The sequence below is a fragment of the Sceloporus occidentalis genome, unplaced genomic scaffold (assembly GCF_023333645.1).
Source record: "Sceloporus occidentalis isolate IW3139 unplaced genomic scaffold, rSceOcc1.0.p SCAF_88, whole genome shotgun sequence".
In the NCBI taxonomy this organism is placed as follows: Eukaryota; Metazoa; Chordata; class Lepidosauria; order Squamata; family Phrynosomatidae; genus Sceloporus; species Sceloporus occidentalis.
In genome coordinates this window covers 3,904,212-3,976,300 of record NW_028317068.1, presented here as the reverse complement: position 1 = coordinate 3,976,300, position 72,089 = coordinate 3,904,212, and the positions used below count along the sequence as shown (strand labels likewise).

The 72,089-nt window shown below is 39.8% G+C and overlaps 1 protein-coding gene across 1 annotated transcript; it reads right to left on the bottom strand.

Annotated features, from left to right (window-relative positions):
- Window positions 1-15,880: 15,880 nt before the first annotated feature.
- LOC149284809 (venom phosphodiesterase 1-like) lies at window positions 15,881-54,980 on the bottom strand. Its single transcript, XM_089496249.1, has 24 exons — window positions 54,875-54,980; window positions 53,451-53,573; window positions 52,574-52,699; window positions 51,901-51,961; window positions 49,779-49,876; window positions 48,236-48,315; window positions 45,648-45,767; window positions 44,676-44,785; window positions 40,314-40,379; window positions 40,160-40,232; window positions 39,566-39,674; window positions 38,249-38,377; window positions 37,884-37,915; window positions 35,825-35,952; window positions 33,609-33,675; window positions 30,770-30,857; window positions 29,486-29,652; window positions 29,342-29,390; window positions 29,113-29,267; window positions 24,768-24,903; window positions 24,061-24,138; window positions 23,218-23,350; window positions 17,584-17,740; window positions 15,881-16,054 (listed from the first exon to the last, which is right to left on the bottom strand). Exons 1-24 carry the CDS (start codon window positions 54,978-54,980, stop codon window positions 15,881-15,883), a joined length of 2,565 nt encoding a protein of 854 aa, XP_089352375.1.
- Between the last annotated feature and the right edge of the window lie 17,109 nt (window positions 54,981-72,089).

Here is a 72,089-nt window from a genome sequence, read left to right as displayed (position 1 = left end):
ATTCAGGCTACGATATCTCAGATCAAAGCTAAGTCTGCCCCTGGCCCAGATGGTTTTTCTAGTCACTACTATAAAAAAAAATTTCAGATTCTAGGCCCACACATTTTAACACTCTTTTGCTCTTTTATGTCCACTGGCACCATTCCGAAAGAAAATTTACATGCCCACATCGTTACGTTACCTAAACCGGGTAAATCCCCTGACAAATGTGCACATTTTCCCCCGATCTCTCTCCTTAACACGGATGTTAAGCTTTATGCCAAAATTATCGCTAATCGACTTTCCTTACTGTTACCCTCTCTCCTTCATAATGACCAAGTAGGCTTTGTCAGACACCGACAAGCAGTGGACAATACCCGCAAATTTTTTGCTTTATCTTGGGATGCAGCACGAACCTCTACCCCTGGCCTTTTCATTTCTTTTGATGCAGAAAAGGCCTTTGACCGTTTACACTGGATTTTTCTTTCTTCGGTCCTTCATAAATATGCCTTTCCTACTTCTGTGATTCGAACTATCATGGCTTTGTACTCTGCACCTTCGGCCTCAGTAAATTTTTCTGGTTTTCTTTCTGCCCCTTTCTCCATTTCCAATGGGACGAGGCAGGGCTGTCCCCTTTCCCCACTGCTATATACTCTGGCTTTGGAGCCTCTGGCACAAAAGATACGGTCCGATACCCTTATCACTGGTTTTTCAGGACGAAGTGGTGACTCCTCCGTTCTCGGCTTATTTGCAGATGATATACTAGCGGCAATTACTAACCCTTCATCCTCTTTACCAGCACTATTGGAGCAATTTGATAACTACGCCCGAGTTTCCGATCACAAGCTCAATATTAGTAAAACGCAGGCTATGCCTTTAAACTTGCCTTTCTCACTCTCCCGTTCCCTTCGCTCTTCCTATGACTTCGACTGGAGGAGGGATTTTATCTCTCACCTAGGCTAAATTTGGCTAAACTTAATACTTTTAATGTATTTCAGACATGGAAATCTATCCAAGGAGAGCTCCAGGCCTGGCGTGCGTTCGATCTCTCATGGTTGGGTAGGATAGCCTCGGTTAAAATGATGGTCCTCCCCAAGTTATTGTATGTCTTCAGGGCAGTCCCGATCGTCATTCCACATAGTTTTTTTACACAAGTACAACACACATTGAATTCATTAACACAGGGAGGAGGTCGAGGATCTCGAGACAAGCCTTTTTTGCACCACGCTTTAAAGGTGGCTTGGGGGCTCCCGATATTGAAGCGTATTATAGGGCCGCTATCTTATCCCAGGCGGTTACCTTTTATTCTAGGGAAGACCTTCCTAGTTGGGTGCCTCTCGAAAACTCCATGTTAGCCCCACTTTCAGTGAGTCAGCTATTATGGTTGTCCTCTCATCTCCGTCCCAAACTCCCTCCTCTCCCTCCAACCACAGTATGTACGTTCCATGTCTGGTCTGCAGTGTCACGGTTCCTACCTGTTTTATCCTCCATCACGAAGGCCACTCCGCTAACTGCACTCATGTGCCTCATTCCAGACCTCGACATACACTCCTGGAATTTTCTACATCCCCTTCGCGTAGGAGATTTATTTCACAAACACGACATATGTACATTCACTGACATACAAACCCGCTTTTCAATCCCGACACGCGATTTTTATAAATATCTTCAAATCAGGCATCTGCTGAATTCCCGATCTCGATCTCCCCCAATTAATATCGTTTCATCTCATCCTATAGAGGTATGCTCTCCATCTGCTATTCAGCACTCGTATCCCGTATGTGGGACCACAAGCTTCCCCATATGTTTGCCTGGGAGAAGGAACTCGGCTCCTCCTTTCCGCTGGAAAGATGGCTGGTCTCTGAAGAGCCTATGAGAGGGGTCACACATTGCACTAATCACCTCGAATTGCAGAAAAAATTTGTTTGCAGATGGTACCTCACCCCACTTCGCCTTTCCCATTTATTCCCTTCCAGTTCGCCTACATGTTGGAAGGGATGCCAGGATATCGGCTCCATGTTACATGTTTGGTGGTTGTGTCCTTCTATATTATCCACCTTGCAAAAATTATTTACGTTTATCTCCTCCTCTTTGGGGGTGTACCTTCCCCTCGAACCCGAGATAGCTATCTTACATATGTTCCCAGATTATGTGGATTCTCCAACACGTAAACTTATTATTCATATTTTTTTGGCCATGAAATCCCTCATAGCCCGTTATTGGAAATCACCCACTACACCTCACATGTCAGACATCCATGCAGTACTGGAGAAAGTACATGTTTTAGAAAAATGTTCTTTTATAAACGAGCTTAAGCTTCCTTTATATGATAAAATATGGTCCCCATGGATCCAACACAGATCGGAGCCTTGTTGGCGTTCTTAACTTGTACTATGCTAGGGTTTGGAATGGAGAGTCGCGTCCAGTCTGCATTATTTTGTATTATTTATTTTATTGCTTGTTATTGGTACACTTGTTTCATGATTCAGTGGCAACCACATACTCGCCGCTTGTGCTTCTTGAAATCCGAGTCTGTCATGCTCATTTGTCAAGAGCGCCTTATTCGCATATCAATCATCCGCAACACCCTGCCGTTGGGACATTTTCTTTCTTTTTTCTGTTTTGGTTACTGATTTATGTTCTCGACATGGTTATATTGTCTTCATATGTATGGATTCGAGCCGACTCCTCGATCAATTCTATGTATTGTTTTCCTTTATGTATCTGCTCTCAATGTTTGATTTTTCGGATTGGAACATCTGTCCTGCGACGCGAGCACTATGATGCAACCATGTCTTATTCTATGCATTTTCGTACGAAAAGAAAAATATAAAACAATAAACATTTTAAGTTCAAAAAAAAAAGCCAAGGTAATAGGTAGCTAAGTGATACAAAAAGCTAAGAAGGTGACACGTCCCCCTTTAAAAAAGGCAAAAAATTTATCACATGTCGTTCTTTAACAACATTATATGCTTACGTATAATAAACGTGAACACTCTGGCTACATGAAAGATCTTGCTACAGTTTTTATATTTTATACCCATGCTCCAAGCGTTTTATTTAATGAGTAATTTCACATTCCTAACACATGTGTAATATCCTCTAATTTGTATTTTGCATTTCAAGACAATAATCAATGATGGATTCATTCTCAAATTAATTTTTTAACAGGCAAATTCTGCCTTTTAGTAGAGCAGCAAACTACAAAATGATTATTTTTTTGTCTAGTAATCCAGATGCCAACAGAGATGTGACTTCTACATAAGACTATATTTAAAAAAAAAAAATATTCACTAAAGGGAGTGTTGTGGTATCAACTCACTCACTTCACTATTTATTATGAAGGGCCAAACTCTTTTGACAACTCTCCGTTTAGTGCATAGACTCCTAACGGGAGGCTGTGGGCTGCTAGAGAGTTGATATCACTATATATATATTATCCAGGACATAAGCCAGATGAGAAAAGACTGATACCATTATTGAAACCAGTTTTGGAACTGCCTTTAAGATTCATGGGTCAACATTTTGAATCCCCCTTCGTTTAGACAGCCAGTTTCACCTTATGTCTTGAAAAAGAAATCCAGCCAGAACTGTTTCAGGAAATGCATCATTTTGTAGTCTGAGTTTTTCTATTTATTGGTAAAGTACAAAGCGTGCTGTCAAAATATTTGAGAATGCACAACAGTTCACAATTTCTATCCCAACCAGAGTAACCATTGTATATATTTTTAGCCTTCAGCCACAAAACCACATTTTCTCTTGATGATAGTGCTTTTGTTTTAACTAACCACTGAAGTCGGAAGGAAACATGAGGAACACCGTGGGCCATACCAGAGGTTTGTGTGGGTGTCGGGGTGCCAAATAGACCAAAATAGACATTAACATAACCACACAAAGTCAATGCACTGGCATTTCTTGCATAAAAACAGTGCTTTGTATTGATAGGTAAATATAAACAAAGTCAGTATGTTTTTATCAGGGCTGAGTGTTTTGATTTGGTTTCCTAAACCCAAAGTGAACCCAAGATCAAGTACCTTGGTCCTAACAACTTGGAAGGACCCTGCATAGGTAAATGCAGAATGCATTCAAACCTCAACCCCTCAAAAAGTCAGCTTCATTTTCATGTGAATTAAAGTAAATGCATGCAGTTAGAAAAAGAGACTTCTGTCCCATTTAAGTCTTCCTCTGACTGCCTCTACTGAAATTGCTAAGCATTAACATGTAAACTTCCCCTATGCTATGTGAAAACTGAGCCCTGGGAAAAAATGAATATATATATATATATTTATATATTTATTTTTAATGTACGTATTCATCATATTCATATTTGTTAAAATATGTGTAAACACACCACTACAACATAGTTTATCATTGTTTTTAGCAGGTATAATGCAGAAGCTGATTTAATGTCCATTTGTATGCTCTGTGAATGACAAATGCAAGTACTCCTTATACACACGTCCTTTTGAATAAACAGTAAATCAGACCAGAGCATCCAAACTATCTTGAATTTTCATAGTGAGTCCTGGTGTTCACTAAAATATGGATTCAAAATGTTTATCCTGTTCAGCAAACACATAATAAAGTATAGCTAGTGTTTCTTTAAGATGTTGATAGGTAATTTGTTTCGATAAGTAACAGAGATAGTGTAGCTCTTGGGGGAAAAAAAGTTTTATCAAAATGTCTATCATTAAAGAATGCCTCTATGTTCTGTTTAACTGTCCCTTAAAGCTAAAATACTCTGAGGCATCTTTCCTCATGACCTAGAAGCCTTCTGAAACCCATAACACTGCAGAGATGATGTTGCAAGCAACATAGCGTGCGTCATTATTGCAGAAGTACGGAGGTCTAATATTGCTAAAAAGGGGTGTCTAGCATTATCGGAGGTCTAGAGAGAGAAAGACTGTAAAGACTGAAGAAGTAGCGGACTGTCATTTATGCTGAAAAATAAAAAAGTCCATAAAGTTCAACCTTGCTGTTGATCCAGAAGAAGGCAAAAAAAGGAAGCATTTTCCAATTGTGCCCAAAAAATGTTTATAAGTCACTGGATAAACAAGCTATAATTAATTGTACTTATAACCAATTATATTTTTATAATATATTTGCTAAAAAATTATCTAGTACATGTTTTAAGATATCAGTTGAACTAAATTCCACATATTTATTGTGTTTCATTACTTTGAAGAAGACAGTAAACAGATCCTAAAATATTTTTAATAATGGTAAAGGCATGTCTGCACGTTGAGGTTATTATTAAATTTATCAGGTATGCAATGGGTATATGCGTTGGACTATAGTTCATGATGACTGTTTTCAGCCTGCTATTGATACTTAGGAATTATATGCTGATGCCCCTTGATATGGAAGAATTTAGGGAAAACTTGTGTTTGGTTTATTTAAATTATGTTCTTGGAAGTCTTTCCCCTCACCATAAGAAAACAATTCCATTGTCCCCTGAAATCTTTATCTGGATTTTATCACTCTGTCCCTGGAATCCCCAGACAGTTTAGTGTCACTTATTTGCCTTTAGCTATCAATTCCAAAAACTTCTTTTATTCCATAAACCTCTACTCATTATATATATATATATATATATATATATATATATATATATACACACACACATATATTCACAGCTTGTGGCCTATATCAATCCAACCTGCATACATGCATCTGCACATATAAACATGTAGAAATACAAATAGTAATAATAATAGTAGTAATAATAGTGTAACTAATACCGGATATGACCAACAAAAAAGTAGCTGCTAAAATACATTCTTACTAATAGTAATAACATGCTATTAATATTTAATAATCATACGAGTGAACTCTCCAAACCTCACCCAGAGTTGTATACCCAGTAGCAACATAATAATGCAGAACAATAGCTTTGACCTTGTACAAGGTTCAGACCGCACAACGGAATTGTATGTAAGTGTAAAAAAAGGGTAACCTGTTTACCAATTCAATTCTTTCAAGCATCTCCTTGCTCTGTGATACATTGATACAAAAACATTAAATATAAAAATATCACCACTATTTTTTTTATCTTTTAAGAAATTGCAACATTTGAGTAAGCAATCCCTTGAAAACCAGTGAATAATAAATAAGATATAACTGAATAAAAACACATGGGAAACTTTCACTTTTCAGTTCTTGATATGCTGTCAACTAAATCTGCTAAGATCCTTATAGTAACATAACTGCTTGCGGCTGAGAGCTTGTGCTTACTCACCTTTAGTAATAGGATCAGCAATCTGCCATGTGAGTTTTTTAAAGTGCACTATTATCACAGTCATGAAATTAATCAAAATGGCAAAATACTCCTGAAAAAGTACACCCCCCCCCAAAAAAAAATCGATAACAGTTTCAGAACTAAACTGAATAGCAAAGGGCAGCTCTCAAAGTCCAGTCTATCCAGGAAGAAATACATCAGCCGAATGAAGCTGCCCAGTCATTCCTTTAATGACTGTAGTGTCAGAAGCTGCACCGTATGGAAGATCAGAAACTAATCTGGATTAGACCCTAACAGTAAAGCACGTTACCCAAGCGCTTTATTGCTGTATGCTACACAAAGCCCATGTGACTGTAAGCAATGAAGGCAATTCTCTGCTCACAGGATAATGAAGGAGATGCTCTTACCAAAGACAGGACCTTCCACTTGCCAGATTTCTTCTCTTTAGTGTTTTGAGCTGCCCTTGTGGGTTCCTCTGAGATATCCAAAGCATTCAGCATGGGCTCTTCCTGCATCTCTGTGGCCCCATTCCTTCCCTCCATGCTGTACTCTGTTACTAAATGATCAGAGCAGGCAGGCACTTTCCCCTGTTACAGCCTTTTGTCACGCCTGCTTCCTGGAGTAGCGCCATACGCATGTTTCACTATACACTCTGACTTCATATCACACTCCCAAGCAAGGAACGCATCCCCCATCATTCACTCACTCAGCTGTTATAAGTAGCAGTAATTAAAAAATTCTTCTTTATTGTTTTGTTAGCATCTGAAAATATACTGCATTCCACTTTTCCCATTTATGATTCATTTCAAAAGGTAGTTAGAAATCTTCATACACCATGCACAGCAATCTAACATTATAGGGACACTTCAGCCATCATTTGCACTTTAATGCATATAATAGCTGCTTGGTACTTTTAAATGTTCATAATGTTCCTTTTGCAAATGCATGGGGGATTGGTCAGAATGCCCCCCATATGCATTTGCACTGTACTCCAGCTATTTTACATACTGGAAAAGACTGATTACATTTTACTGCAGTAATATCAGTGGTGGCCACAGTTGCTTAATGTAAGAGTACATTCAACAGACTTCCAATGTTTGAGAGCTCCAAGACTTTTTGCTGCAATAATATAATATATAAATATATATATATAAATATTAAGAAACACATGTACATAATATTATTTATTCATTTATACAGTTTAGAAACTACATATATGAATAAATAATATAAACGGTTATTTATTAGTTTCAATAATCTCACTTACTCTCCCGCTCAATTATACTCTCACTCTGTCATACTCTCACTCATTCTCTTACTGATACTCTCTCATGCTCTCACTTTTACTCACGCTCTCACATTTACTCTTATGCTCTCTTACTATCCCACTCATTCTCTCACTCACTCCTACTAATGCTCTCTCACACTCACTTTCCCTCCCACATTCACTCTTACTCATGCTTTCTTACACTCTCACTCTATCACACTTACTCTTATGCTCTCTCACTCTCCTACTCACTCTCTCAAGCTTTTACTTACTCCTACTCAAGTTCTCTCCCACTCACTCTCTCAAGCTCTCACTCACTGCTACTCATGCTCTCTCACAATCCCACTCATTCTCTCAATCACTCCTACTCATCCTGTCTCACACTCACTCTTACTCTTTTACACTCACATTCTCTCCCACACTCACTCACTCTTACTCATGCTTTCTTACACTCTCACTCTATCACATTCACTCTTCAGGTCTTCCAGAACGCTTCCTCGAAAGGGTGAAGGTTCTGTGCAACCCTCTCCCCTGACTGGAGAAACAGGGGAGAAGCTGTCCACAAGGTGTGTGCCATCGCTCCCCCCTTTTGAGGAGGTATTCAAAGAGGCCAGAGTAATACAGACAGATTTGCAGAGATGGACAGGTGCAGAAATGCTTCTCTTTCTCCTCAACTTCATCTACAATATTCTGGATATATGTTGGTCTGACGCACATTACATGCGAATGAGCTGCAGACAGCTCACGACCCGCAGTTTGGAGGGGTGTCAGGGACATTAAACTGCCCCTTTAATTTTCAAGTGAAATTAGGAGGTTTCATACACCATACACTGCAATCTTACCCTAACAGATAAATGTAATATCTTGTGAAATGTCTAAATACTTGCAGCTGGAAAGCTTCACAGAATTAATTTACTAAATGTTCTGCCATCATATTATAAACTGACCAGACTTTTAAATGGAATTTAAGAACATTTTCTAATTCTTTATTTATATTATCTAAACAGGCTGCAAGCAAACGAGTACACATTTTGGAATAGTGAAAATTACATGCATCAATCATAAAGAAATGTAATTACATATACACTTAAATTTGAGATCTAAATATAACTTTAATCGTTTTACCACATTCAGTATCGCTGATGTTATTTTTAATGTATTAGATAAATTGTCTGATGAGGATTCCTAAAATTCCATTGATGATGCTTAAATAGCTTTTGAAATGCAATTTACATTTTGATTTAAGAGAGCTTTAATGGACAAATACAAATTTCAGAAGTCTCAGCCACATGTACTGTCCCTTGAAAACCGGAGCATCTGGTATCCCACCATAATATGCAATATAAAGGACTTCCTTCCTGGACTAGAAACTCAAAGCTCTGTAATTCCACTCTTTATCCCTTTGTTACCATAAATACTGGATTTGTTTGTCATTTTTATCAAATGTTGGTTTAATTCATGCTATAATGGTCTCCTATGCCTCAAGTTTTTTGATAAATGTAAAATAATGCACTTGGGACCTAAAAATCCTAGGGCAAAATATAGCATTGGCTATGGCAGTGACAACAGAAGAGAGGGACTTGGGAGTAATCATTTCTATGGACTTAAAGGTAAGCAGGCAATGCAATAAAGTGACTGAAAAAGCAAGCAGTGTTCTGGTTACGCAGTTCTAGTTCTCAAATTTGTCACCTGCCACATTTCAGTTATTTAAAGAAAAGGCAACAAGATTTTGTTTTACTTTTAAAAAAGTTATATATTTTGTTTACATTTCAAAATGTTCAGGACTGCTAAAGTGCCAAAATGTGATATGGACCCCAAAAAAGAATTTGTGAAAATTCCACATTTGAAAACTCTAAAAGGACACATCCTGATTTTTGCCCTGTAAGGTCTTAAAACCATGAGACACCTATACATATGGGGTATTTTTTAAATTTTAGCCCGAAAACAACCCAACAAACCTATGCATGGGTGGTATCACTATAAATATAGAAAAATAGAAACACAGCTACAGCTGTGCTTAAAAGTTTTCATACCGTGGCAGAAATTGTGAAATGTTGGTATTGATTTAGAAAATATTACTGATCATGCAAAACAGGGCTGTAGAAACGGTGAGGCAGTCGTGTGTCAGGGCAGTGTATGTGTATGTTTGTGTTACTGGAAAGGTGTGTGTAAAGGCCACATGTATGTGTATCTCTGTGTTTATGGACTGGTGTGTGTAAGGGAAGTGTAAATAAAACAACCTGTGCAAAGAAAAATAGCTGGGTGGCACAATTTACCATTCTTGCCTCAGGTGCAAAACGAGCTAGCTATAGCTCTGATGCAAAAACCAGTCTTTTATTTAAGGCTAGTGATCATATGAAGCCATTTATGTTTAAATAGTTGTTTGGCTCCTTTTTAAATTATAATGATACAAGATATCACCCAAATAGCCCTGATCAAAAATTTACATACTTCCACACCTGAAGCTTTTTAAATTGCAATTTCTGTCTGTGTGTAAATAGTAAATGGGTTTGTTAGCTCTCACATGGATGCACTGAGCAGGCTAGATACTGAGCCATGAAAAGAACTGTCAAAAGACCTAAGTAACAAGGTAATGGAACTTCATAAAGATGGAAAAGGATTTAAAAAGATATCCAAAGCCTTGAAAATGGCAGTCGGTATTGTTCAATCACTTACTACGAAGTGGACAATTCGGGGATCTCTTGATACCAAGCCAATGCTAGGTAGACCAAGGAAGATTTCAGACAAAACTGCCAAAAGAATTGTCCTGGATACAAAAAAAACCCACAGGTAACCTCAGGAGAAATACAGTTTGCTCTGGAAAAAGATGGTGTGGTTTTTTCAAGTAGCACAATATGATGATTTCACCAAAAATGAGCTGCATTTGCCAGAAATAAGTCTGATTGCAATATGCCCAACAACACCTTGACACCCCTCACAGCTTCAGGCACACTGTAATTTGCAGTGACAAGACCAAAATAAAGCTTTATGGTCACAACTATATTTGGAGAGTGGTCAACAAGGTCTATAGCGAAAAGAATACCATTCCCACTGTGAAGCACGTCGGTGGCTCACTGATGTTTTGGGGGTGTGTGAGCTCTAAAGGCAAAGGACATCTTGTGAAAATTGATGAATGCAGCATGTTATCAGAAAGCATGAAAGCTGTGCATAGGACTCACTTGGACTTTCCAGGATGACAGTGACCCTAAGCACAAGGCCAAGTTGACCCTCCAGAGGTTACAGCAGAAAAAGATGCAGGTTCTGGAGTGGCCATCACAGTCTCCTGACCATAATATCATCGAGCGACTCTGGAGAGATCTCAAATGTCCAGTTCATGCAAGATGACGAAAGACTTTGCATGACATGGAGGCATTTTGTCATGACAAATGGGCAGCTATACCACCTGCATGAATTTGGGGCCTCATAGACTACTATTACAAAAGACTGCTTGATAGTCAATGATGCTAAATGGGCAATACACAGTATTAAGAAATAAGGGTATGCAGACTTTTGTATAAGGGCCATTTCTTTTTTCTATGTTGCCATGTTTTATGATTGTGCCATTCTGTTGTAACCTACAGTTGCATGCCCCTCAACTGTCCCGATTTGGGTGGGACAGTCCCAATTTTGGGACTCTGTCCCGCTGTCCTGCCTATCCCTACCTCTGTTCCGCTTTGCACGGGCGGAGGAAGGCCGCTCGATCAGCAGCTGCAGCCTGCAGGACTAGTTGGGAGATCACAATCTCCCTCTAGTTGGCTCAACATTAGGGAGTGCGAGGTCTGTCCCTAATCACTACGCGCCAGCAAATAATGCAGATAGCGGGGAATTACGTCATACCCCCACACTCTGCATTAATAGATGGCCCGTAGTACATAGGTTTTTGCATATTTTTTAAAATCTGCAGGGCATTCTACATGACACGCTCATGTCACTGTGCAACTGCAAGCAGAATAGGGCATGATAGGCACACAGAAAATAAATGATTAAGTGATAAACACTATACAAACACAGTGTAGATAAGTATGCCAGTCTTTTGCTTTTCTCACGGACCTATTTTTGTTGGCCACAACTCCCATCATCCTCCTCATCAGATTGGCTGAGGGTAATGGTAGTTGTAACCCACAGAGAATCAGCCCATTTAAAAAAAAATGTTGGGGTACGATATTTTTATTATTCTTCTTATCTGTGTTTTGTGATTTTTTGTGTTGATTTTATTTGCTGGCTGTATCATACTGTCTGCATGGCAATAGCTCATCAAACTATAAATCAGTTGGCAACCTATCGGCATACTTTTTTAACTTTTAGTTTATTTTTTTTACTTTTTTAATTTATTTTTACTTTTCTGAGGCTCTTGATTCTGTCCAATCAGCACTACACATGGAGAATCACATTCATTGGGATGATTATGCAAGACTGCCAGTGTGGAGGAGAATGGATGACAGTCCCTTTCAACGGTTCACAGGCTGCTGCTGGATAACTTTTACATTTTTACTTTTTATTAATTTTTTTACTCACTGCATGTTTATCAGGAATGCAAGGCATTCATTCATAACTGTTAATGATTTGTGAGTACTGCCAGGTAGGGGTGTACACAGGCACACACACTGCTACTAATGAAGATATGGAATGTTTTTATGGATTAAACCATGACTCCCCTTTTCCATATGTGATGCATCCATACAAATGATGCGTTGCTTTGTTCAGGGCAAGTATGACCTTTGTTTAAAGTTATAGGAATACATAAAAATTATAACTAACATATTGATTTCTTCTGCACAGTATGTGCCACTGCTGAACAATGATTTATGTTTGGCAACATTCCCTGATTACAGTAATACCTCACATACATAGATTTTTTTTATATTTTGGAGGACCACATCCAACCCTTACATTTTATCCTATATATATTTTTTTATATTTCTGGCTAAAATGGTGGTGACTTTTTTTAATATTTATTTTTTGTAATAGAACCAAAGTATATTTGGGTACATTTTTAAACAAATACCTATTTATATTATTTTTAAGTTTCATCTATGGCCTATTGGTTGCATTATTACACAACTCCTAAAATAAATAGCTTATTCATCCATATGATGACATTTCCCAGCTGTTGAAATGCATCAATTCAGTAGAGAAAAACAAATTATGTATGGATTTGTGCCAAGTTTATAAGCATTGCATTGTGAGCAATCTAAATTAAAAGATTTAAATAACTTCACATAGCAAGCAGTTTAGCAAATTTATTGGCAGAGACTGTGGACACAGACATATTGCAGATGTGGCTCTGGGAAAGATATCAACGAATAATAGACTTCTTCTGCACCTCAGATGGAATGTTATGGGGCAATTAATGTTTCATTTTACCTAACACTGATCTATACACAAAACTTTGAGTAATGTAAAATAAATAACTGACAGTTTGGGTGCAGTTGGCTTAAATTCGAGTTAATGGTCACACCAAAGGGCACTCAAGATCCTTGTCAATGGACAGAGGAAATATTATTTAGAGAAGTTGCTAAAGGTGTACAACTTGCATGTATCATAATTATTTACTAAACATAAATGGGGTAAGCGTGTAAGTGTTTGAGTGTGAATTCATGCATGTATGCGCCTGAGCATGTATAATGGATTTAGCTGCTTAAATAGCCATGAAGGGATTGGGTGATAAGAATCAGGTGAGTAACATTGGTGACAGAGGAGTAAAGGTGATTTCTTAAATATCAGCTGATTCAGCCTGACACAACAAAGAAAAGACTGCTCGTTATCAGCGTAGATAGTTCCGGCAAACCCTGACAGTGTGTGAGCACAGATGTGTGCGTGTGTGAGCACAGATGTGGAAGCATGTATGTATATGTGCAAATGTGTGATGTGTAAATGTTTGTGTGTGAGCATGGATGTGTATGTATAATGGTGTGTGACCATGGATGTGTATGTGTAAGTGCATGTTAGGGAGCATGTATGCATGTGTGTTGGCATGAGTATGTAAGTCTGCAAATGTGAGAGTGTGTGTAAATAATTGTCCTACTGCAAATTTAAGTTACTGGGGGAGAGGCAAAGGAAAGATGGGGGTGCCAAATATAATAATGAATACATGAGAAATAGGGAGAAAGGAGGGATATAATGTGATGGAAGAATGATAAGGACAAAGTAAAGAGATGGGGAGAAAGGTGAGAGATAAGAAGAAAAGAGAGGTAGAAAGACGGGCAACCAGAGTAATAAGGGGAATGGGAGGACTACAGTACCCAGAAGGTTATCAGAATTAGGGTTATTTAGTTTAGAAAAAAGACGGCTTAGGGGGGACTTAATAACTATGTATAAATATATAAGGGGACAGTACAGAGATCACTCCCAGGACCTATTTATACCCAGGACTGTATCTATAAAAAGAGGACATCCTCTACGGCTGGAGGAAAGAAGGTTTCTACACCAGCACAGACGGGGGTTCTTTACAGTAACAGCGGTGAGACTATGGAACTCTCTGCCAGAGGAAGTGGTAATGGTAAACTCAATAAAAGAGTTCAAAAGGAGCCTGGACGTGTTTCTTGAAAGCAATAATATTACAAGTTATGGATATTAGATTAATAGGGACAGAACGTTGATCCAGGGATTTATTTTCCCCCTGGTATGGGGCAATTGGCATCTGCTTCATAAGGGTTTTTTGCCTTCCTCTGGATCAACACAGTAGGGACACAATATGTATATAGGTTGAACTTGATGGACTTTGGTCTTTTTTCAACCTTATGAACTATGTTACTACGTCACTATGTAAAAAGAGGGGCAATAGAGAGGAGGAGGAGAGAGAGAGAGAGGAGGGGAGATATACAGCAAGGGGGAGGTAGGAAAAATGTGAGGAAAAGAGAAAGAGGAGGAGTAAAAGAGAAAAGATATAAAAAAGGGAGAGAAAGAAAAGAGTGAGATAAAGAAAAGGGGAGAGAGAACAATGGAGAGATAAAGGAAAAAAAAGTAAAGATAAAGAGGTAAGGGAGAGCAGAGATAAAAACAAATTAATGACATAATGAGAAAGGGGAGAATCAAGATGACACTTGAGTCTCTCAGAGGAGACCACTGTGGGTTCAATCTTAGTGCAGGGTAAGTCCTTATGTACATATTATAGAGTTCAAATGCGATGTCTAAAGCAGATAGACTTGGTTGACAGAGGTTCATTGCTGGAAATCAAGAGATCATTTTGTTTATTTAAACAATGTTTTGAAACGATACATATATATATATATATATATATATATATAGTTTAAACAATGTTTTGAAACTATATATATATATATATATACGTACAGTGTGCATAGTGATCACTCCCAAAGCGGACTCCAATCTGCTGTGGGCTCTAGCCCCGGATCATGGTTAAAGGGGATTCCAAGATACTTTTGACATAGTCCACAAGTGACTTTTCTTCCTCTCTCTTGGTATACAGTGGAAGCCTTTGCTTTACATTAAAACAACACAAAACGTTTAATGGAGGTAGCATGAAGCCCCATTACTTTGTTGTTAATGATTGCCTTTTTGGGTCTCTCTAGAAGACTCTGGATGCTCTGGAGAGGACACCTGTTACAAATTCACAAAAACCATTTAAAATAATCCTTTCATGATAGCTTCCTTACATGAAATAAACGTGTAGCAGGCTACCCGATTTCTAGTTTAGTGGCCCAGATTTTTATGTTATTGTGCTATCAGGATATTCTTGTAGTGGGTTTCGCAAAACATCATATTTATTTAAAAAATTGTTAGCATGCAGAAAACATTTCTAGGCAAAGTATTAGAACAAAAAATACCTCATATATTATAAATCAAGCTGGGAAAGATACTTTATAATCTGTTCCACATATGTACTGATAACCATAAAAATGTAAAATATGAGGACAGATAAGAGCCATTTGGTCTATCCAGTTTGCATATTTGTTCTACTCTTTGGTTTTTATAAACCAACCTATTAGTTGGATAAGAAATACTTCTTATCACATTTATGCCTCTATAAAACTATCTTTTAACATTTTTCCTACTTAGAAATGTGATTTTGTCCTGTGCATGGTTTAATCTGTTTTTCATTCTTAACATGTTAAGCATTACCTTATTTCCTACTGTTTTTGAGTGGTGCTGTCTGTCCCACCAAACGGCCCTATATCTTGATGTCACTGAAACAACCCTTATTGCCAGTAGTGGCAATAATGGATAGAGATCTGGCTTGTACGCCATCCCTGCTGATTCCAGCATTTACGATTAAACAAAGATTCCAAGAATTATAACATTTTTAATAAGACCCACATTCTGTTTCTGTATTCCTAAAAATAAGAATATTTATCATACAAAAACAAAAATTACATCCCTTATTCAGTTTTTAGTTTTTTAATTTCTAGTCTCCTTACAATACACAGTACCAATGCTTAGTTGATGACAGTCTCAAAAGTTGGCAAAAATGTTTTAAGCTGCAAGAGTTCTGTGATGGGTTGACTCCTGTCATGGTAGAAGTCCAGTCCTGTCAGTGACTCCACATCTCTGACCCGTGCAGCATGAGCACGAAGTCGTTCTTCAACCCATTCTGATTCTGGTTTACCATCCTAAAATATAATATGAGGTATAACCTTGTTAGGAGGCATGAAACAGCAGGGAGAGTCAAGTCTTACATATAAGGGTGGTCAGTAGTAACTAAAATTGAACTTACCTTCAAAAGAATTAAAAAGATCTTTCTGACAAAGACAGGGATTTTTTCAACATTGTTAGGGATATCTGACAACATATAGGAAACTCCGAGAAAGATCATTCCTGGCAGTTACCCAGCGCACTTAAGTTTAGGGAGTTAGCAGTGGTGGTTATATGCTTCTCTAAATAGCAGAGTTTTTAGTGAACATTTAAAGTTAGAGTAAGTAGAAGATGGTCTAATAGAACAGGGTAGGGCATTTCAGAGTACAGCGCATCATAAATCCTGGGCAATGGAGTGGGAAGAGGTAATAATGGTAGAACAAGATTCAATTCATGACAAGAGCAAAGATGGCATTTAGTAGGGTATTTGGACAGTAAATACACAGATATAAGGGGAAGCAGTGTTGTTAAGGACTGTCTAGGACAGGAGTTTAACTTTAATTCTGGAGGCTATGGGGAGCCTTTGTAGGGACTGGCATGCAGTGATGCAGCATGTGAAGAGCAACTAGATCAGATAAGTCTGCAGTAGTGTTTAAAATGGATGGGATATCACAAGGGAATTGGTTAGTATTTTGGTGGGTGACTTGACACGAGAGGTTAAAGAGAGAGCAGGGTCAATGGGGGCACCAAGGCAAAACACTTGGTCGGTTGGGTAGATTCTCAATATTCATGGAGATATCAGGAATTGTGGATAATGGAGATGGGGGGTTTAACAAGATACTCCGCTTTGGAGATGTCAAGTTTCAGATAGTGGGATGTCATCCAATATCCAATTACAGAAAGAAAAGTCTTAGAAAAAGTTGTGCTCTCAGATATTTTTTTTATCATTTGTAAAATTAAAGGCTCAGACAATACAGAAATGTATGTCTGGGGAAAAAATAATGAATATCGTTTTGTTTAATGTTCCTAGGATGTGTTTGTTTTTTTTAATAAAGATAGTTACATCATTGCTGTCAAGGTCTGTGTACGATATTGACCACCGTCTAACCAAGGTTCAGGAAAATATGAATAATTTTTACTTCCACAAAAAAGGGCCTAATGTCAGATTGCCAAAGATTTGTGGTAAGGACCTAGTGAATCACTAACTGCCATATTTATTAATAAACCACACCTACATAATTACATAATGATGATGCCAACTGCCTTTTTTCTCTTTGAGTAATACCACTTGTTCATAACTCATTTGTGTTCCATTTATAGTTAGAATATTATAGCACACTGCGACCCAAAAACACTTAATTGTAAAAAGGTGTCCTTAATCTCACTGTTATTTGATGGCTTCAAACACCAGAGTATTTGTCATTGTACAGTTCAATATATGGTCCAAAATAAAGTTAATGACACAAAGAAACCTATCATACATATAAAATCTGAATATGTCCAGCTGTAGCAGACTACTATGTAATTTTTCACAGACCTAACATTATTAAATAGAACATGTACTTACTGCACAGCTCTCACTGTTATCTGCTCGGTGGGGAATGATGAATGAAAGGACATCAAGAGTTGCAGGGCAATTGAGAGGATTGATTCCCGTATCATTGCAGCTGGTCAGCACCATAAAGTAGTGTGTTGGGACTGGAATCAGAGTGCCTTGGACATGTCTAGGGGAGCAAAAGAGGAAGATATGCCTAAATCCCTATAACATTACATACAAGAATATGCATAGAATGGTTTAGAAAAAACCCAAAATTGTTAAAAATAAAAAATCCTTGTGTATTCCTAGCAGCGCTCCTTCATGTAGGGCAATAAAAACGTACCCCTCCCAATAGCCCCTTTAGTGAAATAATGCCAACAAAAGAAATCTGGAAAATAATAAAACTTTATTGGGAGGGACAAAATAGGAAGTCCCAAAGAGCAGCAACATGAACTTTAATTGAGGCAGGAGACAACTCTTTCCAGAAGGAACTTGAGGTACATTACTAAGACACCACCATTCCAAGAAGATCTTCCAAATGGTGGCATACCTCTTCCTCATGACTAGTTTGCTTCTTTCTAATAGAAAGCAGTTCTGGATGGTCCGGAAGACATCAACAGAAGATTTGCAAACCATATCATCCTCGGCGAACTGGGGGCACCCAGGATGGCATCTGCACGGTCTGCCCTTATCTTCTTTATTACTCTGGGCAGTAGTGGAATTAGAGGGAAGATGCAGTCTAGATTACCTGGCCAATTTTGGATGAAGGCATCTAAGGCCAGGGGACCTCTTTCAGAGGAGAGGAAGAAAAAGGCTTCTGTCTTTCTGTTTGTTATAGACGCCATGAAGTCTATGTCTAGTAGGCTAAAATGAGAGGCAGTCTCTAGAGAAAATCCCTGGCTCAATTCTCCTAGGTCAATAGGATGCCTGCTTAAATAGCCACTTGAAGACTTTGAGAACCCTAAATGTGCCCAACAGCAGAGATTGTTTTCTGCCAAGGCGAAAATGCGAGCCACTAGGTTACCCCAGAGGGGACTCCTTGTGCCCCCCCTGTCTGTTTAGATAAGCCACCACAGTATGGTTCTCTGATAGGGATAGAAACCCTTAAGTTAAGTGGACCTGTAATTAACCCAGAGTCTGAGTAGAAAAGTCTATAGAAGACTGGTCAAGACCCAAAAAACGGAATTCTTGAAGGAAGACATTAGATCCAGTACCATGTACTACCATGATATGTCTGAGGGAGCATGAGGGACTTCTCATGACTTCTTCCTGAAGATGGGGTTTCTTTTCTTATGAAAGAAAATACATCTGTATTGAGGTATCCACTACTGTCTCCCTAATATATTAGTCTCTGAGAGGGGAGTAGGTATGACTTCTAAAAATTCACAAAAAGAACCTGAATCGACCTGTTGACCTGGAGTTCAAGATATGGAACTACTTTTATTCCCTGTCAGCTCAGGTGGGCTAAGACCACATCCAGTACTTTTGTAAATACTCAAGGGGCTGATGGCCCGATGTTCAAATGGAAGGACCCAAAACTGAAGATGGACAAGCCTCTGAGAACTCGGTAGAACCAGAAGTAAAAACTCTTGAGAGTAGAGAACATTAGGAATGTGAAAATAGGTATCTTGAATGTCTATTGTAACCAAATAGTCCCCTTCCATTTTGAACTTTAAGAGAAGGATTAATTTGTTCAAAAAGTAGAGGTCTATAATGAGGCAGAGTGGCACATAGGGGGTCAAAAGGCATATCATGGGGCACAGTGGCATTTAGAGGGTTAAAAGGCATATCATGGGGCACAGTGGCATATAGGGGGTTTAAGGCATTTATGGGGCAGAGTGACAAGCCTGGGGGCTGATGTGCATAACTGGGGGGCAGGTTGGAAAATAAAAGGAATTAAAAACAAAATATTTTTCTCAATCATAGCTTTTATAAAAAAAAATAGTTTACATGAATTAACATTTACTGGTAAAAAATTTTTCCTATTGGGTCGTCTTATATTCAGGCTTATTCTTTTTTCCCCTAAATTAATATTCAGATTTTGGGGGGTCATTTTATAATCTAGCAAATACTGTAATTTGAACCCCTCATCTCCTGCTGTTACCTCTGTTTTCCACCTGGTATGTCTGTATCCTGCCTGTCTCCATACCCTGCTGCTCTCAAAGGGTTAAATTTGGTGCCCTCTAGTCTAGCTTAATTGCGATTGTAAACCAAGGTGTGAAACATCTGCCTCCTGTAGGCAATCACCTTATCTGAACACTTAATGAGGCAGCCCTATACATTCCTAGGCCTCACTTGGAAATGTAGCTGCTGTGGCCTTATCCCCAGTGGACTCCTCGTAAGTGGATAGTTAAGAGTTACACTGGAGTTAAACTGGAGGGAAATTACATAGAAAGTATCATTGCAGATAGCAGGTAATCCACATAAGCACTTGCTTGCTTCAGCTCCATCCTTACTATGAACCCATACATGTTACCATGTCCTCTTCCCACAAATCTTACAATTACTGCAGCCTCTGCACCCCTTGACAACCCCTCCACAATCCACATATCTCCATCCCGTCTGCTATCACCCCAATTTAGCTCATATGCCATTCTGGGAGGTGGTGTTGGCATTCTCCTCTATCCTTGTTGCACCTTTCAATGTCTACCACCAATTCTCTCTCTCTTTCTCGTCTTTTGAAGTACACGCTGTCCGTCCTTTCTCTGTGCTCTTTGCGTTGCAGTGATCGACTTTTCTCCTGGCCCCACCTCACATTTCTTTGATCACTTTGCTGCTTGGCTTTCCCACTTTCTTTTGTCCACCATCCCTACACTAATCCTAGGGGACTTCAATATACCTATTGATGACCCATCCTCACCTGCCGTTTCCAAACTACTTTCACTCTCCTCCTCTCTCGGACTCTCACAATGGACTAACTCCCCGATGCACTGTGGCGGTCATCAAATCGATCTAGTGTTCTCCCACCTTTGTTCCGCAACTTACAGATACACTACGGCCATTCCCAGGCCCGGACTGGCCGCGGCAGGGCCGGATTGACTTAGGGGCTAATGGAGCTGCAGCTCCAGGCTCCTACCTTAAAATAGGCCCAGTCAGGACCGGACTGACTGGGCCTATGCGGCCTCTACGGCCGCATTAACGCAGGGCATAAGGGGCACCTGCCCCTTAAGCCCGCCGCAACTGCGGCCGGGAAGCCCCCACCAGGGCCAGCCTTACGGGTGTGCGGCCGCACAGGGTTTAAAATAAAACATCGGGGTTTTTTTTTTTTACTTTATTTAACATCCTCCATGTTAAATAAAGTTTTTGTTAACCGCAGACCCCTAAGGCCGGCCCTGGTGGGGGCTTCCCGGCCCCTTAGAGTGGCACACCCGGTCGCAGTTGCGGCGGGCTTAAGGGGCCCTGCGTTAATGCGGCCGTAGAGGACGCCTAGGCCCAGTCCTGACTGGGCCTATTTTAAGGTAGGGGCCTGGAGCTGCAGCTCCATCAGCCCCTAAGTCAATCCGGCCCTGCCGGGGTCCCGGTCGCAGTTGCTGCTTGCTCCAGCAACAAGGTAAGTAGGGTGAGGGAGGGGGGTGCAGTGAGAAGGGGCAGAGGAGGGTTAGATAGTGAGAAATGGGGAGAGGGGATACATATTGAGAAGTGGGGAAGGGGGTACATAGTGAAAAGGGGGAACATAGAAGGGGCAGATAAGATAATGAATGTGTTAATGATTTGTGTGAATGAGTGAGTAAATGCAAAGATGGTACATGAAGGGTGGGCTTTAACAATAAATAAATAAATAAATAAAAATGGGCTGCTCTGGCTTAAATGTCCGGGCCTATTTTTTGTCCCAGTCCGGGCCTGGCCATTCCTCTCAAGTATACCCTCCTCCTCCTCCTATCCTGACACAGCTACAGCTCAGTATAAACATACACTAGCCTCAGCCCTATATATGGTGCCCCTGTAACTGTACGCAATCCCCCATGCCGTCCACCTCAGCCATGGCATTCCACACAGACGCGCTTCCTTCAAAGGTGTTCACGTACCGCTGAGCGCCTGTGGAGGAAGTCTCGTTCACCTGAAGACTTCATTCACTACAAATTCATGCTCCGTTCCTATACATCGGCCCTCCATCTCTCTAAACAACCATATTTCATTTCATTAATCACTTCTTTTTCCCATAATCCTAAAGGTCTATTCTCCACTTTTAACACCCTTCTCAGACAAACAGCACCTCCCTTGCCCTCCAACTTCTCTGCCCAAGAGCTTCCCATCTACTTCAAAAACAAAATTGACACCATCAGGGACAACATCCTCCCCCCATAGTGTTAATCACATGGTACCTCAACCTCCCTCCTCACCTCTATCCATCCTCACCTGCTTCACCCCAGTTACACCCTTTGAGGTTTCCAAGGTCCTGTTATCCTCCCACCTCACTACCTTTCCCCTCGACCCTGCACCTTCACATCTCCTACCCCCCCCCTAGTGTCCTTACCCCAACCCTAACCCACATCTTTAATCTCTCCTTTTCCTCTGGTGTATTTCAATCCTCATTCAAACATGCCATCATCTCCCCCATTCCCTTGATCCCACATTGATGAACGCATGTCTTTTTTCAGCCTATATAACTATATAACTAAACTACCTTACAGTTTCACTTCGCCCACTAGCTTCCAAACTGCTGGAACGATTAACCTATAATCAACTAACAAACTTTCTGTCTTCAAACACTCTACTTGACCCTATACAATCTGGTTTCCATCCACAGCATTCGCTAAAATTGCACTCACTAAAATGACCTCCTCTCAGCTAAAACAATAGGCCAATTCTCACTGGTTATTCTCTTGGACCTCTCAGCAGCCTTTGACACAGTCGACCACCCCCTCCTCCTACAAACCCTCCATGTTCATGGCATCCGTGGCACGGCTCTTTCATGGCTTAAATCCTACCTTTCTAACCATACTTTTAGTGTCTCATTCACTGGAACTTGCTCCTCTCCCCTACCGCTATCTATTGGTGTTCCTCAAGGCTCAGTTCTTGGGCCTCTGCTATTCTCCATCTACACTTCTTCCCTCGGACAACTTATTTCTTCCTTTGGTTTCCAGTACCACCTATATGCAGATGACACCCTAATCTATATTTCTGCTCCTGACCTTTCCCCCTCTCTTCTAACTCGCCTCACTGTCTATCAGGAATTGCATCATGGATGGCGTCGCGTTACCTAAAGCTCAACATCTCTAAGTCCAAACTCAGGGTAATCCCGCCATTTGCTCTATCCACTTTTCCTGATATCTCTATTACCGTTGACAACTCCACTATCCAACCAACAGACCAGGTTCTGCTCTCGCCTTCATCCTTCACATCAAGTCCCTCACCAAATCCTGCTCCACCTGAAAAACATCTCCCAAATCCGCCCTTTCCCCACACAAGAAACCACCAAGTTACTAATCCACTCCCTTGTCTCTTACGAAGCAATGGGTCCCATATGAGTAATGTTTAAAACTGTGCCATTTGGATGTCTAACAGGTTATAGATCCAAACAAAATACTTCTTTCACCTAAGCGCCACAAAGAGGACCATGCAATCCAATGGCATGCACAAAAATTCTGGTATAGAGCAGAAGTGGTATAGAGAGACAGACAGACAGACAGACAGACATACAGATAGACAATACTTTTTACTCACAGTTTAATTTCATCAAGTGCATCTACATGCCCATCATAATTGTAATCAAAGACTGGACCACTGACCACATTCAGACCATTTCTTTCTGAAGCATATTTCACCAGAAGTACATTATGCAAATAGTCCCATATTTCTAGGGGAAAAAATGTATTTATTATTGTGTAGTCACAAACCATATGTAGCAGTGACAAAATGGACTCCACTTAACATCAAGCCATATTTGTAGGATGCACTGGGAATGCAGCAGTTGGAGCGTATTATTATACAAATAAATCATGCTTACAATAATTCTATAACACAATATGCCTCCCCTTCTCAAAGCATATGTCTTATTTTAGATTTCAATGGATGTGTATCTGAATACACCATTGCGCACATTTATGCAATTATAGTATGACCACAAGGTAATGTCGCAAAAAATAAGAATGCTATGATGAATAAACCTTGTACTGAAAAATTACAGGCATCATTAGAAGCATGTTTAGTTAAGTACATATCTTTCAATCTAGAAGAACTATATGAGATGTCATTAGTGTCAGTATACTAAATCAAAAAAAATAAGAAATTGCCCTATAATTGCCACAAAGATATAATAATTCTTACATATAAGGTATTTCCAAACTTAAGATACTAAAACTATAGTATTTTGGTCAAATGTGGTGCTTTTCTTTTTTATATGTTATATGTTATTCATACTAAATGTTGGACTAAGTATCTAAAAGTGGTATTAAACTAAAGCCATACCTGTCCTTGAAAAAATGATGTATAGTTTGTTTGGGTGCTGTAAAATCTAAAGGGATGAATCATAGCAAAAAACATGAAAAAAGCTCTAGGTATACTTACTTTTGAATTCTTGGTACATGGGGACCATGTTACTTGTGATTAAAGAATCATATTGTTCAATATCACTCTTGTTAAAATCTGTAATGTAATCAAATGAATGTACGTTAATGAAAAAAGAAAAAATCAACTGGACACAATACAATAGACCCAGACCGGGCATCTAGCACAATGGGCAAATGCATGTGGGCTGCTGACCGACAAGTGCCCTACACACCTGATCCAGTGGCCGATCGAGTGCAGCCTGCAGCTGCATATGCTCTGCAGCATACATGAGCATAAAAATGCGGCATCCGGCCACGCATATTACGCCATCAGCTGCGCTTACATCATCAGCCTGCACTATGCAACATTTCATAAGTATATGAATAATTAGTAACATTGAACATTAATTAACATTAATTAGTAATTAGTTAAAAAAGCTAGCAGGGCCCTTTGAAGATGTACTCCTATATAAGATATTGTAAGTTATAGTGAACCATGCTTAGAACAGGGTAATTATTTATGCCATTTATGACAGTACATTATCGGTCAGATTTTTCATTCTTAAAAAGAAGCATCTTTCTTTTAAATATGACCAAAGAGTAGTATGTCTGCTTCCAGTCCACAATTGGCAGAGCGGTTGTTTTGTATTAAGGTTGGCCATATCGCTCAGCCACATCCAGATGATTAAAGCTTTTACAAATATCTATTTAAAGACATGTACTGACTGGGAGGATGGAGGAAACCATGAGTAATGTTCATATCTGGCTTGTAGTCGGAGCATTTCTGGCTTTTTGCTTCAGGGATTCTAGCATCAGGCCGCAGACATTCACCAAGTGTGGGTGGGAGAGTTGACGTTTCTCCCTGGTAAGGGAAAAGGACAGAAGAAAGGAAGTATTATTGGTGCACACATCATCCTCTCTGGTAATACAGTTTATCATCTGATCTTTTCCATTTCAATTTTACACCAAAATATGAGTAAGGGAAGGTGTGTCAGAATTACGTTGTTTCTTCCATAAAAGTCCAATATATTCAAGTGGTAGAATTCAAAAAAGCCAGTCAATGTCAAGCAGAATGCAATACATAGAAACTTTGCAATGTTTGCTTTTATTTGCTATTCCACTGAAAAAAGGTGTAAAGCCTGTTTTTTTTCAAAGTAAAAACAAAACAAAGAAAGTAGAAAACAGACTAGAACAAATAAAGAGATCTAAAATTACTTCAGGGTCTTTTTTAATTACTGTGAAGAAAAAAATAATAAGAATTATATCGGCTTAGGCAGGTGCATGATTGTGAAGCATGGAATTCATTAAGAACAAGAGGTAGACACAAGGTGAACAACATCAGAGTCAGCATGGCCAAAGAAGCCTCAGAGGAGCCCGAGCAAAATTCTTTGGTACACAAAGTTGCCCCCACATATGCCAGAGAAGGCACTACAAGGGTGATTTGCCCTTGTAAATGTGTGTCCTGTTCAGCTTTTCACAAAATGACAACTTGCACAAGACTACATCTGCCACCCAAGACCTATATAACATACCACCCAAGTGTCCCTCTTTAAGAGGAACTCTCTTTTGTGGCCCCTAATTGCCTCTGTCACACTTTTCTCCTCTGATGTCACAATGCAGCCCCAAAAGTTACAGTAATATGTATAGAAACAGCAGAAAAATATATTATTTATAAATAATATTGTGTGAATATGTTTCTTCTCAGTAACTATCTGGAGGTCATAAAGTCACATATAAATGTATAAAGTCTAGTCCTCTAGCCACATTCCCTAAAACAAAACAAAATTGTCCCTCTTTGGCCATTTGAAATCTTATGAGGCAAAATGAAATACCTGGGACCTTTCCAGTGCAAGGTACCAAGAGCTCTTGTTCATCTGTAGGAATGGCCTTGTGAAGGGGTAGGGATGTCTACGTGTAGGGGCATGGCTAGTCTCAGACTGTTTTTAGTGGGTGGAAAGCAGGGGGGAAATGGGCATTCCCAAACACCACTCTCCTACCCAGAGAAAGGAGAACCTTATCCGGAGACCAAGCTTCAAACTTGGCGAGCCTCCAGCCATGTTACTTATTTCACAAAACCCAACCATAGACTATAGTGAATTTTCAGCCTCCTTATAACACTTAAAGGTCTCACATGAAAGTATAACATACACCATGGAATTCTGCGTTACTGAGTAATGTCCAATCATGAAAGCAAATATTGTATACCTCCAGCAACCAATAACTCCGGTTTAGTCTTGATAAATATCGCTAACAGATAAAGGTTTTTAAAATTCCAATTCCATTATCATGTGCATCATACTGAAGACCATTCGGGCAGATCTCAAAACAAATTCTATAACAATCAAGCCGAGAGCAAAATATATTTGTCTGAAAACACACTGCTTTCAACGCAACGCAAGATTGAAAGTGAACTCTGTAGAAACCCTGTATGGCATACTGCCCCACAAAAACAATAAAATACTACTTGGAGAATAATGCTTAGAAGATCTGAGCTTTAATTAGTTTTAAAGTCACTCATGTAAACAAACAGTAGTTTACAGTGGCCATAGGGAACCTGTTTTTGCACTTTGGAATAAATGGCCAGGCACAACACTTTAATTACTAAATCTTTATAACTGTATGCCAGCATCTTTGATTTTGAACTGAATGTTTACTATAACCGGACACATCTTGGTCACTAAGTTCACTATTGTTATCATTACTCTACCAAAGGTGAGCTCTGGTATGGGTATCCCTTGTCAAGTTACATTAAATAATAAAATAAAAGCTACAAAAACAGGCCCACATAGATAAAGCTGTTTACAGTTAGGGTTTTAGCTTCTCAAACTAAAGCGTGGGAATTGCTTACAAACTGAACCAACACACAGCTGTACCAACCATAATGAGAACAGCTGTTGCAAAAAAAACATTTGGCAGGATGCAGGAACCTCAAACTCAGTAATTGTCAAGGTGCCAATTGTTTCTGTTACAGAGGTACATTGGCTTTCCAATACACTTCAGACTGAGTAAGCTCCTTAATCATGTCCCACAGCAGGTGAATACCTTATTTGCAAATATAAAAAACGTTAAATGCCATCCCCCAGCTTGGATGCTACTTAGTACATATTGAATAGAGCCAATAAATGATCGACACTTTTCCAATATACTGTATTGAAAGTTGCCTAGATATTGCATGAGTTGTTAATATTTACTCTCCTGTATTTTAAGCCCTACAGAATTTGCTGGAAGCCATAAATAAAATGTAATCTAATATACTGTAACTAGCATATGTGCCCATCATTGAAATTACATGGCCAAAAATATCTTTCCATTTTTCTCTCCACTCCCCGTCTCTCTTTCTTCCCCTGCCCTCGCTTTTCTCTTCCCATCTCTTCTCTGTTTTCCCTGTTCTCTATCTTCCCTCCTCCTCATCTCTTGCTCTTCCTCCCACCCCTCCTAGTTCATCCTCCCATCCTCAACTCAACTATAATCTCATTTCCTACCCTCACTCTTCCTCTCCTCACTTCAACTCTCCTACCTCCTCCTCTGTTCAGCTTACCTACCATCTCCTCTCCTACACTCTCATCACCTCACTTTCCTTACTTCACCTCAGCTTCAATTACTTCACATGCACTCTCCTTTCATCACTTGTCCTCTTTTCACCTGTCTGACATACCCTCACAGCTCAGGGATGACCCTAGAGTTAGTGAAGCTTGGTGCAGTTTTTCTTGCCCCCCCCCCTCAATTAACTAAAACACACACATATGCAAACCCACTTCATCTACACCACCATACACTCACACATACACTAAAACAAACTCTACCACCAGTGACGCACACACTCACGTTAACACCATACACTAAAACACACTTATTTGCACTCTAACTTCACTGCAACTTGCACTCTCTATACAAGCTGCCACTCTGCTGCCAACCATGGTGTCAGGTAATGTGTATTATGCGACCTGTGCTGAGTATAGAGGAGGCGGATCAGAGAAGAGTGGTGGATCAGAGCAAAGGAAGAGTGTCAGAGCAGAAGTGGGGCAGGAAGAGTCTGGGAGAAGCAGAGAGGGAGCTAGAAGGGGCACTTGAGGGCTGGGTAGATCAGAAGGGAGGTGGAAGGGCAGGTGACAGCAGATGCAGCAGGAAGGGGCAGTTCAGAGTAAAAGGGGACTGAAGGAGCTAGGAGGATCAGTGAGAAGGGGCCAGAGCAGAGGGGGTAGGAAGGAATGGGTCAAAGCAAAGAGTGCTGAGAGGAGCAGAGGATAGCTGTAAGCCTGGGTCAGAGCAGAAGTTAGCTGGAAGTGGTGGGTAGAATAGAAGAGGGTGGGCCAAAGCAGAGCAGAGTAGAAGAGGTGAGCCAGAGTAGGGGACAGGTCAAAGTACCTGGAAAAGGAAAGGGAAGGGAGAATCAGAGTGGAGCTGGAGGAGCAGACCAGAAGCTGGAGAAGCAGGAAAGACCAGAGATTGCAGGAAGGGACTGGGAAGATAGAAGGGGAGATGGAGATGCTAGGAAGAGACTACAGGGAGCAGTTTACAGCAGAGGCTACAGGGAGGGATGCAGAGGACACTCGTCCTTGTGGCAATTGAAACGGTGCGCATATGCACTCTGATTGGACCTTACTTTAAGCTCCTAGTAGTGCACTTACCAAACAGACTGACACAGTAGATGGGTTTAATTGAGTGTAGACATTTCAACTCACTTTTATTATTATATACAAATACGGACAGCAGTCACGGGTTCTGAGCATTAAAAGGACATTCCAGCCATCATATCATAGCTGTGTGATTTCAGGAATACAGATATTATGGTTCTAAGGAAAAGCAATATTTCTCATTTTGTTTAATTACATTTGCACAGTTCTTACCCCAAAAAAATTGCCAAATATTTTTTTTTATTATTTCTTTATTGGTCGGAGAAGCTAACATGTTGATATCAAACGTGCATTATGACACTAATCAAACTGAGTAGTTATAAGAGTAACATTACTACCTTACACTGAATGGAAATGCAATAAAAGATATTGGAAACACATTAGCATTATATAGTCAATCCATTTGCCAAATATTTCAATTGATCATTAGAACTTACCTGGTTTTGTACAGTATAAGCACTCCATAGTGGCATCAATATATCGTGACTATAACCACTCACAAAGCCCTCCTGGTAAAGGACACAGTAAGTACTATTTTCCTGTAAGTTTCTGGGTCTCCCATAAGGCAAATTAATTTTCTCAGCCTGATTTACTGAAAAATAAAGATAGTAGTTATTGTCACTGCAGTATAACACATACTAAATATCACATAAATTAGGCACTTACTGCTTTCTCCACTGAGGTTTAACCTTTGGTTCAAGATTTCTTCATCTCCCTAAAATATTTTTGAATTGTTAGTTTGATGGTTTCAATTATAGAGAAAACATTATTCCACATTATTCTATTGAAATTATACATAGTTTTGCTTACAGAGTAATTACAAGAACAACCTAAATTGGAGGCAGGTTGTGATAAAGGGCAGGTTAATGGGTTTGATTTCTCTGCCGGAAAAGATGGAGTGTAAAACGGTCTAGTCAACAAATGGTTCAAGCTGCCATGGGTCCCGTTGTTTGGAGCTGGGTGAATTTGTAATAAGTCTGTTTAAAAATAAGATACAGCCGTCAAAAACATGCATGCATAATTTATACACATCTATCTGGCCAAAAAAATTGACGGTCAGTTTTCAGGCCTTCTTATAAACTGTATACACATAACATTTGAGTATTTGGTTGTGTATATTCTAGGTATCAAAAACCCCAACATAAGTACATCGCCAAAAAACCCCCCCAAAAATGCTTGTAATAAGCACTCTAAAGACATTAGCCGTTTTGATAAGTCCTGAACAGTTCTGGGTGAAAGTTTGAATAATTACATCATCAAACAAGTGAATGTCTCTGCTCTGAGTTCAGCACCTTATAGAAGGATTCCTACTAGTGGCGTAACTACAGGGGTAGCAACTGCGACAGGGCCTGTCCTTCTAGGTGACCACTTGTTCCTGTCTTCTCGTGCTGGTTCAAAATTGTTTAGACAGGGCCCTTTTGAACTGGAATGGGCCAGATGAGATCAGAAGGGTCCTTTCTAAACAATTTTGAACCAGCACGGGCAGACAGGAATGCAGTGGGGTAATCACATCACGTAACCCTGAACTGAAACTGAGGCTTCTTGCACAGTGTGCATGCAGCAGAACCAAAGCTGCAGGAGAGGTAAGGGGATGAAGGATGGAGGAGTTATGTATGTGAGCATGAATGTCTGTGTATTAGTGTGTGGGAGCACGAATGTCTGTGCATTAGTGTGCAGGAGCGTGAATTTCTTGTGTATTAGTGTGTGGGAGCATAATTGTCTTGTGTATTAGTGTGTGGGGGCATGATTGTCTATGTATAAGTGCGTGGGAGCATGCATGTGTTTTAGTGTATTAGTGAGTCTGAGTAAGTTTGTGTAAGTGTGTTTACATAAGTGTGCCAGGGTGGCACTCATAAGCTGTTTGGGGGCAAATGTAGCACATGTTGCTTGGTGAAGTTGAGGGGGCCCTGGGCAGGTGTCCAGCCATGGGAAGTTGCCAGGTATGCCTGTTGCATCCATTTTATTTTAGAATCACATCCTTATATACTTTACATATGTAGGTTTATATATATATATATATATATATATATATATATAGCAACTGATACAATAGTCCAGTCAGCAGGGACATATGAGTTGCACCACAGGACTTACCACACATTAAGTTATAGATTTCAATATTGTCAAAAGGTTCCACCTCTACTCCTCTTTTAAATCCTGGCCCATGTCCAATAAAAATTGCCTATAAAACAATTATATAAAGTGTGTTAGCTACACTCATACATAGAATGGATGTTTTATGATGCAAAAGACATCAAAGCAAGTTAACTATTATGAGCCTGCATTTTATGCATGTAGTAACACAAGAGTGATGGTGAAAAAATGCTATTCTTTTTCCACAAAAGGCTGACATGCTTTTCTTCAGCTCATAGAATAACTAATTGTATTGTTTGCAGGAAACTTCACGCCGATATGTTCTATTGGCGTTTCAAACTTGTACTTAATCCAAGGCCTTGAAAAATTACATAGATAAAGCAAGAATGAAGTAGGAGCAAAACACAGGAAAGCTCTGAAGACGAAATGCAGGGAAATCGCAATGGCTGCATCGGTTGACCAGGAATTATGTTTGGTTAGGATTGTTGGAAAACGGGATCTCTGCTGGAGATGTCATTGAAATGAATGCAGTGGGAAGTGCACGGATTGAGTCCGTGGTGGGGAAACTCAACATTGCGTGTAGGATCCTCCCGATGGGGAGAGTTTTTTAGTCTGCGGTTGTCAGTCTTGACCTGTGAGGTCATATCTCCTCACCATTTTATCCATATCACCAGAGCGCAAAGGCAACATCTAAGGGAATGGGATGAGTTTTTGAGGGACTACAATGGCCAGTTGTCACGTTTAAGGATTAAATTCCCAGCACAAAGAGCATGGGCAGAGGCAGAAGCCAACAGATATAAGAGAAGACCAGGTTAGCAGCAAGATAGTTAATGTCAGAAACCAAAATGAAATACAGGTCTAGGAACAAGCCGGGTCAAACTAAAAAAATCAGCAGACTGGCTGTATTTTCGCCATGACGTTACACGTGCGCATCTTTATTTACAAATAGTAAAAAATTATAATGATACAGTTCAGTAACATAGTCACAAAGCAAGGCAGGTGCCAAAGGGAGTAATCAGACAAGCCAGAGTAAGGAAGCCAGGAGAGTATCAAAATCAGGTCCAGGAGAGGGAAGTCAGCCAAGCTAGGGTCACACACAAGAATACAGGATTCAATAAGGGATCACACTTGGAGGTCAGAAACCATGCAAGGGCAGGGAAGTACTGAACCTTTGCAGCTAAATACCCAGAACACAGCAGGAAATGGGTTAGCCAATTAACAGCTAATCAGATAAGATTGTGATCTGTTAACAGAGCAAAACCAACAAGCAATGAGTAGAGCGGGGAAGGGTGGAAACCCTGACACTAATTCTGCAGGTGTGGGAAATCTGTGTCCAGCATGGTTATGGACATAGGGCTGTGCAGAGACCTGCAATAGATTAAGACGTTGGTGGCAGCATGCGTCTGGGAGGCATATAGTAAGTTCTGGAAAGGGATAGGCACAAACATTGCTCATGATGTTCCATCCCTTATGAAAAAATTACTGCAGTTTTTCTAAAGTAATACTGCAGTTTTTTGGACATGAAAAAACTGCAATACTGCACTTTTACTGCAGTATTACTGCACATTTACTGCAGTTTTACTGCATTTGTACTTCACTGTACTGCAGTTTTACTGCAGTTATTTTTGTACGGAAGTACAAATGCAATAAAGCTGCAGTACATTGAAGTACAACTGTAGGTTTGCAATATAAAAAAAAAAGCGCAGTAAATGTGCTGTAATACTGCAGTAAAACTGCAGTACAGTGAAGTACAAATGCAGTAAAAGTGCAGTAATACTGCAGTAAAAGTTCAGTATTGCAGTTTTTTCATGTCCAAAAAACTGCAGTATTACTTCAGAAAAACTGCAGTAATTTTTTCGTAAGGGATGGAACTTCACAAACCTTGCCACGGACACTGGTGTCCTTGTACAGACACTTTGCCTATACCTGGTCTGGTTCTTCCTGGGCAGACCCATGTTGTTGCAGCTAATTGGCTGGGGAAGTTAATGTGGAGTGCCATGGCTTGACTGGTGGTGTTGCAGGCAATTGCTCAGGCCCAGGTTGGTTGTGATGTCTGAGTTTAATGAGGGGTGGGTCATGGGTAGGGGACCCTGGTTTATGTTTGTTACCTTACATACTTAAGTTTGTCAATAAATTATGTGGCCATTTCTTTCAAAATTGTCATGTGTTGTAACTAACGTATCTTTAAAATGAGAAGGATGAGGAGGGCAAGCAGGACACTGAAAAAATTGCCTCAGGATTGCTTTTTTTATTTAGGGACACTAGCTTTTTGGCAGCACTATGTGAAGCAAGCACAAGAGAATAAGAATACGCAAGCCAAGCTTACCACTACCTAGGACTACAAACAGCTTAATCTGTCATGGCCCCCTCATTGGCTCTTGTAGCTCGCTACCGAGGACTTGGAACCCACAGCCCACTATCCGAACTTGGCCCATGCTGGGATTGGGATCTGAATGAACCCTTTAGAGGGATTGGACACCTTTGTGGACTTTGGGGCCTTTAAGTTTGTATTGGGACCAAGGGCACATGTTAGTGGCCCACCTGCCACCATATACTCTTTCAAAAACTGTATGAATGGGTGGCATTAACGTTGTGGTGGAGTATAGCCAAAATTCTAGGTGCAGTCTGTGAGGTTTATCTAAGCCATTATTAGTGAGGTCCTTATAAACACACCTTTCTGTTTTATGCTTAAAAGAATCAGAAGCCTTTCGCAAATCTTTTTAATGTAACTACTTCAGTTTATTGTCATCTGTTTAGGAACATTTTCAAAACTTGTTTTGAGTAACCTTCCCTTTAAATATTCCCAATAGGTAGTTATCCCATCATGATTGTTACTTACCTCCATGCTTTTGAACTCGTTGTCATAGCCATGGTTTCCTCCTCCACAGAAAGTGTATTTGTTATCCCTATTGAAAAATAAAACAATTATTTGCCTTCAATTTAATTTTTTTATTCACTGCACTGCAAAATCTATTTAAAAAACAAAACAAAAAGTATGCTTACATGACATTCTTACCAAGATCATTTTTAAATTAATCTTAATTAACTCACTAGTGCGGTCTAATAAATCACTAGTGAGTCTAACTTTATAGCCAGTCACACCAACGTGACCTTGAGTAAAGTCAAATTCAAAGGAATGGCTCTTTGTGTGGCGAAACTGGTTTATCCTGGACTGGAAGAATGCAGTGCTTTGTACTCAGATGATCATATAGACTCTAGTAAGGGCATATATGCATATGGTAGGTAAGTAGTATGAGCTAGTATACATGATTCAGGGAATTAATGAGTATCTGTGAATGATTAGTATAAGTGAATGAATGAGCATATGAATGAGTGAGTGTGTGTGATAGCATAGATGTGTAAGTGTGTTTGGGGGTGAATAACCTAGGGAGCATGTAATTACACTCATATCATGCCAGGGGAGCTAGTACATGCTAGAACCAGACGTCATGATCCTACCCAGGCTGCAGAGCTGCATATCTCACTCTTGTTTCAGTTTCCCTGTTTTGCTTGAATCCATTCCTGGATTTCCTTTTGCACTGTTCTGATCTCCCATTCCTTGCTTCTGCTTCAGCTCTTTGCTTTTGCTTTGTATCCTTTATAAGGTGTGCCCCTCCCGTGTGTTCTGTTTGTCTCAGTCTGCAGTCTAAAGGTATCTCTCAGTGCTATGTGTTTGGTTTACATGTTTAGTTTGTTTCGTACCTCTGTCAGCAGGGATTAGCGTTAGGACCCACCGTCATTGGAGTACTTTGGCGTAGTGGTGGGCTAAGCATACTATGGCCATAAGATGTGACGGAATCTCCAATAGTTATCATACAGTCCTAGGCTAGTTTCTGTATTTGTGTGTCAGTCTGTCCTGTATCCCCGGCAGCGGGGTGTCCTGTCTTGTTCCCTGTTGTGCCCTGTGTTATGTATATCTTGTCTGGTTATGTTTATTCCTTGTCTTGTTCACTGTTGTGCTCAGTAACATGTATATCTTGTCTGGTTATGCTTGGTCTCCCTGTCCCTTGCTTGTTATGTGTCTGCTATATTTCTCTGCTTAGCTTCCATACTCCCAACCTGCAGCATGCCTGCAGGATTTGACTTTGTTCTGGACTACATCCGCTGCTATATCAGGGCACTGGTGTTTGGCCGCACATCCCTAGATACTCAACACCTGGGTGAGTGTGGTCGTCCTGCAACCAGGCCCTGTTCGACTCCGCTACTGCATACTGAACTCCTGAACTCCATCTTTGGGCGCGCTGGGTCATTACAGTCGTCTGTATGGACCCAGTTTCGTGACACCAGAGCATGATAGGAGTGTGATTGCTGTTATATATATATATATATATATAATATTGGTATTTTTTTTGTCCAATTTTGGTGTGTTAACCACACTTTTATTAAAAGCAAGCAACACACCAAAATTGGACAGAAAAATTCAATAACAATTTGAATATATATGATTGTTAACAGCAATCACACACGGATTCCAACATGTACTGGCTGACTTAGTATGATAGGAGTGTGATTGCTGTTAACAATTATATATATATATATATATATATATATATATATTGTTGTTGAATTTTGTCCAATTTCGGTGTGTTATTTTTAATAAAAGTGTTGTTATTTTTTTTATTTTTTTAAAGGTGGGGGGGTCATTTTTGGTTTCGGCCAAGTGAATACTGAAGTTACAGTTTCGGTTCAGAAATTTCATTTTGGTGCATCCCTATTTGTAGAACACAACAGGTAAGTTCTCATGAATCTTGACATCATGTGTTTTTAGGGGAGTAGTGGGGAGTGCAAGGTGAAGGACTTATCCTTAACTATAACTACACCCACCTAAGCTCTATCCTTTCTGCCCCCTCTGCTTAATTTTCCACCAACAAAGTTTATTAAAGAAAACAGCTATTTATTGTTTCTGTCATAATGTAGTAAATGCTAAGCTGCATTTGTTTTCACTAAACTAATACATCTTTTGGTGTCAACATACAATATTGTTCTGTTACCTAAAAATTTAATTTAGCACATACAGTCAGAAGAATAACTAAATATAAGAATATCAAAACATACTTAACAACCAGCCACTGTCTGTCCACATAGAGGTGAACCTTATCAATGCGTATATGATTAGCATAGTGGAATCGTTTAGGCAGGTCCAATTTTATATAAGGCTTGAAGTGTTGAACAGGTTTTCTGCACTGAATAAACATATAAAAATAATGTTAGAAGTTAATGTAATTAGGTTGTTGAGGCACTTTACTAAAGGGCATATGTCACAGTCCTCTTCTCTCTTCCTCTACCCTTACAAAGGCAATTGGGACCACCATAGAGGGACGAGCAAATTTATAAAAAGAGACAAAACTACTGGGTACGGACAATCAGGCACATCTTGAGAACAGGAAGTTAAAACAGATGCTAGCATTGTTTATGCACACGGTACATTTCTAATACACAAATGTTCTACCATGTACTGTTCATGCATAATGCTTGAACCTTTTCTTACAATTGTTCATGTTATTGTTACTATTGTGCATAGTTAAAGTTAAGTGAAAAACATGCTTCTCTTTATTCTAATAGTGCTATGCAATCTACTGGCACCATTTAAATAGAATGTAATATCTTGTGTGAAAATGTACTTAATATATATTAATATATATTATCATCCTTTTTAAATGGTGTCCAAACAAAGTTTTTTAAACTTGTTGTGAATATCATCTCTGTTACAGCATAGGAGATGTCACTGAGTATTCTGTATATTAACATAATGATCCTTCAGAATACTTTTGTCAGTGTGGTGCCCCCTAGTGAAACCTCCTTCTATTGTGCTTAAATAGAAAAGAAGATGAGCTGTTACACCTTATGCACCCTCCATGCTCACACAGAATACATATATCTGCTATAAAGTAATTCAAATTCTACTTCTCATCATTTAGAATATGTTATATTATCTACCAGAGCCATATCTTGACGCAGTGCCCCTGCCTCTCCACTTTTGGAAACATCAGCCTGGGGTGTGAACTGTGATCCTGCACTACTTAGGGCTCTTTTTTTTTTTTAACCACAGAAAAGCCTCTCGCACACAAGGGTCCAATGCAGGTAGGTATATTTATTGATATGACACTCATGAGCAAGCGTCAGTCAGGCACAAGACACACTAAATCAGAAAAAGAGGTTGTGAAGAGAACTGGTGTGTCCCAAAGATATCTATATAAGAAAGTTTGCACGTATCTCTCATTTCCCTTTCATAACAGGATTAAGCGTCACTAGAGAAGGGCACAAGCACAAGCAATAGTGTGATATTGTTTACGCTTTATTTTATGTGCATTGGATTCCGTGAGTGCAACCATTTGTTATTTTATTTATAAACAACCGTAAAAAATATCACACTATTGCTTGTGCCCTCTTTTTCTCTAGTGATGCTTAATCCTGTTATGAAAGGGAAATGAGAGATACGTGCAAACTTTCATCACTATTGTGAGTGCAACTAACAACATAATTAATACTGAATTGTCCGAACAGTCTACACTGTTGTTGTTTTCTTTTTTTTTTTGCTTTTCTTACATGAGCGCCCCTAATTGAAATTGATTCTGTGTATACTAGTACTGGCATGTTAATAAATATACCTATTTGTATCAGACCCTTGCATGCAAGATCTTCTTTTGTTTTTCAGCAGTTTTGTTTGGTTCTATTTGGAAGGACACTGTAGATCTTTGGCACTGGCTCCTGTCTTCTATGGTAAATCGAGGTGAAGTTGGGGTACAAGACTCCTCCAGTTTGAGCTGCAATGAAGTTGCATACCTATTCCCAAGCAACCCCCTAAAGTACAGCGCATGCTTATTTCAGACAGAGCATGTGACTTCATTTAAGCTCACACAGGAAGGCGTCTGGCTGGTGTGCTGACAAGGCAATCACTCTAACCAAAGTGAAAGGGAACATAGCTCTGCATGCCTAGCAGACAAAGAACAGACCTTCAAGTTGAAGAGGAATGATGATCAGCTTATTGCAGAAAAAAAGATCACTGCATTGCTTGATCAGCACTCACATCCAAGCACACCCTTTAAATTCCCCATCAGTGGAGGCTCAGAACAACTGCACATATTTCAAACATTCCAATATAATATTAACTTACAGTTAAATTTTTCACAATTCCATCAGAATCAACTGTCAAGAAAAAAGAGCAGTCATTGATCAGTATATATGCATAATTTTAGTTATGTTACCTACAAACCTCCGGAAAAAAATATTTTCAACCGTCATGCTAAGATTGTATGTTTCCCAGCATGTTATTCATCCCTTCCGAATTGGCCGATCACTTAACAGCTTATTTTATTACATATAGCTTTGCTATTTTGGGATATTAAAACATCATAAATAATAACACAAGATAAAGGCATTTGATTCAAATTCATTTTTATTTTTTGGTGTTTTGTGTTTAATGTGTGTATTTGCTGGTTTACACTAGATAGTATATCAAATACAGAATAGCATACTTACAGGTAAAATATTCTTCTGGGACATTATATGAACGAATCCTTCCTGCTGGCCCATCATATAGGTAGAAATTAACTTTTTCAAAGTAGTCAGTCATATACTCTAATTTCTCACAGTATGTTTTTTCCATTCCTAAAGATGACACAATGAAATGTATTTGTAAAAGGGGATTGTGCAACCGCGCATACGAAACCCTTCCAAGAGTTCATCATCTGAAAAGATTGTGCAGGCAGTCCTCATTTTACACTGACCCTATATTCTCTTCTCATGTTACTTTACCACACAGTGTTATTATGGATGTGCTCAGCAAAATATACAATGTTGCCATGTTGGTTAAACCTTTCTTTGGGAGGGCATTAATCTGTTTAGATATATAATAAACATGTCACTGCGAGAATTATTGGTCATGCTGGGTAGATCCAAACTTGATGCATTATCATTGCATGCTGTCCCACTTAAGTCATAAGGGAACAAAATTAGTGTTTTGTGTGATATCTGTCCTAGCAAGTAGGTGTGTAAAGGTTGGTAAAAGTATCATTATACTATTAGAGTGAGTGAGTGAGTGAGCGCAAGCTTAAATATATACGTATAGTAAAATGTATCTTTGGACATATAATTTTAACGACTGGCATATATGTTCAAAAGAGCCTATCCAAGTGACTTAAATGGTAACAATCAGATGGTTCTATAAAATGGATCCATGTAAAAAAACACTACTTGTGAGGATGTAAACATATTCTGATTTAAGTCACCTTCTTCAAGCAGCGATTTCAACTGTCATATACAAGTAAGAAAATAGCCTAGTCTCCTTTTCTCTTGATCCCTTGTGAGGCCATGTATTCTATGAGACCGAAGGTATGTTGAGAAAGAAATTAGCAAAACTGAATGCTAACGCAGAATGACAGGAAAAAATAGTGGGCTATGAGATGCACTTTTTTCTGAGGATCCCTTCCTCACATCAGAAAGAGGGTACAAGGAACCCCTTGGATACAATTGCTTATTTAGCTCTCCCTTCACAGTCTCCGATTCACATCCATTTATAAATTGTTTTTTTTATGTATAATCACTTATTCATTTAGTACCTGGTGGAGGAAAAGGGAAAGACTAAAAAGAAAAGAAAGATGAAAAAGGCCTGCATGAGCAATGAACTCCATTCACATTTCAGTGAAAGTTTGTGGGAGAATGTGTGTACTTGTTGTAGTTGTTGTCCTTCGCAAGCAATCAGGTGATCTTCAAGCAAATCTCTCTCGTAATAGTTGTACAAGTTGTTTGTTCATATATTCATACCCCCTTTGTTTACTACAATATGGGATTACATACCATGATCTGCAAGGACAATCAGGTTCACACAGTTATGAAGATTCCTTTGCTTCAGTCCATCCAACAACATTCCCATGGTTTTATCAGCAAGTAACAAAGAATTAATTACCTAAATGCCAAGAAACACATGTTATAATGAAAAGCAGCAAGTAAAGAAAGATCATTTATAGACATCACAGAAAAAAGACAGTTGCCAAACACATTGTATTACCTTTTGCTATGTAATAGTATCAATTTGGACTTAGATGTTGTGGATAACCATGCCTCTGTCTTTTACATCAAAAAAGTAACCATGAAAGTAAGAGATGCTCACTGATATAAGTAGAAAACGTAACACTGTGGGAAACTCCTGCTTTGACACAGCTTTGATTTTGACAGAATATTGATCTTTTTGTGGGGCCAAATCTCCAATCCAGAGGTGTCGATTGATCTTATACACACAAATTACCCTCTGACCACATGAGGCAGAAGAATAGAACAAACAAATACAGCTATACTGTATATCATTAATGCAAAATTAACACATCAAAAAACATTCTACTAGAATGTAGTATTTGGACATCCATTTTATATGCAAACAAAATTTGAACTTACACCACCGCTGACTGGTCCATACGAATGTCCTGACTTGTCTGGCTCCTCAATGTACAGTGTATAGAAATCAGGCCTGAATAATAGAAAATCAATTCGTTTTTGTATCAATACATGTACATTGTACAAATGCTCAGCTGATTAATGTGAAACATACCTCTCATTTTTTGGGAGGTCAAGCCACTTTAGTATAGAAGATACACGTTCTTCATATGGAACAGAGCTAAAAAAAAATAAAATGGAACCAGTATAAAATTAAAGTAAAATCATATGAATCTCCTGTGTGATTAACATAATTATGACAGTTTTAATAAACATGAGAAAGTGTTTAGCCTGTCCAAAGTGATTTTATCATATTCATTTAGGGGAACCATGGATGGCTATGTTTGTACATTTATGTTAACAAAAATGACAGTATGACAAGTATGCAAACAGATTAAATAAAATAGTTGTGTAACTTAAAATAAAAGGGCTAATTATGTTTGTCTGTTTGTCTTTAGTCTGAGAAATCATCCTTTATGCTCCTTCACAAGCAATATCACTACTACATGTAACAATAGCAAGCAATATGCCAGAGATGTGAAACTCCAGGGTTTGAGGGCCATAAACCGAAGTGATTAAATCAGTTTAAGCCACTTTAATTGGGGTCTCAGTGCTCATGCTGAGATTTCCAGAAAACCTGGCCCAGTTCTTCCCTCAGAGCCTTGGGTTTGACACCCTGCTATGGCATCTTCATTGGGGCAGGGCCATTTTTAAAACCAATTAGACCCTGGGCAAGCATTTGCTTGCGCCCCCCGCCAAACAAAAAAAGTACTTGAAAATTAGAAGGAAACTGTGATATTCAGTGTGGTCTTCCCTTCTTCTGACCCTAGCATGAGTACACATGAGATGTCCTTACAGCACATGCACAGGGCAGGGAAGGAACAGAATGCTATGCCGATCTCATAGCAACTGAATGGTGCGGGTGCTCTGTTGCCATGTTTGGCCCCCTTGACAGTGGCGTCGCTACAGGGGGGGCAAGGGGGGGTCTTCTGTACTGTATAGAGGAAGCGGAACCCAGCAGAGAACGCAGAGGGAGGCCGCGCCCCCTGCGGAAGTCTGTGAGCGGCATTGAGGAGCTGCAGTGCAGGTTAGGGGGTGGGGAGGGTGTTTGAATGAGTATGCGTGATTGAGGGAATTAATCTGTGAATGAATGAGTATATGAATGAATGAGTGTGTGTGTGATAGCATGGATGTGTAAGTGCTGGAACCTAGGCATGATGGGACTGTGATTGCTGTTAGCAATCACACTCCTATCATGCCAAGTCAGCCAGTACATGCTGAAACCTATCTAGCTGCCCCCCTTGTGTATTGATGCTGCCAGCAGTATGGGGTCTGCACATCACTTACAGCCACCCTGTACCAGCATGTAGTGGCTGACTTGGCATGATAGGGGTGTGAATGCTAACAGCAATCACAGTCCCATCATGCCTAGGTTCCAGCATTTACTGGTTGGATGTGTAAGTGCTGGAACCTAGGCATGATGGGACTTTGATTGCTGTTAGCAATCACACTCCTATCATGCCAGGTCAGCCAGTACATGCTGAAACCTAGCTAGCTGCCCCCTTGTGTATTGATGCTGCCAGCAGTATGGGGTCTACACATCACTTACAGGCACCCTGTACCATCATGTACTGGCTGACCTGGCATGATAGGAGTGTGATTGCTAACAGCAATCACAGCAAGCACAGTCCCATCATGCCTAGGTACCAGCATTTACTGTTATTCTGTAGAGCCATATCTATATATTTCCATACATTATTTATGTATACCTGCAAATACAGTGTTTGTATGTCTTATTCAGTTGATTAATACCTGCAATGCTGTTTCCATGTATTTATTTGATCTATACCTGCAATGCTACGTTTCATATACTATTGTATACCTGCAAATACAGGATTTGTATGTCTGATTCTGTTTATTTGATCTATACCTTCAGTGCTGAGATCACAAGTGAATATCAGTTGATCTATACATGTAAAGCTTGGTTTGTGTGTTAATGTGTTGATCTATACCTGCTATCGGCAACTGGGGCTAATATTAATATATATGGGCAGCATGGGCATCAAGGGGGGTATAAACAACAATGCAGTGTGAAAAATCCATCCTGATGTAGACGTCTGTGACGTAGATTGTGTCCTGCTGTTTGTGTGTTTTTGGTTATCAGTGTAGCAGAGCCTGTCCTCGGGTGTGTGTGTATAGGTGTTGGTGTGGCAGAGCCTGTCCTGGTGTGTGTTTGGGTGTTGGTGTGGAAGAGCCTGTTCTGGTGTGTGTGTGTTCAGTTGTCAGTGTGGCAGAGCCTGTCCTAGGGTGTGTGTTTGGGTGTCAGTGTGTCAGAGCCTGTCCTGGTGTGTGTGTGTTTGGATGTGGGTGTGGCAGAGCCTGTCCTGATGTGTGTGGGTGTCTGTGTGGCAGAGCCTGTCCTGGTGTGTGTGTGTGTGTGTTTGGTTATCGGTGTGGCAGAGCCTGTCCTGATGTGTGTGTCTGGGTGTTGGTGTGACAGAGCCTGTGTTGGTGTGTGTGTATGGTCATCTGTTTCCTGGCACTTAACTTACAGTAGGAATTATTTAATTTATATTTATCCAGAGATAACATGCCCTCCTGAAGTTGTAGTGACTTCAGGGGACAAAACGTTCAAGGCCCTGAAATAATTTAGTGGAAAAGTTATTTATTGTGTTATAATATTTATTTCAAGGATTAGTCGCACTCAATTGTGGCTTCAGGCTTCCCATGTTGAATGATCAAGTATTATTTTAGCCCAATAACAAAAGTATAATTCCATAGCACATTACTTTTGGAAATTATGAATGCCCCCCCAGTTTGACTGTGTTATCTTGTGTGCCCCCCTATATATTGTTTCTAGAGTCGCCACTGCCCCTTGAAACCTCTTGTCCCCTCCTTCACTATGCCATACCTCGCCTTTCCTTCTTCTTGTAGACATTCAGTATAAGACACAGAAACCCTGTCTGTGAAGTTATAGTGTAAATAAATACCGGTAATACATGGAAACATATCATTGCAGGTATAGATCAACTGAAAATCAGAAACTCAGCATTGAAGATATAGATCAAAGAAATAATGCATGGAAACCCTAAATTGCAGCCATAGATCACAGGTTGCCCACCCCAAAGACACGCCCTGGAATCTAGATTGCTCACAAAGGACTTTCCAAGCACCTAGATTGGACACATAAGACTTGCCATCTTTGCTCCCTACTTATATATCCATTCTACCACACACTTAAGGATACATACTCATTCACACATTCTCATTTTGATAAATTCTGCCATGCATTTGCAAGGTAGAAAAATTTTAATTTCAAGGGGATATATTAAAACTTCATGTGATGGCTGGAGTGTCCATTTATCATCAAGCAACTCAGGCCTACTGCAATAGTAAAATCCACCTGACCATATAGTTAAACCTGAATATAATCCAATATCCCAAAGAAAAAGGTGTGAAATCACAGCTGCCAGCCCATAGTAATGACTAATGTTGGACTATGTCACGTTAACCCTTTAAAGCCTTGGACTCATGGGGATATGTTTGAGTTGGGGAGAAGAGCACTGTTGCATTTCTGGGGAGGCTCCTTACCTGCCTGCCCAGTCCCTTCTTATGTCTAAATAACCCTGTGCTCATTGAGGGGGCACAGTGTGACCGAGAAACCCCATCTGGTCTGCCGTAACCAGACTTCCATGGAACCGTGGCGATGCCCGCCGACGATTGGAACAACGTTGCTACAGACGCCTTTTGCCCCACCATGTCACTCTTTTGAGGATGCATTAAGCTTGTGGTGGCCAACACTTGGTGGTTACAGAGAGGGAGCTCATTTGGGAACCCTGGTTTTATTATCACTCTTTAGGACCGGGGTTTACTCAGCCGCGGACATAGAACTCTGGCCCAGCTACCATGCGGGCTATTCCCAGGGTAGTTTCCGACACTGACGCTCAGGGTTCCAACATCGGATCACGTTGGTTTTTGGAACATAACAACCTCAGACCCTGAGCTCTCCATTGGCACCTTGGAATTGACACCGCTCCCTCAGGATCACCCCGAAATAGTCGCTCTTTTTCGGCTAAGCGTTGCTGGCCACAGAACTGTATGGAGGTGCCGGGCTGTTTGGCAAGATTATACCCCTAATCCTATCATGTTTTGTGTAATAATATCTGTGCTGTCATCAATAAACTCAGTCCGGTTTTCACCTCAATGAACTCAGTCCTGTTTTCAACCTTCGGCTAGACCCAGTGTCAGCACGGTTCCATTGGATTGCAGCCCTGTTTCATCTAGTCAGTGCTAGACTCGCTGAAAGGGTTAACGGCAGAGTCTCGGATCATAGGAAGCACGATTTGGCAGGATGTACCCAGTCGGGGTACAGTTCGCCCCGTCACACCATCAATTGCAACCATTAAATCTACTACAATGCTGGTTTCTTAAAGTGCATTTTGCAAGACATTTTTGTATAACATTGAATGAAACCTACCCATTATACAGTCTGTAAAGGTTGGGGAAAGATCCATTAACAGCAACATCTGACCCAGGCCAAAAGAAAGTACCAGCTTTGAGTCCTTGATACATTGCAGTCAGCCAAATCTGCACACAATGGAAAAACATATGTAAAATTTACGTGAAATTGTGGCGAATACCATTGTCTATAGCAAGCAATTCTCTGTAATAGTAATAATATAGCAGACAACACCAGCTACATTAAAAGTGCTATTCTACTTATACAAAACATTACTTGCTCTATCTCTTTTTTATTTTAGTTGTTCCTCTGAAGGTTTAATCACATAAAAATGTCGATTTCTCTCTTTCTGAATCAAAAATATGAAGGAGGCAAAATTTGTATTATTTTTTGTAAATTATGTGAACATTCACCAGTACCATAAATGATGTTTCTTAGACTAAATTTAGTTACCAAGCTATTTAATTCAGGCAATTGGGTGGAACATCATTTTAAGCTACAATTACCTACTGTTAAGTTCATCTCATCAGTAAACGAAATATGAGTTTTTGCAAACAGAACACTATAAAATCAGACTAAAACTCACATAACGCATTAAACTTTTTTTAACCCTTAGGAAAACAATTAAAAAAACCCTTACTTACCGTAATTAAAATTAATGTACGTGGGATAGTTAATCAGGAAAAATAAACCCTTTACTTACCTGCTGAGGCTCTTTCTACCTTGTCCCTGGCCTTCTCTGTAGAAGCCAGTTTCCAAACCTACAGGAGCCAGCCGTGTCTAAAAAACATAGCCGTGTCTTCATTTAGGAGAGAGCACCCAATTGCATGATGTGGACATGACTGGTTCCTGTACGGCCGGAGACTGGTCAAAGAAGACCAGGGACAAGGTGGCAGTGAGAATTGGCAGGTAAGTAGAAGTGAAGCTAATAAAAAAAACACAGGTGGTAGTTCCTTATAAAGAATACATACAAATAATGTGAAAACATACCGGCTGTCCTTGCCACCATGAAGCATTAAATTTATCATTTCCAGAAAGGGAGAAAAACCTGTTCATGTTGACATCATACATGCTATTGTCAATAATACCATTGGACTCTGGATACAAACCCTAAGAAAAAATATGGAAATATAAATGCATCAGTATGTTTTTGTAAAATATGCATACTTCTTTATGTAAAGCGTTTGTGCAATCTTGCTAGTAGATTAAGGAATTGGTTTGAATATTGTCTTCAAATACATGAATAAGTATAAGTGATGCAACCTATATATTACAACTAATGGCAAGTTAGCCAACAGTGGCATATTTGGGCTTACGTCTCTTTGCTTTCAAAAATTAGCTATGTAAGCAACATACTTATCGTTCACGCTCCCCTTTCAGTACCCTCAGCCGCTTCCTACACAGCTATCAACCTCTGAGCATTGGAACAGTTTAAGGAGGCCATGCTGGGTTGGCACACTCCTTCCCAGTGTAAATGGGCCAGTTGAAGAGATCTCCCTTGTAACTCACCCATTAGGCAATGGTACACGAAGGAGCCCGATTGCCAAGCATGGCAGCGTGTTGCCTTAGACCTAGCTGTACCAAAATATGCCAAAGTTTGCATCTTTTTTTCTAATATTTACTTGAATCATCTCAGGACATCTATAATATTAGTTGCTGAAAACAACTATATAAGGTTAGCACAACAGAAGACATTGAGAGGAATCCATAAAACAAGGGCAATCACACAGCTTGCAATCTGGCCCATTAATTGTGCTGTCGTGAAGTTTTACAAACAAAAACATTTTGTTTAATAAGAACTAATATGTGCCATGTCATGTGACTGGCACAAATACCCAACAAGTTTTTTTAGGTTAGGTGTTTTGATTAGCAGTGTTTTTAGTTTGGGCAAAAGGCCTACCACCTGGATCGCAATCCTCTCTACTGAACACCAGGATTCTATGTCCTATCCTGACATTCTACCTCAGATGGTTACAGCTACTACCTCCCCCATTTTAGGCCTAGTTTACACTACTGGCCTTGATTTGAGCTCTGGTCATTACATCTCACTGCTTTTTACTTTTGTACTTTACTTCAATATTATAAAAGAAGAACATAAAAAATAAACAACAACATTCTGAAAACATTTTGTAGAAGGCAGTCCATGCACTATCCTTAGTTTAACCACCAATTCACATGGATGACTGTTTAGTATGAAGTCAGTGTCCTAATCAGTTCATCATGAGTATGATCTGTTGAACTCAATTCAGGAATACCCTTAAGGAAAATTCTACAATCACAAGTAGATTTTGTGAATTCAAGCGGAAAAATTGGCTTTAACTCAGCGTCCCAGCTCCATGCAACCACTCATCAATTTGGCAAATTGTTTAGATCATGCCATTAAACGTACAAAATGTTTGCACTCTATTATAAAGACCTTAACAAAACACACAGTGTAGGATAGGTTAATTACACAATATAGCACTGAAGAGGTTAAGTATACACATGGAAATGTTGCACTTCAGCACTGAAGTGGCTAACTACTTATGCGAAGATTACATTTCAGCAAAAGGTTAACCCCACACACACACGCACATGAGGGGGGTGCATTGAAAAGTTTAGCTAGACAGAGTAAACTGCAGGTCTAGATTGGGGCACGGCAGCACTACTCCAATTCTTGGAATACAGATCAGAAATTCTGTGTATCCCTGCCTGAAAAAGAGTAGTAAATTTTTTGCTTAAAGTAGGATATCGAAAATACTGGGGCCTGTTTTTGTCCCTCAAAGACTGAGTTGTGCAGCTCTGGGTTAGGATTGTTGATATGCTTCAAGACTACTTTTTTCATTAATTACAATGTATCTGTTATACTGTATTTGTCAATAAACACCAGCAATATCAGCTTCTGCAGTTAGATGACCCCCAGCTGTGTCCTTGATTCTGCTAGGGTATCCAAAGAACAACTGGCATGCTACAATATCCAAGCAGACCAAATACTGTCCACTTGGCACTGGTGCTTGCTTGATGCTTGCTTGATGCTTAAAAAGGACTCTCCAAGTTACCAGGCAGCCTCCTGAGTTATGAATGCATATTACTTTGTAAGGACTATCATATGCATTCAATTAAACCACAAAACTAATAAAGAACTTACTTTAGGGAGAAGCCATACCTTTAGAACTGAAGGAGAACAACCCCTCCATGATCTGAAGTTTCATGGTCTGATGGGCTGCTTGAAGGAAAGTGCTCCCATTCAAATCTCAAATCAATCCCATTAACCCCCCCCCCCAAAAAAGGCTCTCCAAGCCAAAGCTAGAAGTGACTAGAGTATCTCTTGCACAGCAAATAGCTGGTGGTGGGTCAAATGCATTACGGTAGATTCTACAGGACACCTCCCCCTCATGCCAATTTAATGAGACCACTCAGCTATCATGTGAAGGGTTCAGTGTCCTTTTAAAGAATAAATTATTCTTGTTTTCAACCAGATGTGCATTGTGCAATGATAGAAACTGACAGCTGTCATTTCACTTGATCTGTTTCTTTGTTGAAGTGTTTATATCCCTATTAAACACAAACCAAATAATTAATTTGGAATTCAGACTTACAGTAACAATGGTGTAGTGGTTAGGGAAGGTTTTGGTTGGATACACTGCTCTCATATACTTAGAATGAGTTCCACAATTCTCTGTAAACATAAAATAAATAGTTAATAAGCAAACAATCACATATTGCTAAACAATCAACAGAAAGTCTAGCAGTGACATGACCCATGATACAAATTTTCTGCCACACTGACACTTTTTTCTTCTGGATTAGAGGACAATGCAAGATTTTACTTAAGAACCCATTATTAAGGCCTTGTTACAGTATTATTATTTTCACATGTATTCACATCATAGAGTGATAAGCGTGACAAATTATTATCTATAATAATCGGTAAAGTGTATCTCCCCTAATGGCTACCTATGCCTGAGTAATAACTTAAGAAATATTTATTTACACAATATATACATATATATATATATATATATATATATATATATATATATATATATAAAAGCATTATTTAAAAAACTCATCTACAGACACCAGACAAGCTAGAAGGCTTGTTTTTTCCCTCAGAAATCTCATGGTGCTGCCACAACCACAAGGGATTGTGGGTAGGCACATGCAAATAAGGTAAACAATGATCACCTTTTGCCTCTATATAGTAAATGCCCGCTGTACAAGACAGCCTTTAGACAAAACTCGGGTAAGAGGTGCAGTAGCCAGATCACCACTCATGGACAGCTGTTTTGTCCTTAATGGGACTCGTCAGCATGAGGTTGTGATACTGACTTAATACTTGAGGCTTGTGGAAGCACCAGAAATACCAATAACAAAAGTTATGGTGGGTAAAGGTGATGGAAAACCCTTCCACTTAAAATAAAGGGGGTAGTAGAAGCATTATTAAACACTCATCTACAGACACCAGACAAGCCAGAAGGCTTCTACTACCCCCTATACATTTTCTGTTGCTTAAAGACACAATATTGAGACTGATGTGTATATGAGTGTAACAGCATTTTACATTTATGTTGTGGGTTATTAAACAGGGATGCTTGGGAGGTATACCTCCAATACAGCAAGTCCGCAAAACCTTGACTCAGGGCCTGTCTTAATTCCAGAAGACCCAGGCACCTAGACTGGGGAGGGTGCATCTGGGGGGTTAACACAAGAACTATGAGCCTACATGAATATAGAAAGGAAAAGGCATGGATTGTGTGAAGGGGTAAAAGACAAAGAAGGCTCCAGTGAGCATGAAGGAAAAAGTGGCAGAATGTCTTGGCATGACACAAATGTATATATTTTTAATAAATGAATGAAAAAGTTTCCAGAGCTCATAATCTTCTGGCTCTCCTCCCAATTAAACCATGGCTCCAACCTCCACACAACAAGGGACAGCTGTACCATTTCTGTAGACTAGGCAGATGTCTAGAATGCTGGCCCGGTGAGAGATGCTAAGACTATGCTATTTCTCTTTCCTTGAGGACTTATGTGAATACAGGAGACCACTCAAAACACATAAACATGAGTGTGAACAATAGCTTCCTCGTTGAAAGAAAACAATCCATGTTAGGTAAAAAATAACACAAAAGAGCTACTCACTTAGTTTTTCAATGTTTGGCATTAAATAACTCCATGTTTGCAAATACTCTGCACGAAATCCATCCAGTGAAAAAAGGATAACAGGTGGGATATCAAAACTATAAAAACACAAGCAAGTCAGTATTTGTAGTTCAGCAAGGGAAACTGAACAGACACATTGACAGAATATTGTTATCAGTGTTTAATATTGACACCTGTAGAGAGATTATAAGACTTGGATACACTGCTTGACTGGTATGTGGATCAGATGAAAAACTAAAATATACCAAGTTCGCAATACAAATAAACAATAAATTATTTAACAAATATTTGTCATTTGCAAGACCTATCTATATGTGCGTGTGTGTGTAATGGTTTACAATGTGGGATCCAGATGAATAATAATATACTTCAAATAATACCAAATATTATACAGAATCACAACTATCTAGTAACAAAATATTGATGAATTAAACTTCAGGCAGACATAATATCACAGACATAGCTCAAAGTGAGGATTAATTATCGTGAGAAGGTTTTAACATATTTGGTATCTATTATGCAGTTAGTCAGCATAGGTTATATACAAACAGAAATTTGGAAAACCAATAGCCATTTTAAGCCCCCCCCCGCTTAATTCATAATGCACCTTACTTAAAGATATGCCACTCTGCCCCCCAGATATGCTTTATGTCCCCTGATATGGCACTTTGCCCCCCAGGTATGCTTTATATCCCTCTGATATGCCCCTCTGCTCCACTGAAATGCCCCCCGATAGGCTTTATGCCCCCTAGAAATGCCACTCTGTCCCCCCCGACTTACCAATGCATCACCAGACTCCCTGGTTTCTAGCGGGAGCAGCTGGTGGACGTCTGCGCAATGTGCGTAGACAACCTCTGCTCGACACTTCCGCTGGGTCTTCTCCGCCATAGAAACTGCATGTCCCGGGCGTCGGGCGATACGAATTGCACTAATCCCCAATTATAGATTGTGTGGGCCAATACGGTATATGTGTTTGTGTGTATATATATATATATATATATATATATATATCAGGTCCCATCCAGGCTGCGGAGCTGAATGTCTTTAGTTTCCCTTGTCTTGCTACTGTTCCCCCTTCGCTGTAATCCATTCCTGGATTTCCTTATGCTTTGTACTGTGCTTCTGATTCCTTGATTCCAGTTCTGCTCTTTGCTTCAGCTCTGTTTCCTTTATAAGGTGTGCCCCACCCATTATGTTTGTCTCAGTCTGCATCTACAGGTATGTCTCTCTGATATGTGTTTAGTTTAATACTTCAGTAGGCAGGGTTTAGCGTTAGGACCCACCGAATATTGGAGTACTTTAGCGGTGGTGGGCTAAGCATACTATGGCCATAAGATGTGACTAAATCTCTAATTGTTATCATATAGTCCTAGGCTAGTCCTGTATTTATGTATGTAGCCTGTCCCTGTAACCTGTATTCCTCATTCTGCAATTCCATCTTTGGGCGCTCTGTGTCATTACAGTCATCTGTATGTATATATATATATATATATATATATATATATACATATTCTTGTGTGTGTGTGTGCATGTGTATCTCTGTATGTGTGTTATTGTGTAAATGGGGTGAGATGGAGTGTGTATTAGTGAGTATGAATAAGTGTGTGTAATTTGTGTGTATTTACGTATGTTGTATGTTGGAAGGGGGGGGCAAGGGGCAAAGAAGGCACAGACCAGTTGTGTGGGGGCAATGAAGGCACAGACCAGCTGTTGAAGTTGGGGGGCCCGGAGAAATTTTTCACACCAGAGTCCTGTGGTTTCTAGTTTGACATGATATATCACTCAATCATTTGGTTTAGTATGGTGATTGGTAAAGGTCAGTGTGTTTTGGATGGACTTATTTATTGCCCACAGAGCTTGTTGGAGTATGCTACATGACAAATCTGCTTTGATGAAAGTTTCCAGTCTGCCCAGGCATGACGCTACAGAAGGCATCAAAATTATTTACTGCCAACATCTCAGACGTTTCCTCTTGGCAAATTACTTATGCACACACTGTGAGTAAGACATTGTGCAAGGTTCCACTGAACAGGAAACTATTTGATGCAAACACTCATAAACTACTAATCTTAGTCCATTAAAAAAAAAAAAAACAACTTACCCTTCAGGGCACTGGGGATTTGTACTTGTTTGACACTCGTCTACTGCCCAGGGTGTGTCGCCTATAAACCATAATGCAGAATAATACTGATACAGGATTCAAATAAGGTCATGTTTAAGTCAAACCAGTTTTGTTTACAAATCCTTTGTTTCCTACGTAATTTACAAAGACATGTAAATTGTTCTCCTGAACTCAAATATACCCATTCCTTTTTAAAATATAGTTTATTTTCTTGTTGAAAGCAACAAGTTCAGCAGGGCCTCTTGATCCAGTCTGCCTGCACTGCTCTGGCTGCCAATCTCTGACAGAAGGGGCATTACCTTTAACATCTTCTAGTTTAAAAGGGACTTTACTCCCTCACACATCATCCCAATCACACCTATTACACCTATATTTTGCCTGGTAAGCTTTGCTGTTTCACTAACATGAGCTTGAAATGGCAGGTTGAGGTGGCTGTAAGTGGTCAGTCTGCTGTGATACATAGAAGGAATCACAGGGCGGTTTCTAGGAAACTGTAGTATATAAACACAATAAACACAATTTTTAAGTGACAAACAATGGCTAAATGATGGCGCACATGTCTGGTGATATTTTATGAGCCCCCCAAAGTGAAACAGCACCTTTACATATAAATTATGTGACTAATAACTTCTATTAAATATGTAATTTTTACCTTTGCAAACTTCTTTGTAATTAGTACAACAATCTCCTTTTTCCAAGCAGTCATCTGAACATGAGCAATGGCTGCCTAGTATCCTCTTCTCAGCACATCGAACTCTGCTGCAAGTCCATACCTCCTCTACAAATCAAATGCCCTTTTGTTATAATGTAATAAAAAAACAAACCTACTGTGGCCTTACCCTTTCTCCATAGTGGTAGAAACCTGGGCATTACTCAGAGGGGGAATTACTTTAACAAATAAGATCTTAGCTACAACCGGAGTAAATATTCTGGATTTAGGTGATTCTTCATAAAGTCTTCAGTTTGTTTTGGTAATATACCAAGACATTGAAGTCAATCTTTGTAAGGATTAGTTTGACAGACATTGCAAACTAATTGAAAAGTTTGAAGAGTACCTTTATTAACATAGCAATCAACTGAACATTATGTTGATGGGACCATTCCATTAATTTCTTTGGTAATAGTAGGACTTTTGAGACTCTGCACCACAGACATTTTCAAAGCATAACTCTGCACCACAATTACCTAGTACGGATAAGAAGCGTTTTACATAATTAAAATCACTTGTTCTCACTTGTTGAGACAAGTGTCAATGGCAACAAGTAAATAATGAGTTAATCTATGTGCTAGAGTGTAAGGAAAATTTTAATTAAACATAGTTGATGAGCCGAGTTCATCTTGATGGTTCAAGCTAAAAAATCTCATCCTTTCCCTGCACCATCCAAATCTATTGCGGGTACCATCAGCCCTGACATGGATGTATAGGACACAATATGAATTCTCAATTCTGATACCACTGCCATTGCTTTCACAAGAAGACTGAATAAATCTTATAGCAGAAACTCAATATATAACTAGTCTATACTTACTTGGTTTAATGCAAAGGTCGTCATAATCAAAGCAGCAGTTTCCTTGCTCTATGCATTGTTGATCACAGCGACAATCACCATCTTTCCCAGAATATGCATCATAGCATCTGTTCCTGCATGTTACTAACAGAGCAAAGGATAATGTGTATATTAAAAGTCATACTTCACGTGGCCTAAACATTATTTGCACTAGTATATTTACCTCTTAAGGACTAAGGATGTTTGCAGAGCCCAGAATCATTGAGGAAAGGGTTAATATGCTGTTTTTTCAGTTATTAGCGTTCATTTTTTCCTCTCCCATTTAGTTTAGCCAAGTTTATATATTGTTTTTTTCAGGTACTATTTTTTTATCATATCATCTAATTTCCTATAAAAAAATATGATGAAAATTGAAAAAAACAAACACTTTTTCTCAATTTTATTTGAAAAATATCTTACTCATCTTAAAAAGCTAGATTCTACTATTGCCCTGATTTTAGAAATGCCCAATGTTTTTTTTATTTGCTTTTTCCTGCAAGTTATTAGGTAATAGGTACAAGTAGCCTTTTGCTATTTCAAAACCATTTTTTCCAAATCTGGTCATTCTGCCCCATGTGCTATTTCAGGTATCTTTGAAGGAGGCCAATGCAATTTACCCCATCAAACCATATATATTGTTTGAAAACTAGACACCCAAATGTATTTTAAATGCTGGTATTTTAACCCTTTCCATGCACTTATTTTACCACCAGCCTTTGTCAAAATTTGTGGTAGTAATATTTTTTTTTTTTTATCACACAAATTGTACTGGTATATGTCAAATAACACCCTACAGTGAGTACAGTTGTTTGGGGGCTAAAAGGCCACATTTGGGAGATGTTTTTTTCCATTTTGGTCAGTCTGTGCCTATGCCCTATCTTTGAACCAAGCCATTCCAATTTACACCATCAAACCATTCATTTATTTTAAAGTAGACACCTCTTGGGTATTTTAAATGCTTTTTCCATGTCCAATTTTTGGAAAGATAAAGTGCTAATTTTAGCACTTGCTCATAATAATAACCTTTTATTTTTATTTTATTATTTTTTGACTTTTTTTTTTACATTTTGCTTGAACTGGATGGTTCCCCTGGTGGTGACATCACTGCATAATTATTTCTAAATGTTACCACATTTTATTTTATTTTTAGCTATTTTTATTTTTTGTCCATTATTTTTTAATAATAATACCCCTCTCGGTAGCGGCCACAGTGCGTCCTGGGGTGGGTGTTCGGTGTGGCTGAATGCCTTGCTATGGAGACATCTCAAAGACACCATTGAAGCTTAGGAGTTGATCGTTGGTCGCCTTTTTTTTATTGCACGTATTAAATCATACTGTAATTCAAAGAAAAAAAGAGAGGAAAAGTATTTAAGATATTTTGATTGACCATTAATGGCAATATTTACCTAAAGCTGGTACAGGAACATCTTGAACTGTATCCTTTCTTAACCCCAGTCCTAGTCCTAATCCAAGTGACATGACTACCAGGGCAACAAAAAGCACCTGAAACATGAGGGAACACACATGTATATATAGTCAACTAAACAACTACTTATAATTGGACACATTACATAACACGTATTAGCATTGTTAAAGTACCATGATGGGATCCATTTTGTGTCAACTTAAAAATCCAGGCTAATGCAACTACATGTCATGAAAATGTCACACTAAACTTTTTGATGGTACTCCTTATTGAATACTCAGACCATTAAATGGTAACTAATATGTTAATCCATAATATTGAATTATAACATAGCTATATATAGTAACAGTACATGTATTACATCTAAGCCTATGACAATCTAGTTTTAGACTGACTTCTTGCCCCAACATTTCTATTCCTTTCAAATACATTTCCCTCTTGTACCTTGTTGAATCACTTCATTGAGTTAAAGGTATGACAGAATGACCTGTCATACAGGGCCCCCAAGGTACTCAGAGATGGCTCCAATCTGGCTGCCAAACAAAGATAGCAGATAGGTAGGGACTCCATTAATAGGATTGCTGCCAGGTGAATTGAAGGTTGGGTTGTATACATGTATCTGTTTATCTATGTTAATGCAATTCTGTGGATATATATATAAGGCTATGTTATAGAACAATAAAATGTTTATTCTTGTTATACTCAATTCAAGGTAGTTTTGTCTACTTGTTCAGTACACATGGCAGGGTTCCAAGGTGTGCATGCTGACTGGTGCTGGAAGTGATTTTGGAGACAATAGGAGGATACAGCTGGGTGATCTCTGGGAGTGACTACAGCTCTCTTGGTGAACCTGTTACAAAAGGTTACCACTCCCTCTGTTTTTTCTCACATCCAAGCTCTACATGGTGAGATTATTTAGAGTTTCCTGATTTTTTTAACCTCCCAACAATTCATTGTTTTAGTAGCTTTCTCTAAACTCTCTCTCCAGAATGTCCATATTGTCCTGAAGATTGGGTCTCCAAAACATTATACAATAATCTAGATGGGGTCTGACAAGACATCTGTAATGTGGCATAACCAATACCTTTTTCCTACTAAAACTGTATCTAGCTATAAATAACGGAAGGCTCCGTGCCCTGGGGGCCAGCTTCCTCTTTACAGACTATGGGTCCTGGCCATGGAAGGAGTTCTGTTTTTGGGGAGGTGGGTACAGGGGATCCATTGGGACTACTACTTCCCCCTGGTACAGAGTGCCACATTTCCGCAATTACCAGAGACTCTAAAAACTGTGGAGCTTGGGCGATGATTTGGGGCACCTGCATTTTGGGAGTGTGTGTATCTGAGGTGTGTTACTCTCCATCGGGTCAGGACTTACAGGACAGAGACCTCCATGGCCAGTATTTGCACAAAGATGTGATATCCGGCAGGTTTCAGTCAGGGAACTGCTCGTGTTTACCTATCTTTCCTACAGACTACAATAGCGACCCCTACTGGGCTGAGGTGGGCAGAGTACAAATACTGATCCATGTGCAAAGGAGGGCCTGAGTGAGGACTATGTGTGATTTGTTGTGATTATTGTATGTAAATTACCCCCTTGTACTGTTTAAACACTGGTGTGTTTTTAATAAAGCTTGGGGTGGACTGCTGTAATAACTCACTTTTCAGGACAGTATACGCATTGAATACGCCAAGCTAATGCAGCTTCCTGCAGCGGCATTCCCTTTTTTTTACAACGCTTGTTCTGTCTGGCGCTGTCTATCACAAGTCAGGAGATGCATTCAAACAGATCTCCCAAATAGCAAATAGCGGGGAGTGGGGGAATCGATCAAATGCACATGGGAGCATTTTTCAGAACCTCACCACGCATTTGCAAGGGGGATGCAATGTCAATTTAAAAGGATAACTCAGCTATCTTTTGCATTAAAGTATATATAATGGCTAAAAAGTAAATTACAATAAATCGCTTTCCTCTGTTATTGCCAACAGTATGGTACCTCTAATACTATATTCTGCATTACATCCCAAGTGCGTGCCAGTCCTTTTATAACGGCCACCATATTAGCATGGAGACCTGTACTGCTAAAATTCCATGTTGGATAAAATAGTCACAATCCTGGCAAATAAGGGGACATCAGTGGGACAAGTGAATTAATTTTCCCTGTTACTTGCCAGTAGCAGGTGCGAAGAAATAGCTCCACCTATCCAGTAAATACAAAAAGGTCAATTAAGGAAAACCAAATTTTTTTATGGAGAGACAAACAAATTGCTATCGGGAAGTGACGAGGAAGACAATTGTCAAGTAAGAATTCATTGTTTCTATGTCACTCCAGGAAGCAGACATTAGTAGATATAACAAATCTACAGAGTGTGCTCTGAAACCACAGCTTGCAACACTAACATTTGGCATCTTCAGTAAACAAGGTCTTTAGCCAATAATGCTTGATGATGGTATGGTCATTTTTCCAAATTGCTGCTCAGCAGTTCTGGTCCATGGAAACCCAGGCTGCCTCCACCTAAAATGTTGAGACAGGACTAGTCAGTGGCGTCGCTACAGGGGGGCAAGGGGGGGCAATTGCCCCCCCTAGGTTAATCCTTGCCACCCCTGTTGCCCCCCTGCCGAATTCGCAATGTGACTTTAAATCCCGTCCTTTTTTTTTTTTTTTATTCGGAGGAGAGGGTGCGGCCCGCGTAAGATCGGCAGCCAGGGCAACCGATCTTACGCGGGCCGCACCTCGAGCCCTGCTACTTACCTGTGGGAGGGTCTTCTGTACTGCATAGAGGAAGCGGAACCTAGCAGAGTTCACGTGACATCACATGACTCTGCTCCAGTCCTGCTTCCTCTGTGCAGTACCAGAGAACACAGAGGGAGGCCGCGCCCTCTGCTGAAGTCTGTGAGCGGCATCGAGGAGCTGCAGTGCAGGTAAGGGGGTGGGGAGGGTTTTTGAATGAGTATGCGTGATTGAGGGAATTAATCTGTGAATGAATGAGTATATGAATGAATGAGTGTGTGTGTGATAGCATGGATGTGTAAGTGCTGGAACCTAGCCAGTACATGCTGAAACCTAGCTAGCTGCCCTCTTGTGTATTGATGCTGCCAGCAGTATGGGGTCTGCACATCACTTACAGCCACCCTGTACCAGCATGTATTGGCTGACTTGGCATGATAGGAGTGTGATTGCTAACAGCAATCATAGTACCATCATGCCTAGGTTCCAGCATTTACTGGTTGGATGTGTAAGTGCTGGAACCTAGGCATGATGGTACTATGATTGCTGTCATGCCAAGTCAGCCAATACATGCTGAAACCTAGCTAGCTGCCCCCCTTGTGTATTGATTCTGCCAGCAGTATGGGGTCTATACATCACTTACAGCCATCCTGTACCAGCATGTACTGGCTGACCTGGCATGACAGGAGTGTGATTGCTTACAGCAATCACAGCAAGCACAGTCCCATCATGCCTAGGTACCAGCATTTACTGGTTGACTGGGTATGATAGGAGTGTGATTGCTGTGTGGGCAGTGAGGATGCCAGGGCTGGCTTTGGGGTGTGCAACCTGTGATCTATGCCTGTAATTTAGGGGGTTTAAAATATACCTTTTAATGACGTGTTTTTATGTGAATTCCAATTGATCTATACCTGCAAAGCTGGGTTTTTGCGTTATTCTGTAGATCCATATCTATATATTTCCATACATTATTTATGTATACCTGCAAATACAGTGTTTGTATGTCTTATTCAGTTGATTAATACCTGCAATGCTGTTTCCATGTATTTATTTGATCTATACCTGCAATGCTACGTTTCATATACTATTGTATACCTGCAAATACAGGATTTGTATGTTTGATTCTGTTTATTTGATATATACCTTCAGTGCTGAGATCACAAGTGAATTTCAGTTGATCTATACATGTAAAGCTTGGTTTGTGTGTTAATGTGTTGATCTATACCTGCTATCGGCAACTGGGGCTAATATTTTTTTTTATTTTTTTTTTACATCCTTATACTGCTTTATTAACGTTTTGTCTTTTCACAGCATAGCTATACTAACAGCCTCGGAGCTTTTCAGAGACTGGGATCTAAGATGTCAAGATTTATTGTTTATCTCGTAAAAAGCTAGCAATCACCTTTTGGAAAATGACTATATTTCTTTTCCTTCTATAATCTCATATGTTCTGTTTGTCTAAACGTCTTCAGTATACTGTGATCAAAAAGAACAACTGTTGGCCCATTGATGGACTCCACACACCTGCCCTTTTTGCTCTATGGAGAGACAGCTCTGAAAATTTAGGATGAAGACAGACCATATAAGGAGCCATATTAAATTCTACTTGAACCCAAAGGTGCATCTGTAACATTAAAACCCCAAAGCCTTAAACAAATGACAATAAAAACACAAATGATGGTTTTCGGCGCTGAATTCCTAGCATTGTTTTAGATCAAGTGTTATAGTTGCCCTTTACATATTTTTTCCAAGACATTTTTTATGCTGAAATGTAAAATTATGGTCTTCTGCTTAAACTGTTTTACGTGTTTGAAAAAATATTTTTAAAATGGAACAGACTGCAGGTTTTGTTATGGATCCATGTTTTAGTGGCTGCTGATTAAAACTAAACAGCTACTTACTGTACAAGTCTAACGTCTAATGCTATCCTTTTCCTTTTTTTTTCTTCCTCTTTCCCTCTTTCTTTTTTTTTAAATATTTTATTTCTTTTATAAAAAAAAAAGTAAATACAATAAGAACAGATACAAAATAAATACAACAAAAAGACAATATTCACAAATTTTTATCCACCCTCCGACCCCCCGGGCCAAGGTCTGCCAAAAAAAAAAAAAAAATTAAAATCTTTTTACCATAAACCCCACGTGAGTTGTAACTCCTTCTTTTTCTTTTTCGACTCCACACTTCTACATTGTTCGTATTTTATAATTCGATCAATCAAATTTAACCACTGGACAAAAACGGGGGCTTCTTTATCAAACCATTTCCTGAGAATCAATAGTCTCCCTAGAAAGAAAATCTTTCTAAAAAGTTTATTTAATCTGCCGAACTGTTCCACATCTCCTAGAATCGCGGCCTTTGGGTCCATTACCCCATTACATCTAAATTTCTTTTTGACAAAAATAAATATATCGTCCCAAAAATTTTTTATCATATCACATTCCCACCATAAATGAAATAAGCCCGCATCAAGGGCCCCACATCTGGGACAGTCTGCATTATCTCTACAGTTAATCTTCCATAACTGATATGGGGAGTAATATAACCGATAAATAATTTTAAGTTGTGTAAATTGATATTGTTTATTTACGGTGCAGAACCCTGTGTTATTTAGAATACGGTTCCAAGAGGCCTCATCAATAGAACCAATCTCCTCTTCCCATTTCCTTTTAATGTTACCTCGGAACCCTATGTCCATTTCTCTAAGAAGTATTTTATAAATAAAACAAAGTGTCTTTTTCCCTGTGGCGCTTTTCTGCAAAAATTCAAACAAATCATGTGTCTTTACTTCAAAAATCTTCTTATTTTCCGTAGAATTATATGCGTGAACTAATTGATTATACCAAAATTTATGTCTATTATCCAAATCATATTCAAGTTTAAGGACATTAAAATCCTTAATGTGTCCAATAGCAAACAACTGTCTAACAAAACGAATCCCTTTTTTTATCCAAAAATCGCTCCCTAGACCCTTGTGAAACTCCTGAAATTTTGAATTATACCATATTCGTGTGTAGGGTAAACTCCCCTCAATTTTACAAATACATTTCATTTCATACCATATTTTCCTATATCATTTCATCAAAGGTGTATTATCAAAATCCCCTTCCAACTGTAGATCTGTCCCCAACATTTCAATAGGATTAGAGGTCCCGCTAGTTTCTAAAAGAAACTGTATTAAGGGTCCAAATCCATTAGCTCTCAGGTTCTGGGTCTTTGTAGCCCAAAAATACAATTTAAAATGGGGTAATGCCCAGCCACCCTCGCCCTCCGTTGATGTAAGCTTGGTGTATTTCATACGAACTCTACTTCTTCCCCACAAAAGTTTACTCAATGAAGCTTCTAATCCTCTGAACCATTTATCTGGGATCCACACTGGTGAAGCAGACAAGACAAACAACACCTGCGGAAGAACAATCATTTTCACGAGACTCACCCAAATCCCCACCTTTTTTTGAATCTTTATAGCTAGTGGGATAAGGTTCTGTTTCGTGAAAAGATCAATTTTACTCGAGATTTTAATCCCTAAATATTCCATAGGGTCCCCCTGTCTCAGGATCTTAACACCCTCAACCTTGGGGGTTTTTACTGGGTTCAGTGGGAGAAGTGTTGATTTATCCCAGTTGATCTTAAGGCCTGACAATCTACCAAAATTCTCTACCGTGTTTAGCACTATTGGGAGCATTTTTTCAGTATCTTCCAAAAATAATAATAAATCATCTGCATTCAATAAAACTTTATCTTCGCTACCCTTTAGCCCAAATCCTCTTATTTTCTGATTATTCCTAATACTTAGAGCCAATGGTTCAATATATAATATAAATAAAAGGGGTGAAAGTGGACAACCCTGCCGAGTTCCTCGACTTAACGAAAAAGCCTCTGAGAGGTTACCATTTAAGTTAATCCTTGCTACTGGGGAACTTTACATAATTTTAACCCAACTCAAAAAACCCTCCCCAAAACCGAAGGCTGCTAGCGTGTGCCATAAAAACCCCCACTCAACCCTGTCAAAAGCCTTCATAGCATCCAAAGACAGGATGGAGTGGGGAAAGTTCCCACCCAGCTGAAGATTGGCAAAGACTCTTTCTAGATAGGAATGTAATAATCTTCCTGGTACAAACCCTGTCTGGTCTTCTCCAATCAAATCAGGGACACAACTTGCTAGTCTATTAGCCAACACTTTGGCGAGAATTTTCACATCTGTGTTAAGTAAGGATATTGGCCGGTATGATTCTACTTTTGCTGGGTTTTTGTCCTTTTTAAGAATAAGAATAATTATTGCTTCCAGCATAGAGCTTGGTAGCTGCTTTCCTTTCAAACGTTCAGAAAACACTGAAGATAGCATAGGTAAAAGAGCACCTGCATATTCCTGATAAACCCCAAAAGGGAGTCCATCCCCTCCTGGGGCAGATGAGGATGCACAGGAGAAAAGGGCTTCTCTCATCTCCTCCACTGTAATTTCCTTTTCTAATACCACCTTCTGTTCATCCGAGATCATAGGCAAAGCACATTTGTTTAAATATTCCTCTATTTCTCCCTGATTTGCTGCTGGGTCTGCTTGATATAATTTAGAAAAAAAATTAACAACTACGGCCTGTACTTTACTTGGTTCATTTATTACCCTACCGTCTTCATCTTCAATTGCCAAAATATCGTTTTTATCTTTCTGGGCCTTTACAAAGTTCGCTAATAATTTCCCCGGCCGACCCCCTTCAACAAACTTCCTTTGACCTCTGAAGAATAACTTATGTTGTGCTTTATCTGTGATCAGAGCAGCAAGTTGATCTTGTGCTTCTTTCATTTGCTTATGATTATCCCTTGAAGGATCTTTTGCGAATTTTACTTCACTACTAAATGCTTTCTCTCTCAAAGTTTTCTCTTTCTGTGAGAAACTTAGTTTTTTTGTAATCAGATCTCTAAGTAGCAATCCTCGCAAAAATGCCTTTAATGTGTCCCAAACCACAGATAAAGTAGCGGATGCTTTATTAATCTCCCAAAACTCTTTTAAGGCATGTATATTATTTTCTTTGGTTTCAAATAGTGTCAGCCAATGGGGATTAAACCTAAAAGGTTTCCCTTCATTTTTTCTCTCATCTCCGAGTAACAAATCCACTACTAGTGGTGCGTGGTCTGAAATTGACCTCGACTCATCAATGATTTTATGGATAAACCTAGTCCCCAAATCGTTACATATCACTAAATCAATCCTAGATGCAGTTTGATACGTGGCGGAATAACATGAAAATCTTTGTGTAACAGGATTCATTAACCACCATGGATCATTCCACCCTAGTTCTTCCATTATTCTTGCTAGTGGGGTCTGATTATTTACGTTAGAGTCTCGTTTATTGACCACACGCACCACATCTTTCTCGGAATCCAATATGCAATTAAAATCCCCGAATAAAAATAGCGGGAGATGCTCCTTACCTCGAATAAATAGTACTAATTTATTTATTGACTGTGGGGAGAAGGGAGGAGGGACGTAGAAGAAGGCCATAATCATCTCCTGATTATAAATTATTAAATGTACAAAAATAAATCTACCTCTCTCGTCAATCTTTTTGTTCTTAATCACTAACGGAATCTTTCTGTGAAAGAATAGAGAGACACCAGCCGAATAATTTGAAAAAGAGGAATGCAATTCCACCTGGGCCCATCTTCTCGTTAACCTCTTTTGCGTCTCTCCTACCGTATGTGTTTCCACTAAGCAAATAATAGCCGGGAGATGTTTCTGAACACGATCAAATATAGCCACCCTCTTACGGCAATCTCCAGTTCCCCTCACATTCCAAAACAAAACTTTAATTTGCATTCAAAGAAATAAAGAAAAAAAACCAAAACAACAAACCCTGCAGACCAGTGCCCTAACCCTCTCGTGATGCGTGCTGGAACATTTTCCACACGTATCTCTTTACACCGTCATAATAGCTCCTTCCCCGGACCTCCCACTAAAAGCAGTATAATTAAACAATAAGAATTAAAACCCCTCTCCTTCGAGCCACCTAGACACTTTTGAGGACTTAAGAAAAATAAAGTGGGGCTAATATTAATATATATGGGCAGCAAGGACATCAATACACAAGGGGCAAAAACACTAAGGGGGGTATAAATGACAATGCAGTGTGAAAAATCCATCCTGATGTAGACGTCTGTGACGTAAATTGTGTCCTGCTGTTTGTGTGTTTTTGGTTATCAGTGTAGCAGAGCCTGTCCTCGGGTGTGTGTTTGGGTGTCAGTGTGTCAGAGCCTGTCCTGGTGTGTGTGGGTGTCTGTGTGGCAGAGCCTGTCCTGGTGTGTGTGTCTGGGTGTTGGTGTGACAGAGCCTGTGTTGGTGTGTGTGTGTTTGGTCATCTGTTTCCTGGCACTTAACTTACAGTAGGAATTATTTAATTTATACTTATCCAGAGATAAAATGCCCTCCTGAAGTTGTAGTGACTTCAGGGGACAAAACGTTCAAGGCCCTGAAATCATTTAGTGGAAAAGTTATTTATTGTGTTATAATATTTATTTCAAGGATTAGTCGCACTCAATTGTGGCTTCAGGCTTCTCATGTTGAATGATCAAGTATTATTTTAGCCCAATAACCAGTTTGACTGTGGTATCTTGTGTGCCCCCCCCTATATATTGTTTCTAGAGTCGCCACTGGTGTTGGATTATTGGATTGAGAAAAATGTCCCTGCTTTTTCCTATCAAAAAAAGAAAAGGGAAAGAGAACTATGAGTGAAATTATTCTGTTCTGGCAACCTTCCATCATGAAGGTGTAGACTAAAAATACACACAGTTCTATTCACAGTGGATGACTTTGTACTTGCTAGGAGGGGTCTGCACTTTAAAAGCTTTTTTTTGTAAAATCTTGACATCTGAGGACATGATATCTATATGTTGGATGATTTCCTTGGGTATATGTCATATGTCTGTTTCAAGTCTTGATGCCTTTGAGAATATCCCAAGCTATTATGTTTTGGTTATGATTTGTTTTATTGTTTGTTTATGGTATGGATTTGTGGGTATCTAAATATATCAATAAAATTATTATGTAAGCTCCTATCCAATACCACTTTAACGTTTTCCTTTCCAATAGGACGTACCTGTATGTCCCTAAAACTTGAGTCAAGAAGCCCATAAGGACATATAGGTACGTTCTGACTTTGTTGCATTGACAGACTGGACTCTGGACTGTCGGCAGAAGTATAAGCCATATCACAATATCGAGCATTCCCTTTTGGTAGGTGTTATTATTGAAACCCACCAGAAGTTCATATGAGGAGCAAATGCTCTTAATTCGGCCCTGCCTCCAGTGTGCTTCAGCCACCTTAAATCCACAGTGTGCTCCAGCCTTCAGCAGTTTTATTTGGCTGTTATAAAACTGTTTGTCCACTGCTTTTTCAATTATCGCCAAATGAACCCTGTATTAATATGCATTATAAAGCTAAAATGGCCAAATTGTCTCTCAGTAAAAAATGCGTGGGGCCCATGTACACATACATTTCTGATGAAGTGGCCCACTGCAGAAAAAACCTGGACACCCCTGCCATAGTATTTGCTGGATGTGCAACAATACCCTGCATTGTTGTATGTACATGTTATTCATTTCAGCAACACCACAAATTTGAAGTGTTCATGCTTTTTCTTCTATTTTTGTTTCTATCCAGTTCAAGCACAATGTGGACACAGGGAAATGTGTGGTTCTCCACAAGGCCTCACCCTCTCGATATTGGATAAAACAAATAAATAATTTGCAAAAAAAAGACACTGAGAAGGTCTGAAATACAATAGCAGATTTGAAAAGTTATAGGATTTGCTCACAAGTAAACTGAAAAAGTGTGCAGTTAAAAACATATACTGTACTGTACAACATCACCATTACGCACACAGACATGTTGGGGCATATTTCTTCAAACAATTGCAGGGCTCGTTGAGAAATTAAGATAAATAAATACGACACCCATTTACCTCACGATATGACAAGAGCATTATTTTAATGCATATGACAAAAATACTGTGAAAAACTTTCAGGACTTGGCACATCCCAAGGGCAAGGTATCCTAGTGACTAGACTTATTCCGGGGCTTGACAAATCCCAGCAGCAAGGTATCCATGACTTCTAGATCTGGCTCCTAAAAAGTCTTTCTAACTTCAAAAATATGAAGCTGATTTGTCTGTCTGGCTCTTAAATGCTACACAAATGTGTTCCATTCCCTTAATTATAAGTGCAGATCATACTGACTGTTACTTAGTCGGGTATTTGTGGGTAAGCATATTTGTATGCACTCCTGTGAACTTTCTAAATGGCTGACCCCTATATTAAGTCTTTACTACAGACTCTATTCTAGTGTCTTGCGGAAGATAATCGCCAAAATCTTCAAATAATACTCCCTACTTTTGAAGCCGTGAATAGAGTGACCTATATTTACTCAGGGATTTCAGCTATGATTTATCAGAAAAGCACCAGCCAAGAAGGTGGATACCATTAAATTACACTAGAATATGGTTACGCGTAAAGGAATATATTTTGTAATAAAACACAAAATGTAATGCCTCCCTAATGTTAAGCGACCCATAGCTAGTTAAGTATTTGAATCAGATACACTGAAACTATTTTACAGCAGTAAGTATCAAATACGCTTACTTTGCTTGCATGGTGATATCCCATTGTTTCTTCAATTCACAGAGAATACAGTATCCTAAACTGATTACCAACAAAACTAATGATGATGTTCAGTGGGAATTATTTTAATAAAGGGTGGAGTTTAAACTAGGGAGGAATTAAATTAGCATTATTACTAATGCAAGAGAAGCTAAAGGAGTTTAGAACTTCATGATTTAATTAAAGGGACAGTTCCCCATTTTTTTTTAGAAAGCGATTCTATCTAAACTTAAGCATAATATATATAAAACAAAACATTTATAAAACAGACACTCCATTGATTATATGCTCCAAAGAGAGAGAAAGAAAAGAGAATAGGGAAATAGGTAAATGCTAATGAGAAAGGGGAGAGATAAAGATAAATGAAAGGGAAGATAGGGAGGACAGATGTAGACTGTGAAAAAGGGAGCATATAACGTGAAACAGGAGACGGGGGATAATGAGAAAGGGAGACATAACAGAGATAGCAAAAATGGCAGGGGTAATGAGAAAGGGGAGAGACAGTGAGTTTTGAAAGTGTGTGTATGTTAGAGCAAACAGGACTGGCAAAAGCCACCAAGGTCAGACAGGTCGGGTCAGCAATAGGACGAGTTCAGAGTATACCAAAATCAGGAGACATGGAGCAGGTCAAAAACAAGCCTGGTCAGTAACAGGAGAGCACGGTATAAGCCAAAATCAGGAAACCAAGAGCAAGGTCAAGCAGTCTGGATCACAACGGGTTAACAAGATCAAACTAGAGCAGCAATACAATAGACGTTTTACACCAACCAAGGGTAAGGTATTAGTGAAAGTTCCGTGTCTAAATAGGCAGCAGGGGTCAAGAACGAGGTACAGGAGGTCAGGTGAGGTCATCCAAGGTCACAAATGCATGTCACTACACTACACGCGTAGGCACGTGACCGTGCATTCCTCATTGGGAGGCAGTGTGGTCTGCCACGCGGTCGAGGAGGCTGCTTCATGCCGGCCGGAGCAGAGCGGAACTTCGTGGGACACGAGACTAGGTAATTCCTAACGGTACCTCTGCCTCCAGACTGGCCCATAGGGCAACAATAGGTCCTGCTGGGTTTCTCAGGATGGAGATTATGGAATCGATGAAGAAGGTGAGGAGCATGGACGTCATTTGCTGGTACCCAGGATCTCTCCTCCGGTCCATAACCCTTCCAACGTACCAAGGATAGTCAAGGATAGTTCGGATCTCTTTTTCTTCCGAGGATTCCACTGCCACGGGACTAGGATAAACAGGAGCATCGGAGAATGTGTTGCAGATCACAGGTTTTATCAGAGAGACGTGGAGGGAGCGGGAATACGGAGGTTGGTTTGGGGTAACTCCAATTCATAAATTCAACGGTTAATACCCCTATTAATAGGATAGGGGCCTATGTAATGGGGTTCCAGCTTCATGGAAGGTACCCGTAGATAGATATGGCGGTTGGATAACAATATTTTGTCCCCGGGCATATACGTAGGGGCTGGTATTCTCTTACAATCAAAATTGATCTTACAATTGAGTAGTGGAGGCTTTGGTCAATGCAGTACGTACAGGGTTCCATACAGAAGAAAGTTGTTGAATATGTCAATCGAGTGCAGGAATCCCAGACACAGAGGTTTCGGAAATACGCAGTAAAATGGTGAGGTTTGAGTGGCACTTTGAGAGAAGTATTGAGGGAGAACTTGGCTAGGGGGAGTAATTTGTACCAATCATCTTGAGACTCATTCACACAAGTTCTTGTTCCATGTTTTGATTAGCTTGTTCGTCGGCTCCATTATAGGGTAATAAGCTGATGAACATGACAGGGTAATCCCCATTATTTGACAGAAGTTTCTCCAGAATTTACAAATGAACTGGACTCCTCAATCGGAGACTATTTCATGCGGACTCTTCATAGGTAGGCAGTTAAGAGTTACACTGGACAATCCGGACATCCATCCCTGGTCTTCATGCTTTCACCCAAACTACTCCTCTGGAAATCACTAATGTCTGCCATATCTCCTTCTCTTACAGGTATGACTATCACACCTTTCACCTGAACCCCTCATTTCCTGCTATTACCCCTGTTTTTCACCCGGTATGACTATCACACCTTTCACCTGGACCCCTCATTTCCTGCTGTTGCCTCTGTTTTAAATCCTCTAGTCTAAATTAATTGCATTCGTTAGCCAAGGTGTGAAACATCTGCCTCCTGTATCCATGCCCCCCAACTGTCCCGATTTAGGCAGGGGCAGAGGAAGGGTGAGGCGAGATCCGTACTCACCTTAGGTGCAGCTGCGGGGGGGGGGGGTGCAGACTAGCTGGGAGTTTGCAACCTCCTTCTAGTCGGCTCAACAGAAGGAGGTCTGACACTGCAGACTTCGCTTTACTGCTCCCTCATCACTATGCACCGGCAAATACGTCATCCCTGCGCTCTGTTGCAATAGCCGGTGCGTAGTGATGAGGAGGGAATAGTAAAGCGAGGTCTGAAGTGACAGACCTAGCGCTCCCACCACAGAATGCAGGATACAGGATGGAGGCAGAAGGAAGAAGGATAAAGGATGGTGGAAGAGGTAAGAGATGGAGAGAAAGGGGTGTAATGGCAGTGTATATGAATGTAAGCTTGTGTGTGTATGGGCCGTTGTGTGTAAGAGCAGTATAGGTATTTGTTAGCTGATGTGTAAGGGCAGTGTATGTGTATGAGTGTAAGGACAGTGTGTGTGTGTAAGGGCAGTATATATGTGTGTATAAGGGTAGTGTATATGTGTGTTTAAGGCCAGTGTACATGTATTTGTGTGTTTAAAGGCAGTGTACATGTCTATGTGTGTGTGTAAGGACATTGTACATGTATATGTGTGTGTGTAACGGCAGTGCACATGTATATGTGTGTGTGTAAAAGGGCAGTGTACATGTATGTGTGTATGTAAGGGCAGTGTACATGTATGTGTGTGTAAGGGCAATGTACATGTATGTGTGTGTGTGTAGGGGCAGTGTACATGTATATGTGTGTGTGTGTGTAAAGGCAGTGTATGTGTATATTTGTGTTTATGGGCAGGTGTGTGTAAAGGCAGTGTGTAAGGGTCCTGGGAGGGAGGCTAACATTAGCCTTTTTTAATTTAAAAAAATCTCTGCTGCTGCACTCTTCCAATGATGCTCAGCCAGCATTATGGTGGACACCTGGCTAGCTGAGAATCATGGGAATTTTAGTTCACAGCTAGCATCTGCAGCTTTACTGTTTTTGCACTTCCCATGACGCTCAGCCAGCATCATGGAAGTAGTATGTCTGGCTGAGCCTTATGGGAATTCAATTCAATGTGTTGGTTATTTTTAATATGCATGACTGTGCTGACAAAAACGAAGCATGTTTTAAGTGGCGATGCAAGCGCGACATTGTAAAGTGCAATTGCTTGTATTGGTGAGTTCTGCGAGATTTAAAAAAAAAAAGTGTCCCTCTTTCACATTTTGAAATGTTGGGAGGTATGTGTATGCAATCACCTTATCTGATCACTTGTGAGGTAGCCCAATAATTCCTAGGCCTCACTTGGAAACAAGCTTGCTTGGAAACATAGCTGCTGTGGACTCTTCATAAGTGGGCAGTTCAGAGTTACACTGGAGTTAAACTAGAGGTAAATGACATACCAAGTACCAGTGCAGAAAGCAGAATTTCACCCGCTCCGCACCCCTCCTGTGGAATTCCCTTCCCGTTCCGTCAGACTCTCTACCTCGTACACAACTTTCAAAACCTCTCTGAAAAACCACCTTTTGAGGGAAGCGTACAACATTCCTTCCCATTACTCCCAACCATCATAATCAAGCCATCTGAACAATCATCAGCTTCAACATATCATTGGAACCAGATCAACTCATCCCTATCCAAGTCCTCTCCTATTGGCTCACTTCCCCCTCAACCACCAACTAGATTGTAAGCTCGCAAGAGCAGGGCCCTCCTCTCCTTTGCACCAGTTTGTTATTGTATGTGTTTTTGTATGCGCTGCGGAATCTGCCGGTGCTTTATAAATAAATGTAATGTAATATAGTCCCTTAGCAGAGGGGAGCTTCCGTAGGGGAATTAAATGAACCATCTTGGAGAACCAATCAACTACAGTAAGGATGGTGGTAAATGAATGTGAGGAAGGTAGGTCAACTACGAAATCTGTTGATATATGTGTCCATGGTTGCTTAGGAATGGGTTATAGTAATAATTGCCCAGGAGGTAATCTATGAGGTATCTTGGTGGTGGCACAGTTTCAGAGGTAATAGTGGCTAGCTGAAGAGGGCGGCCATCGATAGCTTCCATGTGAATAGGGGTATTTTTAGTGACCAGGGGTATATCGTGTACCAGGCAAAACTGTAGGTCAATAATATCCCTGGCTTCACCAGAATCAACGACGGCCTGAGCAGAGATGGACCTATCCCGAACGGTGAGAGAGATAGGTACTGTCATCCTGGAGACTTGTATATTAGAGGAGGCAGCAGATACACCTAGAGCAGGTCCCCTGATCCTCTCTAGGTGTTGTAGTTTCCAGCTTCTTGGGACAGGACAACAGTACAAACACAGTCCTTGTCAACGGCCAACGGCCTTCTCTTCCTCTGACAGTTTAGTAGAACCAATCTGCATTGGTTCTTCGGACGGAGGAGGAGTGGACTTAGAAGGGGTGAAGCGAGGAGCCAGGCGAGGAAGGGGTCTCCTTAGGTGTTTACGTTGAGTCTGGCATTCTCGGAGCCGTCGATCAACGCAGTTGACAAGGGTGATTAATTGCTCCAGGTCAAGGGGAAAATCACGGGTAGTCAATTCGTCCTTCAGGCATTCTGATAAACCATTGGTAAATGAGGCCACTAATGTTTCAATATTCTATGCAACCTCAGCAGCCAGGGTCTGGAATTCGATAGCATAGTCTGACAAGCTACGGGAGCCCGAGCGGATACCAAAGAGACTGGATGATGCAGTTTTCACAGGGGTGTGTATATGGACAGTGTATATGTGTGTGTATGGGCAGTGTATATTAGACTTATGCATTCAGACTTGTACAAACTTGTACGAATCTCTGATAACGAGGGAGATCCCTGACAAAACTGGATTGGGAAAGTGCAGACATTTTCTTAGGATTCGTCCATTCGTTGCCACATGTACCCCCCATGACAAGTTGTTTTGGCACCATTACAAGCTTTTTGGACGATCCTTGATGAGGTAAAGTGGGAAGTGACTGTGTGTGTAAGCCTTGTTGATGGTTGTGGCTGTAATTGATGGGTCATACAAAACTAAACTCAAGGTATTTCAAATGCTGGTATTTTAACCCTTTCCCTGCACTAATTCTACTACCATCCTTTGTCAAACTTTGTGGCAGTAATTTATTTTATGTTTTGTATCACACAAATTGCACTTCAGGTGTGAATTTACAGCCCCTGGGGGGTTGTATGAATATCCAAAAATGAGGAGAGACTCCCAATTAAACAAAATAGGAAAACATCAAGAAATCAAGAAAAAGCAGAGCTGCAGGAAAGGAGATAGGGACACAGAAGAAGGTGGGGAGATACTGAGAGAGTGGGAGAAAAAGTAAGAGAGAGTGAATGAGGGTGTGACAATAAATGTAATTTCTGAATTGAAAAACCCTTCTGAATTTTATCTGAACTGAATTGCGATGCTGCGTAGATAACGGGAGTGGAAATCTGTAGGTTCGCTGTCAGGCGTTAAAAGTCCACAAGAGCGACTCTATTGGTCGCCGGAAGGTGCCTCGTCTATCATCAACCAATTGGTTGATGCCAGAGGAGGCCCCTGCAGGCGACCAATAGAGTCACTCACATGGACCTTTAACATCTGATGGCGGAACTTGGCCTGGGGAGACCATGGTCTCCC

What these genes read in the sequence shown, in the direction of transcription:
- LOC149284809 (XM_089496249.1), bottom strand. Translation starts at nt 54,980, where the DNA reads ATGTTTCAGGTGCTTTTTGTTGCCCTGGTAGTCATGTCACTTGGATTA. An exon ending in GACCTCCCAAAAAATGAGAG is followed by an intron (nt 40,233 to 40,313) that starts GTATGTTTCACA and finishes TCTATTATTCAG; the next exon opens with GCCTGATTTCTATACACTGT. An exon ending in GCACTTGATGAAATTAAACT is followed by an intron (nt 17,741 to 23,217) that starts GTGAGTAAAAAG and finishes TTGCTCCCCTAG; the next exon opens with ACATGTCCAAGGCACTCTGA.